This window comes from Dermacentor andersoni, chromosome 2 (genome assembly GCF_023375885.2).
Source record: "Dermacentor andersoni chromosome 2, qqDerAnde1_hic_scaffold, whole genome shotgun sequence".
NCBI lineage: Eukaryota > Metazoa > Arthropoda > Arachnida > Ixodida > Ixodidae > Dermacentor > Dermacentor andersoni.
Window position 1 is genome coordinate 179212231 of NC_092815.1, and position 72089 is coordinate 179284319.

General features: G+C 48.2%; 1 protein-coding gene across 1 annotated transcript; it reads right to left on the reverse strand.

Moving 5' to 3' along the window:
- Positions 1-30873: 30873 nt before the first annotated feature.
- LOC126540860 (uncharacterized) lies at positions 30874-54301 on the reverse strand. The gene is made up of 3 exons (XM_055076331.2): positions 54183-54301; positions 49817-50034; positions 30874-31937 (listed from the first exon to the last, which is right to left on the reverse strand). Exons 1-3 carry the CDS (start codon positions 54295-54297, stop codon positions 31428-31430), a joined length of 843 nt encoding a protein of 280 aa, XP_054932306.2. The 5' UTR covers positions 54298-54301; the 3' UTR covers positions 30874-31427.
- Positions 54302-72089: the final 17788 nt, after the last annotated feature.

Here is a 72089-nt window from a genome sequence, read left to right on the forward strand (position 1 = left end):
TCTGCGCCTACCGAAGTCCGTACTGATGCCCTCGGTCACGGAATTGGCGCAGTCCTGGCACAACGCCAGCGCGGCAACGACCGTGCTATCGCTTACGCCAGCAGGCTCCTGTCACCTTCCGAGCGCAACTATTCCATCACTGAGCGTGAGTGTCTGGCCCTAGTTTGGGCGGTTACGAAGTTCCGCCCATACTTATATGGCCGACCCTTTTCCGTTCTCACAGACCATCACGCGCTTTGCTGGTTATGCTCCCTGAAAGATCCTACAGGAAGACTTGGTCGCTGGGCCTTACGCCTCCAAGAATATTCGTATACTGTCACCTACAAATCTGGCCGACTACACAAAGACGCTGACTGCCTGTCTCGTTACCCGGTAGACGAGCCTGACGACGCCGACAGTAGTACCGCCAACGGAATTTTCTCTGTGTCTGCCTTCGCTAACATCGCCGATGAGCAGAACCGAGACCTATCGCTGCGAGTACTCATCGAGCGTCTGCGCTCTACACCTACCGACGCTTCCGTTCGCCGATATGTCCTCCACGGCGGCATTCTGTACCGAAGGAACTTCCTCCCTGACGGATCTGAACTTCTTCTTGTCGTGCCAAAACATCTACGAGAAGCTGTGCTCTTTGAGATGCATGATGCACCCACTGCAGGACATCTCGGGGTAACCCGCACGTATGACCGCGTCCGCCGCCGCTTCTATTGGCCTGGTCTCGCTCGCTCCGTCCGACGCTATGTTTCTGCCTGTGATACCTGCCAGCGTCGGAAAACACCTCAGGTGCTACCTGCCGGTCATCTCCAGCCGATCACCGTCCCTGTGGAACCGTTCTTTCGTGTTGGATTAGACCTCCTCGGTCCCTTTCCCACGTCACTTTCTGGGAACAAATGGGTAGCCGTCGCAGCTGATTACGCCACCCAATACGCTATCACGCGGGCTCTCCCTACCAGTTGCGCCACTGACGTCGCGGACTTTCTCTTGCGTGACATTATCTTACTTCATGGCGCCCCGCGACAGCTGCTTACTGACCGTGGTCGTAACTTCTTCTCCAAAGTTATCGCCGACATTGTGCGTTCCTGCTCCACTCAACACAAGCTGACTACCTCATACCATCCTCAAACCAATGGCCTGACAGAGCGGTTAAACCGTACTCTTACCGATATGTTGGCAAGTACGTTTCCAAGGACCACCACGACTGGGACATTGCCCTTCCTTACGCCACATTTGCTTATAATTCTTCCCGGCACGACACCGCCGGATTTTCTCCATTTTATCTACTCTACGGTCGCGAACCGACCTTGCCCCTTGACACGGCCCTTCCTCCTCCTTCGATCTCAACAAGCGAGCATGCGCGCGACGCCATCGCCCTCGCCGACCATGCACGCCAGCTTGCCCGTGCTCGACTGACGGACTCGCAAACCACTCAGCAGCGTCAGTACAACGCCCGCCACCGTGACGTACAGTTTTCGCCTGGTGCGCTCGTGCTCCTGTGGTCGCCCTCTCGTCACGTCGGACTTTCAGAAAAGCTCCTTTCGCGATACACAGGGCCCTACCGCGTTCTGCACCAGGTGACGCCTGTGACGTACGAAATTGCTCCTGTGAGCCCAACCTCGTCATCTACTCTGGCATCTAGTGATGTAGTGCACGTCAGTAGGCTCAAACATTACTACACTGCTTCCGAGTCCGGCGTTTAGTCGCTCCGGGACGGCGCTTTTGCCACCGGGGGTACTGCTACGGAATAGTATTTCCAATGACGAAGAAGCGAGCAGTCAGAAGACGACGACGACGATTGGAAGCTAGCGCGGGCTGTTGCCTCTTGGCCAGATAGAATTGAACATGCTCTCAGGAACGGAGGAAGCCTAAAAGCAGTGAAGAAGAAACTAGGAATTGGCAAGAATCAGATGTATGCGCTAAGAGACAAAGCCGGCAATATCATTACTAATATGGATGAGGTAGTTCAAGTGGCTGAGGAGTTCTATAGAGATTTATACAGTACCAGTGGCACCCACGACGATAATGGAAGAGAGAATAGTCTAGAGGAATTCGAAATCCCACAGGTAACACCGGAAGAAGTAAAGGAAGCCTTGGGAGCTATGCAAAGGGGGAAGGCAGCTGGGGAGGATCAGGTAACAGCAGATTTGTTGAAGGATGGTGGGCAGATTGTTCTAGAGAAACTGGCCACCCTGTATACGCAATGCCTCATGACCTCGAGCGTACCGGAATCTTGGAAGAACGCTAACATAATCATAATCCATAAGAAAGGGGACGCCAAAGACTTGAAAAATTATAGACCGACCAGCTTACTGTCAGTTGCCTACAAACTATTTACTAAGGTAATCGCAAATAGAATCAGGAACACCTTAGACATCTGTCAAGCAAAGGACCAGGCAGGATTCCCTAAAGGCTACTCAACAATAGACCATATTTACACTATCAGGTGATAGAGAAATGTTCGGAATATAACCAACCCTCATATATAGCTTTCATTGATTACGAGAAAGCGTTTGATTTGGTCGAAACCTCAGCAGTCATGGAGGCATTGCGGAATCAGGGTGTAGACGAGCCGTATGTAAAAATACTGAAAGATATCTATAGCGGCTCCACAGCCACCTTAGTCCTCCATAAGAAAAGCAACAAAATCCTAATAAAGAAAGGCGTCAGGCAGGGAGATACGATCTCTCCGATGCTATTCACAGCGTGTTTACAGGAGGTATTCAGAGACCTGGATTGGGAAGAATTGGGGATAAGAGTTAATGGAGAATACCTTAGTAACTTGCGATTCACTGATGATATTGCCTTGCTTAGTAACTCAGGGCACCAACTGCAATGCATGCTCACTGACCTGGAGAGGCAAAGCCGAAGGGTGGGTCTAAAAATTAATCTGTAGAAAACTAAAGTAATGTTTAACAGTCTCGGAAGGGAACAGCAGTTTACAATAGGTAGTGAGGCACTGGAAGTGGTAAGGGAATACATCTATTTAGGACAGGTAGTGACTGCGGATCCGGATCATGAGACTGAAATAATCAGAAGAATAAGAATGGGCTGGGGTGCGTTTGGCAGGCATTCTCAGATCATGAACAGCAGGTTGCCATTATTCCTCAAGAGAAATGTTTATAACAGCTGTGTCTTAACAGTACTCACGTACGCGGCAGAAACCTGGAGGCTTACGAAAAGGGTTCTACTTAAATTGAGGACGACGCAACGAGCTATAGAAAGAAGAATGATAGGTGTAACGTTAAGGGATCAGAAAAGAGCAGATTGGGTGAGGGAACAAACGCGAGTTAATATCTTACTTGAAATCAAGAAAAAGAAATGGGCATGGGCAGGACCCGTAATGAGGAGGGAAGATAATCGCTGGTCATTAAGAGTTACGGAATGGATTTCAAGGGAAGGAAAGCGTAGCAGAGGGCGGCAGAAAGTTAGGTGGGCGGATGAGATTAAGAAGTTTGCAGGGACAACATGGCCACAATTAGTACATGACCGGGGTAGTTGGAGAAGTATGGGAGAGGCCTTTGCCCTGCAGTGGGCATAATCAGGCTGACGTGATGAATTACCGATATACACCGCAGTATAACTTTCTACGGCACGTTTCTAAGGCAACACCGCATTCACTAGAGGAGCTTTTGTCCCGCTTTCAATAATCGAACTCGTGGCTGAATGGTAGCGCTTCCGTCTTACACTCCGGAGACCCTGGTTCAATTCCCACCCAGCTTGTTTTTATTTATGAATTGCCTTCCGTTATTTTCCACTCACGGCCAACGCCGCCAACACTGACACCGACGACACCGGCTTTTCTGCGACACGAGTTCCTTAACACTATCGCGTTAAAAGAGCACTTGAGAGAAAGGTGATTTCGCGTTTCGCTTGCGATATCCACGCACCGCCCATGGCTGCAAAATGTGGCTGAGATGTTCACAGCGGCATATGCTTTCTTCAAATTGTTGTTCAGGAGCGCGCTCGACACACTTGCTGCCTCCTGCAGGAGCGAGATGCAGTTGTCGGTTGCCCGGAGCAAACCAGCGCCAGTTGCAACATACATACAGACATGCATACACGTTTTTCGAAGCTCTCCCATCCCCTCTCTACCACCTGACCAGTTTCCTACACTTCACACGCATACACTTTATCACTTCTAATGCTAATGCATTAAATAAAGACGATATACACCCCATAATTTGATTTGATATACCATTAGATGCGCCATCCTGAGTCAAACATAAATTAACTAACGTGAAGTACAGCACCAAACAGGCCTTCGGAAACAGAACATTTTGTGCGTGAAGTTTCTAAGCATGTAGTCAATGGGCACAACGAAACCACGTCTGAAAGGCACGCAATATGCTTTACACGTCAATAAGGCTATGAACTAGCACGAAAACACCATTTAACGGGAATGCTGATCACATTACCTGCTCTTTAGCTATCGGGTGTGGTCCCGTCCGCCCCATCCGTCAGTTGTTGCTGTTCAAGGACCACAGAGGCCGCAGAGGTCGAAGCGTCGGTCGAGAGGGTGACGCCGTCGCTAGACGCCTCGGAGGAAGACTTCTTGTCCTCAGACTTGTCCTCTTCCGATGGCGGGTGCGCCTCGCTAGACGCCTCGGAGGAAGACTTCTTGTCCTCAGACTTGTCCTCTTCCGATGGCGGGTGCGTCTCGCTAGACGCCTCTGAGGAAGACTTCTTGTCCTCAGACTTGTCCTCTTCCCATGGCGGGTGCGTCTCCGGGAAGGGCGGCCAAGTAAGCGGCCACTCAGTTGAAGTCGTCGTAGTCCGCGGCCTAAGCGTCACCTTCAAGAGCGTGCAGACGCGGAAATCTCGTCATAACTGTTTCAATCTGCCTATGGACTACGTACACAAGCAATCGTGGTATATCATCATTTGCTCGAATTATGGGCTCCATCAAACTGGCATTAGGTAGGGAGTTGTGTAACGTGTGGCGTAATGGTAATGGAAACACTTACGAATTGCATAGAAAATGCAAAGCGATGCATTTTCCTATACTAAAGCTATACAACAACAACCGTCAGGAGTGTTCATGAGAGCAGTGCACGCAGTCGATATGTAGCAGTGGGGAAAAAATATGTAGCAATGAGAGCCTGACAGTAGGATAAATTAATAAAAGTCGCAGTATCGGTCGAGCAGTGGCACACTTTGCTGCTCAGCTTGGACCCAAAAGAGCAGCTCTGGGCCGTCCGGTTGGCCGAAGACGCCGCCAGAAAGCAAGCACTGGCCGCCGTCTGAGGAAAGGGGGGGGGGGGGTTACTAGGGGTTAGTCTCACAACTACCGCCAACCCCGGACCCCATCAAGGGCACAATAAAGTTTTATCTCTCTCGCCCGAAAAACGAGGCTTCGATTGCGATAGCAAGTTAGTAGACAGCTATACGAAGTAATCATAGTTTTATCGGCCGTATAAACTTCTAACCATTCGCTTACTAACTGATTAACAAGCATGGTGTCTTGCGCGCACAAGCAAAGATGAACACAACTCACTTTATGACCGCGGAAATTCGCTGTCAAAACGCTGGAGTGAGGAAGCACGGCAGCAGCAGCGAGTGAATTGACCTTTGTGCTGGCTCCCGCTTCAACACGAACTAAGCGGCAAAAACACAACACACACGAAGCTATCGGCACTCGGCCCACTGTGTCCCTGTCGCAGATCGCTTTCAAGGCCCGCGTGGCCGCGCCCGACCGCGACATACGCAGCAGGAGCCGGAGTAGAACGCCCCCCTCCCTCCCCTCTCCCCGGTGCCTTGCGCGCAACGGAACACGAAGCACTTCCTGCCCCTTTTCCTGCCTTGCGCACGCAAGATTGAGCCGCCATGGTCGGCTCACCCGTGCATTCCTTCACTCCCACATACAGCATGCGGCATGGTGATGATGTTATTGCCCTTGGACTTTATTCGCAACATCACAGCGACACCGACGCCGACGGTGACGCCGAAATGCGCCTGCAAAAACTTCAAAAAGTGACGGTTGTCTTAATTTTTAATGACAGAGCGGACTTACGAGCCAGCTACCACACGCAGTGTGCCAGGAGATATGCACGCGGTGGAATTCGAAGCTCGCCGTGATCAAGTCCGTGCAAACGCAGTACGATGCGATAGAGAACCTCCTGGATTCAAGGCTGCAATCTACTTTTGGAAGACGTCAATAAGGCCTTGTTGACGGAGGTCGTCGAATTATTGGAGCCCTTCGAGGAGGCCAGCGAAAATATTGAGCAGGGCAAAATAGTAACTCTGTCCCTTGTATTGATGTGATGAGCAAAACTGAAAAAGTGCACCTTACTGCTGCTTCCACAGACTACTCAGAAGTGTGGAAGCTCAAGTCGAGGACGCTACAGTTTCTTGAAATTAAGTTGCCCGTAGGAGAGCTTCACAAAATTCTAACGCTCTTGTGGCCGCTTCTGCGCAATCTCCACGTGCTTGATGAGCAGGAGAGGAAAGCTGTTTACGACAGGGTACGCGAATTGTTGAATGATGTACATCTGAGTTTGCCTAAAGGAGAAACATGCATGGAACACCCGAATAACGGACCCTCAGCGAAGTGTATGTTCCTTGAAGAATTTGGGGAGCGGCACGATACTGCGGAAATTCAGCCAGCGGACAGCGAGCTTGGCAGTTTGACATCGACTTATGTGAGGGCATTGAGGAACTGCTTGAATGGTGGGAAGCCCAGCGTAGGAAATGACCAGTTGACGAAATGTGATCATAGTTCGGGTCAGGCATACATCGTTCACTTGCACCTGTTCGCCCTGGCAAACTCGACCTCAGCTTTGATAAGCGCGATGGACGGAGTGCTTACGCACATTTCTTTTTCTTTAGCTATCGCAAGCGCCTCCCATGTATGCCTGACCCGAACTATGATCACATTTAGTCAATTTGTCATATCTTTTATACCCCCCCCCCCCCCGCGCCATATCTCCTTGTATATAAGCGCGTTCTTTAACAGTATTAAAGTTGGTAGTTTGCGCTACGTCCGTCCACGTCCTGCCCTTACTTAATATCGCCTGTGTAAAACTGAGCGCGATATAACCATGAAGTTGCAAACGGTAAGGCCTTTCTGCTCACATGAAGCAATTGTTTATTCTTCGATGTCATTCAGTTTCGAGGTGTTAACCGGCACGCAATGCGCAATCGCGGAGGCCAGAAGTTACTTCTTACAAATATGCACAGAAAAAGCAGAAACGGGTACTTTCCAGATATGAGAGTGGTTGGTAGTGTGCGTTCAGACGGCATTGTTAATTGCGACGGCGTGAACAGTGCCGATTTATAAAAACAAAATCACATCTTGAGGGCTACAAAAAGTTAAGGCTAAATCACTAGAAGATAAAACAAACAAGCACTGATATTTGACGACGAAGTAGAAAAAAAAGAAAACATGGGAAACGAAATATATCGAGGTACAATTAAGAAGGGCGGCTGCTTGGGAGTCGACATCGTTGCGGCCATGGTTTTCCGGCGGTGCCCGAAGTGTATCTCGAAGCCAGCGCGCTCTGCCGCCAGTTGCGAGCCCGTCTGGAGCCGTAGCGGCGGGTCCGAGCCGGTGCCCTCGTGACCCTCATCTCCGGCCCTCCTGCGCGCCAGGGTTTCTTGCACGAGCAGCGTGATGGCGATGGCGCTGGCGGACACTAGGCAGAAAATGCACAGAGCGATCATAGTGCGCGGGACAGGCAGCGGCTGTCCATCCGCGCCGGATGTCGCGGCCGCAGCCAGAGCACCAGAGGAACCCGACCCGCCGGACACCAGGGTCCTCCTGCGGCAAACGTCGCGACGCGCGGCGTTCTTTAACTATTTGCCGGCGATCGCTGCCATCAAACTGCCATTGCACGAAAGAGTGTGATAGTGGTACCAGTGCAAGAACGAGGTAAGCATTGAAGAGGCGACACCGGTGCTTGTGTGTGGGTCGCATCTTCTGTCCTGGCCTCGTTCTTGCACTGTTTCGTGGCGTACCAGCGATCCCAAACTGCTTGCTTATAGTAGAGCGCTCGCGTGCCACACTGCAAAGAAAAATAAAGAGGAAAGCAAATACGTAAACTAAGCTTCTGATGCTGCGCAGTGTAAGCTGCTGCGGCAGCGGTGGCGGCGGCGGCGGCGGCGGCGGTGGCGGCGGCGGCGGCGTTTGTGTCTATTATGTGGCCAAGGTGAGCCATTGCCTCACAAACAATCTCTTTCAGGCCAAACAACAAAAAATATAAACAAATGTATCGCTGCTTCGCCGGTTAGGAGCACCTCTCAAGCGCGCGATACAAGCTTGTGGCACACGGTGCGCATGCAACCAACGCGGTAGACACATTCTCAATACAACACGAGCACCATGCGGGCAGATTGATCTGTAACGTACGGCGATGCGTGCATAAATAGTACGGCGGAATAATTACGTGCTGGACCTCTACAACGATCCTGTCGCGCTGCGAGCACGAAGCACGCAGCAACACTCATTTACAAGCCAACTTCCCTTATTCGGCTGAACGCGGTCCTTTCATACAGACCCCCCCTCCCCCCCCCCAACAAGCATGACGTCATCGTGCTGCTGGTGGAGATGCTGATGGCGCATTGGTTGACTCTGCAAGTTCTATTCTTCTGATTCGTGCACTCGGCTAGTTTTTCCACCAGATCACTGACGTCACTGTATACTCCCTTGCAAAGTGCTGCACTGCACATCCGGGAGGGGGATGGGAGAGCAGTGAATACTTTGCAAACAAAACACGCATGGAATACTCATGTTCCAGTTCATTGCCGTTTAAAGTAGGCGTGGCAGAAATGTGCCTCTTAAGTCGATCTCTCTAAGTTCGCTCATTGCTTAACGTTGGGTACTTGCGAGAAGCTGAAATGTTTAACCCGTATCTCGTACGTATATGATAATGAGCCGCTTGCCTTCAATATATCTTGCAGAAACTGGTGCTTTGGTAATTTACAAAAGTTCCAGCTGTACTACATCGCTGCCAGGAGCGGGAGTCAGAAAGTCGACTACTCCCATGCTATAGGTGTGGGTAATGTAGAGCGTGATCTTCTGAGTCATTCAAAATACGCTTGGGGTGGCGACCTATATATTTCAGTGGATTAATCCAGTTTATACTGCACCGTGAAGCTAAATGCAGTTGAGGATGCCGATGGCGACTAGGAATTGATGTGCATTTACAGGCAACGCGATTTAAAACAAAATGCTATGAAATAAAGAATGTATTAACAGCACCTACAGTTCATATTCTTGTGGATGAAATACAAGCTGAGAGTTCTCATACATCGCACGCCTCGCAGCGTCACTTTGCTTGCCTAGCAGTCGTTATACGGAAAACGCGGTAATGATGCGCTATCCAAAACAATTGCTCATCCCCCTTTACATGCGAATGATATGAAATTGCATGAAAATAAGAAGAAATATATGCGCATCCCACGCACTGTGGAAATCGGTTTAATCAATGCTGAAACTAGTGTATGCGGATAACGCTGTTGTTTCTGAGTGACCATTTGAAAGTATAGAGCAAACAACACAGTTGAATAATTTTTCACCGGAACACGTCTCGCTGATGTGTTGTGGGCATACCACGCATGACAAGAAAGGACTACACTGGAATGACAACTAATTAAAAAATTAAATTATGGGTTTTAACGTGCCAAAACCACTTTCGGATTATGAGGCACGCCGTAGTGGAGGACTCGGGAAATTTCGACTACCTGGGGTTCTTTAGCGTGCGCCTAAATCTAAGCACACTGTTGTTTCTGCATTTCGCGGAATGACAACTATAAAACAGCCTCGACGGCATGGCAACAACGGCTTGCTGCCTGTGGAATTACTACGACAGAATGACTACAATAGAACGACAACGACGGCATCACGGCGGCGCAATGGCGAAGGTGGCACGACGACGATAGAATTACGACAATGACGTGAGGACAGTTGGATTACGATGCTGGAGTGACGACAACATGACGACGACGGGATGACTGTTGGAATGACGACGACGGTATGACAGCGACGGCGTGACGGTGATGACACAACGACAATGGTATGACCACGGTGTAAAGACGGTGGTTGTATGACGACGATGGGATGACATAGCTGGAATGGCGACTACGTAATGACTGCGATGGAATGGCGACGATGACGTGAAGAAGACGGCACGACGACCATGGCATTGCACTGGCGACACGCTTACATCACTACAACAATATGGCGACAGTGGAAGGACCACGATGTCATGACGACGACTGTATCACGATAACGCTCTGACTATAGAAAGACGACGGCAAAATGAGGACAACGGTTTGACGATGGCGGCCTCGTGACGACGATACGACAATGCAGAGACGACAATGGATGGCTGAAAGAGAAAAATGACATAACGAAGGAATGATCACAATGGCTTGAAGGCAATGAATTGAAGACGACGACATGACGACAACGGCATGTTGATGTTTGAGCTCGCGTCCGCGCTTACGTTCATCCCCTACCACCCGGAGCCGACTCGATTTACACTACACTCAGTGTTTTTGTAGCGATAGCTACATTACGCCAGGTTTTCGCCTCTTCGCCGTCGCCGCACTTTGAACCGTGGCCGCACAGTGACGTCACACCACGTGCCTTGATTCTCCAGCAACTCGGCTCGTCGCGGTCGCCGCGCGGCCACCGCTTCTGCCGTTGGGGGAAACCACTAAGTGGGAAACCACTAAGTTTAATAACAACATGTCTAACTACAAGCGAAGCCTAAGCGCAGCCGGGGGTCTGTAGCTATCGCTACTCGACTAGGTTTAACCACAGGCAATTTCTTTTGTTTGCGCTTGGTCCGGTAGGTACTACTAACTTCTGACCCTGAGCTTACCACTATCCTTGAAGAGAAAAGTGTACCATCACTGCTTTCTACCGGTGCTGACGTATTGGGGAGAAAACTGGAGGTTGACAAAGAAGCTCAAGAACAAGTTAAGGACTGCGCAAGGAGCGACGGAACGAAAAATGCTAAGCGAGTCCTTAAGAGACAGGAAGAGAGCGGTTTGGATCAGAGAGCAAACGTGATTAGCCGATACACGTGGCAGAAAACTAGCCAGAAAATTAGGTGGGGTAATGAAATAAGGAAATTTGCAGCTGCAAATTTGCAAAGTTGTAATTAGCTAGCGCAGGACAGGGATAATTGGAGCTCGGTGGGAGAGGCCTTCGTCCCGTAGTGGACATTACGCTGGTTCTGCTATTGCAGGTGGTGATGATAATAAAGACACGCTCTCGTGTCTGCAACGCGATTCCCTTGCAATTTAACGTGACATACCCACGAAGGTTATACATGAAGCTAGGTATGTTATTGCTGCACACAGGATTCAATTTGGCTTTGCTTTTAGCCGGTGCTATGCTCCTTTGATCGGTTGCGAGAACAGTCCCGACTGCAAACACTTCCAAGTGCTGAAACCAGAGCGGAAATGCTGGAGTACATCCGCCATTGTCCAACCTCTGTGCCGGAGCGATGGAGACCGGACGGTTTCCATTATTCAGCATCGACAGACTACCAATTTAGACGGGCGCTGTTCTCGACGTATGGCGTTGATGCTATAGAATTGAGAGGCTGACAACACGAGCTTCATTAAAGATCCTGTGTGCCAAGGGACTGGCATCTATAGACTTCAGTGGGGCCGCTGTGTAATGCGCTATCAGCACAAGTTTAATGGCGAACGAGTCGAAAGCTACTGGTATGCGTAAATGAGTTTTCATGCTCGAGCTGTTTGCAACGGTGCAGTTGAGCGAAGGTAGGCTTGGGAGGACATTAAGTTTGAAAACGGGCCAGGACGCGACAGCCCAATGCGCTCCTATGGAATTATGCGTAACAGGTGTCATCACTTACTTCCCACTCGTGTTTGGATTGATGCTGATGGCGCACGCGCCATGCATTCTCTCCCCTCTCCTCATCGTCATTACTCACTGCTGTTACTCCCCTTCCCTTCCGAGCCTCCAGCGCAAAGGAAAAGGCTAGAGTGCACCTTCTCAGATGTACCTTTCCGTCTTTAATACAAAGCGATATAGCTCCCTCTCTCATCCAACAATTTTCTTTAGAGAATGTATATGAAGTCAATTATAACGCACACGCTTTTCCGCTGAGATAATTCAATATATACCTATTTCAGTATAGCGTAACTCGACTCTAAAAAAGTTAAACTTTGTTCTGCGTCAGTTATCACGGATCTGCAGTGTCCATTGCAGAAAAGAAGCGATGGAGGAATCCATTTATGAATAGAAAACTACGCGTAGTAGGCAGCAACTTTTTGCTTGTTCCTGATCAAATTAAGTTACCTGTTGAGGGCTTTCTGGCACTTGCGGTAGACGCCCAGAGTTCATTATTCGCAATGACCAGTTCGCTAGGAGTGAGTTCAGTAAGTTTCGCGTGTTCTATATAAAAAATAATTCGCTTTATCGGGGCTCGTTATGTTCGTGTTAAACTGTATTCCGAAGAGCTCCTACGTGACGACGGTGGGGTAAATTTGGGGGGGGGGGTAAATAAATCCAAGGCGTACTCAGCAGACTGCGAAGTCTCCGGGGGCGAACCCGTAGACGACGGCTTGTGCGAGGATTCGAAGGAGACCACGGTAAACTGCGGTTCCGACTTTGAAGCCGCCACGAAAGTGTACGATGGTCCTGGAGAGGGCTCTCGGCCGGAGGACGGTGATCGCGGCGGGTAGACCCCAGCTCGACCGAATTGCACGGGACCTCCCAGGTCGATAAGCGGCACATGACCGAGGGGCTGCTGAAGCGCCGAACGCGCTGATGTCGAGGACCTTGGATAACGGATGGCGGCACCTCTCGAATACCGCATTGTGGCACCGCCTAGAAAAATGGCTGCGCAACCGTGGCTTTGCTTGTTAGCTTGTTCTTTAAGTTGTGGCGCTTACCCACTGCGGGGGATTGGGCGAGAAGCCGGCGGTTAAAGCTTAAAGGGAAGAGGAAGAGATAAAATTGAAAAAAAGCAAGTCTGGGTGAGGTAGAAATATTTGATGATTAGGAAATGGACTTGCGTGTCATAGACTGAATTAAGATTGACTATAATTTTATATAAACAGCAAATTTTGTGGCATTGATTGTTGTGCGGTTCCTTGCTTTCTGAAACGTGACGCTTACCCGCTAAGAGGGATATCGGCCTGAAAAGCCGGTGGTTGGGTGATGCTGACCTCATGAAACTGTGGCCCGTACGAAATAGGGGATGTCGAAATAACTATGGGGGCACCTAAGCAATTCTTATGAGTTGCAAGTGCGGATTCCGTAAAGGCTACTCAACAATAGACCATATTCACACTATCAATCAGGTGATAGAAAAATGTGCGGAATATAACCAACCTTTATATATAGCTTTCATTGATTAAGAGAAAGCGTTTGATTCAGTCGAAACCTCAGCAGTCATGGATGCATTGCGGAATCAGGGTGTAGACGAGCCGTATGTAAAAATACTGAAAGATATCTATAGCGGCTCCACAGCCACCGTAGTACTTCATAAAGAAAGCAACAAAATCCCAATAAAGAAAGGCGTCAGGCAGGGAGATACGATCTCTCCGATGCTATGCACAGCGTGTTTACAGGAGGTATTCAGAGACCTGGATTGGGAAGAATTGGGGATAAGAGTAAATGGAGAATACCTTAGTAACTTGCGCTTCGCTGATGATATTGCCTTGCTTAGTAACTCAGGGGACCAACTGCAATGCATGCTCACGGACCTGGAGAGGCAGAGCAGAAGGGTGGGACTAAAAATTAATCTCCAAAAAACTAAAGTAACGTTTAACAGTCTCGGAAGGGAACAGCAGTTTACGATAGGTAACGAGGCGCTGGAAGTGGTAAGGGAATACATCTACTTAGGACAGGTAGTGACTGCTGCTCCGGGTCATGAGAGTGAAATAATCAGAAGAATAAGAATGGGCTGGGGTGCGTTTGGCAGGCATTCTGAGATCATGAACAGCAGGTTGCCATTATCCCTCAAGAGAAAAGTTTATAACAGCTGTGTCTTACCAGTACTCACGTACGGGGCAGAAACCTGGAGGCTTACGAAAAGGGTTCTCTTAAATCGAGGACGACGCAACGAGCTAGGGAAAGAAGAATGATAGGTGTAACATTAAGGGATAAGAAAAGAGCAGATTGGGTGAGGGAACAAACGCGCGTTAATGACATCTTAGTTGAAATCAAGAAAAAGAAATGGGCATGGACAGGACATGTAATGAGGAGGGAAGACAACCGATGGTCATTAAGGGTTACGGACTGGATTCCGAGGGAAGGGAAGCGTAGCAGGGGGCGACAGAAAGTTAGGTGGGCGGATGAGATTAAGAAGTTTGCAGGGACAACATGGCCACAATTTGTACATGACCGGGGTGGTTGGAGAAGTATGGGAGAGGCCTTTGCCCTGCAGTGGGCATAACCAGGCTGATGATGATGATCATAATAATGATGATGATGATGATGATGATGATTGTGTCGCAGAGTTTATTGTTGCGGCGATATGTTGCTGAGTTTAGTGCTGCTGCGTTATGTTTCCGAGTGTAATGTTGGTGCTTATGAAGTCGCAACAACGCAAGATGACAAACCGGCCATCATGCGATCGCTCAGACGAGTTTTACTTGCGGAGTACTCATGAAAGTAGTATTTCACGCTACTTCTTTCTCAAATGCACCACTTTTCAATACGATGACACCACTTTGCCGAGTGATGACAATACTTTCCCGAGCGGCAGCATGATCTTGACACTATATTTCTTCTTCGGGTTCGTAGGGGAAGTCTACCTTACGCTCGGGGGGGATATTGTTGCCGTCGTCCGACGGGTACGTGACGCGCATTGTATAATATTCGTCGTCGTACCATAGGCTCCGGCGACGGCATCTGCGGGTCAAGCTGATGACAATAGCATGGCCATCGGAGTAGCATGTCGAAACTTCCTTCGTGCACTGCACGTGGCATGTTCTCGAACGCGAGGTACAGCGCAGCCTGAGTGGGTTCTGCTTCTGGACGCTTGTATATGTTTGCCCCATTTTTTTGCTACCCATTTTTTTACTACCGTCCGAGTCCAACGGACGGTAGCACACATGCTACCGTCCGTTGGACTCGGTAGCATCTGTGCATCTGTTTTACAGCGGAGCTGCATATCTCTACCGTCCCACAGATTTTTCAGTGTCCGTGCCTCAAAACTCCCGCACTCTCTATGAGGAGGCAAAGCAAACCAGTAAGGCATGTGCTGACACCTGAAGTAGCAAAGGACAGCTAAGAAACCGCACAACGCTAAAGTCCTTGAAGATTTGAAAGTACCGCCCCTCTTTGAACTCTGCCGCCACCGCGTGACCCCCTCGGCTCCGCCTCGCCCCTTGCGCCCCCCCCCCCCCCCCCCCCGCGGGAAACAGTTTTGCCCCCGTTTTTCTGCACGACGATTGGTCTCCGTGCAGTCGCCCTTGGAAACGCACGGATCCTGCATTTTTCTTGTGTCTTTCTTTTTGTTGCCGCCATTTTTCTCCTTAGCTCGTGGCTGGCTCGGCGCAGCGAACGTTGCCCGCTGCGTTTCCTGCGGTGTTGTGCTAGCGCAATGCCGTGCTGTAGCGCATATAACTACAGCAAGATTCCTGAAGATGGCTTTGTAGTTTTTATGATACCACAAGGAAAGCGTGACAGCTTGCGCAAGAAGCAGCGGCTGCACAACATTGGCTGAAAGAACTTTGTTCCGACAAAGAACAGTGTTGTTTGCGAGGTAATGCGCCTTTCTAACTGCTCGTATAAAATCATCCCCTAATGCTCCACTTATTTCATTCTTCCGGCCTGGTCATCAGCATTTTTGCTGTGAGAATTTGTGCATTGCATAAAAATGTGGTTGTCCTCAGTATGCTGAATATTCTGCTGGGTCTCAACTTGTCGCACATCGTCAACTTTTATTCAGTCGGAAATGCAATAGTATAGGTTCTGCCTTTCGCGGTGAACAATTATGTGCCAAGATACAGCCTCTCGATCGCACTTTTCGTGATTGTTATGATCCGTTGCCTGTTTTCCTGAAAATCGATATAGTGGCTTGTACAGAAGCTTTCTTTCCAGCTTACTTCGATGTGTGCGTCAGTCACTTAAATACAACGAATGCAGGCCCTGAAAAATAATGGTAAGTATGCTGGTGGATTGCGGGTGATAAACGCTAGCTAGTCTACATTGCGTTTTCAACTCGCCGTGGTTGCTTAGCGGATATGGTGTTGGGCTGCGAAGCACGAGGTCGCGGGATCAAATGCCGGCCACGGCAGCTGCATTTCGGAGAAATGCGAAAACACCCGTGTACTTACATTTTAATGCACGTTAAAGAACCCCAGCTGGACAAAATTTCCGGAGTCTCCCCTTACGGCGTGCTTCATAATTAGATGGTGGTGTTGGTACGTGAACCCCCATATTTTAATAATTAATTGAGTTTCTAATGCGCAATAATTCTTTGGCGAGTACCCTAGCCTTGTCACGCGAAAAGTGCAACGCCTTTTACCTGCATAAGAATGCGTAATTTGCAAAGACATTTAATCATTATAATAGTGTAAATGTAGATGAATGGTAGCCTTAAAGCAATCAGGAGCAATTTTAGCTCCCCAGAACTAAATGAATAGAGGATACCCATAAAAGTACATAGGGCTCCTTAGAAAATGCATGAGGGAGCTTATAGTAGGGGTGTGCCAACTTGAAATATGGTGGTGGGGAACCTATATTTGTGGGTTGGCCAACTTAAACTTGGAGATAAGCCAACTTGAAATCTGGAGGCAGGCCAATTTGAAATTTTGGGGCGAGCCAAATTGAAATATGGGGGTGGGCCAGCTTAACTTTCGGGGTGGGCCAACTTAAATTTGGGGTTCAAGAGGGGGGGACTTTGAACTAGTTGGTCCGACGTGTTTAAAGAGTAAAAGAACCGCGACTTTGGACGTGATGTGACGAGTTTCTGGAGTTGTTTAGGATCTTGTTCGCTCACTGTGCGACCCCGCCATCATCGCAAAACCGGGAGACCCTGCTGGCCAGCTCTGCTCCGGAAGTACAAATCCGGGTCACAGCACAAGCCCAAGAGGTCGCCTTCAGCACCGACTGAGGGCCATCTGGTGGGGTCACAGAACCCAGCACTCCCAGTACCGATAATAGAGATTTATGACTGACAGTGAGCCAAATAATGCTCTCGCATCAAAGAAAGAATGTCCGATGACTACGATACTCCCTAATGCGAAATTTGAGTGCAGCTGTATACGTGTTTTCATTTGGCGATATGTCGAAGCAAGTAATTTGAGACCGAAATCACCCCATGACTGGCGGTGGGCCAGTGCCGTCCGCGCTTTCGAAGAGGAAGGGGCAGGATGAGAACGCTGGCTTGATGAGCGGCATCGGAGCCAGCTGTGGAAGAAGACGACGATGAACGCACTAACAGTGGCACGAGCACGTTCGCGCGGTTACGCTGAGGGACGACGACGCTCAACCCAGGAACGGGCGCCTACACCTGGCGGCAACTTCCTGGGGCAGCACGGCCAAGGTTATGGAGCCGAAGCACGTTTGTTTTACTGCGCCCCGACATGTTGTCGCCTAATGAAAACATGTGTAGAATATTCAGGGTAAATGAAAATTTAGCAGTGAGTAAGTTTTCTTATGCACTTTATTTATTAATTAATATATAAAAATGTTGCGGAGCACAAGAAATTTAGTTGCACGCTCTTCAGGTTTTGTGGTTTTCCTACTTCCATAGGTCTTTTCCATCACTTTCAAACAAAGCAGTCGTCCCCTGGCTCTGGTTGCAGCTCGTCGACGTCACCTACGGAGGAAAGTCCGCCGCGTCTCGTGAGTCCACCAGCGTTGCAGTACCAAGAGTTCTCAAACCAAAAGCTGTCCATACAGGCCAGAAAACTGGTGCACAACGTTCACGCGCAAGTAAGGAAAAGCGACCCGCAGCTGTTTCTGAGAACGCAGTCTTCCGGATTAAGCTCGACGTAAACAGTGGCACCATGAAGTCACCGAAGCGTACGCGTCTGCGTCTCCCAGCTGTAAGTGCCCATGCGAAAACGAGGAGGACAAGACTGCAACTTCGTGACAGCTTCTCCCTCGCAGCTTTATCAAGTGCATCAGTACTTTTTGCGGAATGAAATTCCGACAGCTGCTAAGGTCGCTCAACACGTGGCCAGTGAAAGTGCCACGAACATGCCTAGAATGAGCGGGCGAGTGATGCAAAGGCTGCTTAACGATATCGGCTTTTCCTTTCGCAGACGAAAGAGAATTGTGCGCTCTTCGAGAGAAATGACGTCATCATGTGGCGACGGCAGTACCTGCGTACCACCCGAGAACTAAGCACTGAAAAAAGTTACGTACGAGAGCCGGTCCATTTTATAAGTTTCGTAGCGTGTAGATGGATGATTTTTTTTTATTCACCCAACAACCTACACCATGAAAACATTGCTCTCGAGACTCAACAGACTCGACGCGCTTTCGGCTCCAATCGCGCGGAATCGTAGAGGACGCGCCGTCACGTCCGGCCCAATACTCTTCAGCGAAGACACGGCAGCGTCCAACTTTTCGGTGCTCGCGATCGAAACAAACACAAGCGTTCTTGCTTGCCAGTTCTGTGAGTGCACTATTTCAGCGGAACACACACTAAAGTGGAAGTTACAAAGTCCGCTGTTTCTTGCAGCCTCACGCCATGCATCATCGTATTTCGACGGTAGCAAAGCCGCTCACTGCGCTCAACTGGACAGCGTTTTTACGATGCATTAAAGGATTTGCTTTGCTTGTTGGGTAGCACGAACAAGCGGCCTCTGCACATTGTTTGATCATAATAGCTGAACAGTGCCGATTGTCTCATTGCTTCTCCGATCATGTGAATATGCGCTGTTTGTAGCTGATGACACGCTTCAATTAATTTTTATCGTTTGTTTGTTCTTGCAGACCGATATACTGCCTCGGCGAAACTTCGGTCAATGCTGGCCACACAAAGGAGAGAGTATGGGAGGACGCGAACGTCACCACACTGGAAGATGATTTTCGGCGAGGGCTTCGCGTACCAAGAGGCAAAGGTGACAAGATTATCCTGCTGCACGCCGGTAACGAGGAACGCTTTTTAAATTCTGCGTGCCTCGTTTTCCGTGCCGCGAAAAGGAAGCGCTGGCGATCACAAGGAAATGGATGAGCCGCGCTTCCAGAAGTGGTCCACTGAACAGCTTTTGCTTAACATCAAACTGCGCAGTGTCATGCCAATGGACACTGCCTCGAGAAAGTTCCAGCGTCGTCAACACGTAAGAGTGGCATTCAGTCTTGACGAACGGAGAAGGTATACATCGTATTTTCCCAAGATAAATTGAAGGCAGAGTTATTGGAGCTAGTGAATCGACACAAAAAGATGTTTTCCGCCTACCGCGTGGATGTTGTCGCTATGCCGGTCCCGACGTCGTGAGGCTTCCTCTATATCATTTCGAGGTCAATCCTATCGAACTGATGTGGAGCCAGGTGAAAGGTTACGCCGCTGCTAACAATACCACATTCACCCTTGAGAGCGTCTAAAAATTGCTGCTTGAAAGCATCAATCTCGCGACTGCAGGCAAGTGACTTCGGACGTGTGCTCACGTTCAGAATATCAAAGAGGAGTTTTGGCAACATCACGGTCTCATTGACGCAAGCCCCGACGAGACTCTAATTTCACTCGGATTGGATTCGAACAGCGAGAATGGTGCGAGTGAGGGTTACATGAGCGGAGTGGAATACCTCACGTGAATTTGAACAGAGTGGCAGAACCCACCGCATCGCAGCATTGTGTTGCGTACTTGCGCATATGTCACGCGCTTTTACTTATCCTGCGGCATTATAATCGTTCTGAAATATAACGTGTTAGAGACACAATGTGATGAGGCAGGGTGTAGGTTAGAATTAATCATTTTACATCGATGTGTGTTATTTAACGTGAGCCTAAATATGAATGTATTGGCGCTTTTGTATGTTGTCCACAGCGAAATGTGCCGAAATCCTTTGGAAATAAAGTCTGTTTTCGTTGAGGGGTTTGCTATAGTACTTTGCAGTGAAATATCGCATGGGGTTGCGCTGCATTGCAACACAGTCTATATATATTATTATCGGGAGATACTCAGAGACGAGCCGCCACGACAACGACGATGAAGTTGGTCTGTGCCTTGGCGCGGACGAGTGTCGGCCTGGCTGTCTGGCTCCAGTGTAAATAGCCTGGAAATAGCCTGTAAATAGCCTCTTTCATCCGTGTCTTTCTACACGTAACATTCTGGTGGAGGTCAGCGATCCCCGTCATCACCACGGAACTCCGAAGTGGTCGGTACATCTAGCTTGTCAACATGCCTCCCGGTGACGAGACCGCCTCTGCAACGGCTTCGGCTTGTCCGCCCGCTCCAATCGTTACGGTTGCCCAACATCGCGACCCTGGTGTGTTCTGTGCCCTGGAGGACCAGGACGTTGACGAATGGATCAAGCTATATGAACATGCCAGCGCTAATAACAGGTGGGACCCAACGATTATGCTCGCCAATGTCATCTTTTATCTAGGCGGCACCCCACGCGTGTGGCACCAAACGCATGACGACGAGATAACCAGTTGGGACAGTTTCAAAGAAAAGCTACGGGAACTGTTCGGCGACCCCATTGGCCGCAAGGTTGCCGCGAGAAAGGCTCTTGCGTCTCGTGTTCAGACATCTACAGAGCCGTACGTTTCATACATCCTCGACGTCTTGGCTCTATGCCGCAAAGCTCACGATGCTATGTCTGAAGCAGATAAAGTGTCACATGTTCTAAAACATCGGCCACGACGCTTTGAATTTGCTTGTTTTCGGCAAAGTCTCGACTATCGACGCCATCATAAAAGAATGCCGTCGCCTTGAACAAGCTAAGAGCCGTCGTATCACACACCACATCACGCGGCTACCCAACACTGCTGCTATGTCGACATGTGAGGGTCGACCGCGTCAGACCACCACCTGTGACGACGTCACCCGTATAGTTCGCCGCGAGCTCGAGGCCGCTTGTTCGCCAGCTTTCTCCGCGACGCCTCCCGATCCGCCAGCAACCACGATTGCGATGATTCAGGCAGTAGTCAGACAAGAATTTCAGAACATGAATCTGAACTACGTGGGTTCAACATCTCAACCCAGGTTCCCCAGTTTTCTACCGGCCCTCCTCGTCCCCGGCAGTCCTTTTCTGCCACATCTTGCCGCAACCCATCCGAATGACGTACCCCTGATGACCGGCAGATCTGCTACCACTGCTTTCGCAGTAGCCACGTGGCTCGCCACTGCTGCAACCGATGGTCACCACCTCCTAGAACATACGCCGCCACTTATTCCCGCACCTTTGGACCTTCTGTTCCCTACGCCACCCCCCATGAACCCGATGCCGCTGATGCCCCTGCTCCGAACCTTCGCTACAGCCGCTCGCCCTCACCTCGACGCCATCAGTCTCGTTCGCCCCAACCCCGCTGCTTCGCTTCGCCGCCTATCGCCTCCCGGACCCAGCCGGAAAACTAAACACTGCAGCTTCTGGAGGTGAAGCCGCGTTGTCGACCCTGCCCTCAAATCCTCTGCTCACGTTACCTACGAACCAAAACCTTCTTGACGTTGACGGCTATCCTGTCACTGCACTCATCAATACAGGCGCACATCTTTCTATTATGAGTGCTGCCTTCCGACGACGACTCAAAAAGCTCCTCACCTCAGCGTCGGCACGCCTCGTGCGCGTTGCGGATGGCGGTATTGTGCTTATCGTCGTCATGCGTATATATATATATATATATATATATATATATATATATATATATATATATATATATATATATATATATATATATATATATATGTATGTATTTATATATATATATATATATATATATATATATATATATATATATATATATATATAAATACATACATATATATATATATATATATATATATATATATATATATATACATATATATATATATATGTATATATATACCGTAGGAAACCAACAAACACTGACACTGACAGTAAGGACAGCGCAGGGGAAAATACTTGTGCTTAATATTCGCGTGCGATGCTCTACCAATTGAGCTTCTGCCGGCGCCGTTTCCCCGTCCACTTTCTTGAGTATTTATGTTTCCAAGTAGAACCCTGGGAGTGTTAGCCAGCGCCACCACTGGAGGACCCGCTAGTGTTTGAGTGCGAAAAACAAACGGAGGGGACTTCCAGAGCTCTTTTTTACGAGGCAGTTCTTTCAACTCGGTGTTAACTTATAGGTCATCTGCATAGTAAGAAATAACAGCAGATGTTATTGGTGTGCTAAAATGTTATTCAAAATGAGACTGAAGTGGCACAAGCTTTTTTTTAGCTATAGGCCCTGCAGCGTACAGCGCTCGGAGCACTATTCTCTCCGCTGCAGCATTTGCCGAGATAAAACCTTCGACTGCCACTATACAGGGCTCGAATTTGAACCCACCCTGGGTACTGTGCATCGTTTCATATAATTGCAAAAGATTTTTGGATTTCTACGGCGGACGCAGGTGGGCACCAGCATACTCTAAATAACCAGCGCCACCTCTATTTTTTTTCACTGCCATTCAGATGCGGCCGATCCGACCACTCACCACCCTCGCCTATATTCATTTCCTTCACTCCCCAGTCGGCTAGCGTTCGCGCCTGCTTTACGGTCGTGGGGGAGAGTACCATCTGGGTGGCGCCTCATGACGAAAGGCGGAGGAAGACTGAAAGACTCGCGATAAACTGACCGACGCAGGGACGGAGCGTCTACCACTTCTCCACCGGAACGTCATCGGCGCGCGCTCGGACGCACGCCTGACTCCAGCAGTCGCACCATCTGGGTAGCGTCGCATTGCGGTAACTCACCGAACTAAAAGAGAGAGAGAGAGAGAGAAGGGAAGACAGAAAGGCAGGGAGGTTAACTAGACTGAGTCCAGTTTGCTACCCTACACGTGGGGATGGGGAATGGGGAGTGAAAGAGGGAGAGAGAGAACTTAGGTGTAGGATGTCTACAGTCTGGCACTCAAGTCTGTTGCCCTCAGGTAGCGAAAAAGCGCTCGAACTGCTTTCTGGGCCAATGAACTATGAGGCCAGGCCCCCAAGATCTTCGCTTCCGTAAATGGCCTGTCATCCAGTCTATTTAAGGCACACTGGAGAGTCTCGCGTTGATTATCGAAGCGAGAACAGTGGCACAGAAGGTGACTGATGGTCTCTTCACACTTGCACTTAGCGCACATTGGTGAATCCGCCATTCCAATACGATAGCTGTAGGAGTTGGTGAATGCTACTCCTACCCACAGCCGACACAGCAGTGTTGCGTCACGTCGTGGAAGGTTCGTTGGTAATGTAAGTTTCAGTGATGGGTCGAGGCTGTGTAAACGACACTTAGAGTTCTGAGGTGTATGCCAGCAACCTAACGTGATTGTACGAGCGAGACTGCGAAGCTCTCTTGCAGCGTCGACTCTGGATAAAGGTATAAGGAGTGTCGGTGAGCCAGCCTGGGCACGTCGGGCAGCGTCATCGGCGAGGTGATTACCAACGATGCCACAATGTCCCGGCAGCCACTGAAATATGATATTATGTCCTCTTTCAGAAGCGCAATGGCAGGTTTCGTGGATTTGTGACACCAGCTGTTCATAATAGCCACGTCGTAAACTTCTCAAGCTCTGGAGGGCTGCTTTCGAGTCACAAAATATTGCCCATTTGTTGGGCGGTTCTTTTTCAATGTATTCGACAGCAGCGCGAAGAGCGGCCAGTTCAGAGCCTGTAGAGGTCGTTAGGTGTGATGTCTTAAACTTGATGACGACCGATTGAGATGGTAGAACAACGGCGCCCGTAGAATTTTCCGAGACGGAACCATCCGTGTAAACATGAATTCGGTTAGAGTATGAACAATGCAGAAGTTCCAATGTGGTCTGCTTGAGAGCCGCGGTGGTGAGGCTAGCTTTCTTCACTATTCCTGGAACAGCAAGGTACACAGGAGTCTTCTTCAAGCACCACATAGGGGACGGCGTTCTTGTTGCGGGTGAGTGCCTCAAAGACAGAGTGCCGGTTAGCCGCAATTGATCTGGAGAACGCTGCCCTGGGTCTTTTCTCAGGCAATCGAGCGAGATGGTGTTCAGGGACTCTGGATATATGGCGAACATGCACGCGGAGCGCGTCGATATCTATATAGGTCCTTATTGGGTGGTCTCTCGCGGTGGCAATTGTTGCCACGGTTGAAGCATTTCGAGGTAGCCCCAGACATGTTCGAAGGGCTTGGCCTTGAATGCTCTGTAGGACATGGATGTTAGTTTTGTTAGCATTGGACAGCACTGGTGTGCTGTATCGCAAGTATCCTAGGAAGAGCGTCCTGTATAGTTGAAGCATAGATGCCACGGATGTGCTTCACGTTTTACCGGCGAGAAACCTTAGTATATGGGAGATAGAAGTAAGCCTCTTCTTCAAATATGTGATGTGGGGGCTCCATGAAAGGTCTCTGTCTATAATAACGCCTAGGAATTGGTGAGTTTTTGCGTAGGAAATTGGTTGGTGGTCAATAGAAATGGGGTACCAGGTCATGGGCTTGTGGGTAAAGGCGACTAAGGCGCACTTCTCGGTCGAAATGCTGAGGCCTTGCGCACGCAGGTACGATGATGTTAGGGTCACTGCTTTTTGGAGCCGTGCACGCACCTGGAGACGTGTAACTGCCGAGGCCCATATGCATATGTCGTCAGCATATATGGAAAGGTTTACTGTATGTGGTAGAACGTCGGCAAGGCCAAGGATTGCAAAGTTGAACAAAGTGGGGCTAAGAACCCCACCCTGAGGGACGCCACGGTAAGTGTAATGGTCAGCAGTTCGGCCATCTGCACTGTGCACAAAGAAGGATCTTTTGAATAGATAGCTCCGAATCCACCGAAACATGCGTCCACCTATTCCATTATTTTCCAGGGCATCAAGGATGGCTTCATGCGTTACATTATCATAGGCGCTTTTCACGTCGAGGAATAGTGCAACCGATATACGCTTGTGGTGTTTTTCCTGTTGTACAGACGAGACTAGGTGGATGACGTTGTCAATAGAGGAACGGCCTCTTCTAAAACCAGCCATGGCATCGGGGTATACGTTGTGGCGCTCAAGATACCATTCTAGGCGGGTGAGAATCATTCTTTCCATGACCTTCCCAACACAGCTGGACAGCGCAATGGGTCGGTAGGACGCTAGGTCAAGTGGAGACTTTCCAGGCTTCAGGAGTGGTATCAAGCGGCTGGACTTCCACCGCTCAGGAACGACGCCATCATTCCATGACTGGTTATAACATTCCAGCAGTCTGCTTCGGCCATCTTCACCTAGGTGGCATAAAGCAGCGTAGGTGATGCCATCTGGTCCTGGCGACGATGAGCGCCTGCATGAGGCCAGAGCAGCGTCCAATTCCTCAAGTGAGAAGGACACATTCAATTCTGGGAAGCGTGTCACAGGAACTTCACCCAGAATTTCACTATTGATGGTGACCACACTGCCCGCAATCTTCACACAGAAATCTTCGGCTATATCGACCTGTGAGCGGCCTTGATGGAGGGCTAGGGCTGAGAATGGGTGTCGTTGCTGTGGAGACGAGCCAAGGCCGCGCACCGTCCTCCATATGATAGACAGAGGCTTGCGGGGGTCAAGTGATTCGCAGAACGTCTTCCACCGTTGTTCCTCCAACCTGTCCATACGACGTTGGATTTTCTTCTGTATACGTCGAGCGACTCTAAGGTCATGAATTGACTTCGTGCGCCTGTATCGCCTCTCGGCTCTTCTGCGAATCGTTCGAAGTCGCTCAAGTTCCATGTCAAAATCCGTACGTTTTTTCGCAGATGTAAATGTGTACTTAGACGATTCCAGTACACTTGTAATAAGGTTTTCAATGGTGCCGGTAAATCCTTCTTTGCATGCCTCTTCCACCTTTGTCTTATACGTTGACCACCTTATATATGCTTGTCGGGAAGTACAAGAGGAGAAGCTTCCAAATCTAGTGATAATTAAGTAGGTGGGAATATGGTCACTACCATGAGTCTCGATGTCAGAGAACCATCGAACATTCTGACCAAGTTGCCGTGACACCAAGGTCAAGTCTAAGCAACTGCTATAGTTCGCACCACGCAAGTACGTCGGACTGCCATCGTTCATAATGCTAAGTTCATGGTCGGAAGCAAATTCCACAAGTTTCCGGTCCCTAGAATCTATTCTGGAGCTTCCCCAAGCCAAGTGATGCGCATTAAAATCTCCTGTGATAATCCAGGGTCCAGTAGTCGCCGTCAGGATGTCTCGCAATCGGTCGCCGTCGAACCGACTATATGGGGATATGTAGGCGCCGATAAGGGTGAAGGCCACTTTATTCTTTGTAATGCGGAGAGACACGTATTGGTTTCCATCATGAGGCTGCACTGAGTGGGGGATGTAAGTCAGTTCTGTACGGATGTAAACAATTACTTTGCTGGATTGCCCGCACGTTGACGCCATAAAGGCTTCGTATCCAGAGAGTCTTAGCGCTTTCGACACGTTCGGTTCACATATTACCACTACAGGAAATCGGTTCGTGAAAACGTATTGGCGGAAACATGAAATCCGTGATTTAAGTCCTCTGGCATTCCACTGGAAAATTGTCGCGCTACGCACTTCATCACGGAGTGAAGGCAGTGGAAGAGCCATTGTGCTTATGCAAGATTTGCAAGCACCGGGCCCAGGGCATCCAACACTTAAACTGCGCTTCGAGCTGTTGGCGTATTCGAGTTGCCCACAAGCGTGCGAATCGCATTTATCAAAGACTTGAGCATTGTTACAATTCGGCGGTCATGCTCTGTCAGCTCATCTCGGTGAGGGGTGGAGCATTGTGGTGCCTTTCCTTGTTGGGGTTTTTCCACAGGGCTTATCCTTGGCAGTGGTGGCCATTCCTCATTCACGGCAGTCTTTTCAGATGCTCCGTTATCTATACATGGTTTGGAAACATTCTGCACTGAGGTTGGAGCAGATTCAACAGCAAGAGGCTGTGCGGCACGCGTATTCTTTGTGCGGAGAGCAGAATTCCTTGATGAGCGTCTGCGACGAGAACGACGTCGCCTGACGTCAGCAGCTGCTTCACGATGGGTCGACCGGTCCCTCACCATTTTCTTCAAGATGGAGAGTTCTCGCCTAACTCTAGGACAATCCTTTGATGAGGCATCGTGGGGCCCTTGACAGTTCGGACATAAGTTTTTGCCTGGCAGTTGCCTGCAGAGTGTTGTGCTGCACAGCGGGAACATATAGCAGACTTTCCACAGACGGCGCTCACGAGGCCGAATTTCTGACAGTTTCTGCACTGAAGCGGCTTGGGAACAAAGGGCCGGACAGCATGTCGAAAATGACCTACCTTCACATGCGATGGAAAGCAGTCACCTTTAAAGACAATTTTCACGTATCTGGAAGTTCCGAGACGGGCCACCTGTAGTATGTGGGTCGCATGATTGGCAGGCTTTATCAAAAGTGGTAAATCCTCGCCTGAAATGGCCGCATCAACGTCATATATGACGCCTGTAGTAGTCTCTTTTCCCATCGGGATGATGGTACGGACGTTCATGCCACCGAGAACAGTGACAGCTCGCAGAGAATCTAACGCCGACGCTTGGGCGACGTCTACCGCGACAATATTCTTCCGAGGGTTGACTCGTACGTCCTCAATGCCATTTGGCAACAGTCTCTCGAGTTCAACCGATGCAACTTGCCTGTTGAGGAACCTCACAGAACTAAGGCGACCAACGGCTCCCATTGGGGAGCGAGCGATTGCACTGGCACTGAACAAAAAAAATAAAAAATAAAGGAGGTGATGAAATAACTATACTCCATCTCACAACTAACTTGCAGCACTTCTATGCACTGGCGGAGGCACGAGGTGTTCACAGGCAATATGCTTGCGCAGCCGAACGTAGTTCTGGGCGCAACTGTCTGATTATTAACGAGATAAGAGGGTTTTAGCTTTACTCCTTTCATGATGCCTTGGAGCGATACTTGATACGTTAGACCCTCCGCGCATGCAGGTCGCGTACTCGGACCTATTGTGCCGGTTACCGGCTGGTCACCGTAATAGCCACCCTAATAGCCGCGATGGCGTACAGCGGCACGGTAGCCGGCACACAGGCGAGACGGTCCGTTTCGATCCGAATACGTGCTTGTTACTGACTCTCCATCGGGACCGCAAGAAACAAGTGCCAAAATCCGTCATCGCGTAGTCTCATCTCACGCTGAGGGCAAATAATTAGGCATCATTTGTCGTTATTATTAAGATAAGTTGTTTGTTTTGGTGCTGCTCGGACTACCAAGGCGATACCGAGGCGGTACCGAGCCGTGAAAGTGGTTTCGTGTCTACTTAGCTAGCAGTTGGCGCCAAAACTTTAGCGCCGGTGACACATTGACGATGCGGAACGCTCTGAAAGCCTCATTGTTCACTGCGCCAATAATTTGGTGCTTCGCTCCAGCACGGTTTGTGATGGCCGCTGAAATGGCTTCCGATGAATCTCCAGAACGCTACTGGACGAAGATAAAATATTTTCCTAAGGAATCAAGGTTACTAGCGCTAAATGTGTTTGCTGCGGTCAAAAAAGAACTAGGCAAGAGTGCCAGCATGGACGCTGCCATAAAGAGAACCGCGTTCCTCACAAACGCCAGAGAACGCTTCCTGTACAAGTGGGTTTCTGAACAAAAAAAAAAAAAGAAAAAGAAACCGGCAAGGTGGTGTCGCCGAAGAGGTTTTCTCGTGGCGGTAGAGGTTGCAAACGAAAAAAAAAAACGATGATTTCGACTTGAGTGTGCTGCGACAAGACTGTCAAGAGGAACGACATCTCCATGGTGCCAAAGCTTGCGTCTCATTTCAAGGAGGATGAAACGCTGCCCTCTCTTTCACACGTAACAATGCATCGCATGCTTACGAAAATAAGTTTTCGCTTTAAGAGATGGTCCCACAGCACCCTCCTTGTTGAGCCTACTCACCTAGTTTAGTGCCACCACAAGTACTTGCATCAAGTTACAGAACTGCAGCAGCAAGGTAGGCCCACTTTCTACGCTGACGAAACATGGGTTCACGTAGGGCACACGACAGATAGGGTGTGGGTCTACGAGAGTGTTAAAACTACCACATAAATAGCAAAAGAAGACACTAACTCGTTTGCAGCTGTCCCTGCCATAGATTTAAAGCTTTTCTTACGAAATAAGCCTAGAAGCTATTGGCACCAATCATGGGACTCTGAAACCTCTAATACGCTTCATGTTATTAGGCCACTGTTGGGGAATTGGCCACCCATAACAACACGACGAACCGACATCATCAAGTGTCGACTGAGAATCAGGCATACATGTCGCACACACTCTTACCTCTTGACCGGCGATGAGCTACATATCTGTGATAAATGTGGTGACACATTGACTGTCCTGCACGTCTTACTTGAATGTCATGAAATAAGAAAATTTCGTTTACCATACCATCAGCCAATACCACTCCATCCAGCAATGTTCTTTGGCAGTGAGTCATTTTTTGATAGCAAGTCAGTTTTAGCCTTTTTAAGTGCATGTTGTACATTTACTGCATGTTATACACAAGTTATACGTAGCACAACCTCTTATCGGAGGCTGCTGGTGCGATTATAGTGTTTAGAGCACGTGCTTCTCTACCCTTGCGTACAAGAGCCCGCGTGAGGCATTAGTGCTACCCAGATATTCTTACATGTTAATCTCACAACCACTTCGCAGCATATATAATCTGTACATAGCTCACCTCACACGACATCGTTTTCGTACATATACACCATCTTTTACGTATTTCACAGCCAATGTTTTAGCTCACTATACAGCTAACTTACACCTCTATCGTTTGCCATTGAACGTATGATCGAATACTTCATACGTATTTCCTGCCGCTTTCAGGCCATCTTTGGCCCTTACACCATTAAACCCCGTACATCATTAAGAATGGTAAAACTGCTGAACAATCAATCAGGGCAGGACTCTCAGTTGGCCTGCAGAACCCAAGTGGTAAAGGGGCCCAATTGATTGGGATCTATTGCGGAAACGAGAATGGCTCTAGCGAAGGTGCCGGAGAAATATTTCAAGCGAATAAAGGCACAGGTGACTACCATGAAGAGATAGACGGGCCCCTCTATGAAAAGTGGTTCCAGGAAACGCTGCTACCACTCCTTCTTCTGGACAGTGTGATAGTCCTGGACAACGCGCCGTACCCCTCGGTGAGGCAATAAAAATTTCCCCACAAGAGTACTCTTAAAAGGAAATGCAGACGTGACTTTCACAAAAGGGAGTTCCCTTGAATGACGATATGGTAAAGGCAGAGTTGGTGAAACTTGTTGAGACTGAAAGTTGATGGCAACACATACCGTGCTGTTGCTGCTGGACACCTCGCTTTAAGGCTACCACTATATCACTGCCAGCTCAATACCACAGAGCTAGTGTGGAGCGACATGAAGCGTTTTGTGGCTTCTTCGAACCGGGGATACAAAGTGAAAGAGCTGAAAGAACGTGCTGCAGATGTCATTGCACAAGTCCACAGAGGTGGAAGAACTGTGTTAAACATGTCATTGAGGAAGAAGAAAAAATGAGACATGGACCACATCAAACCCACTACGGGAGATTCGTGGCCCCATATTCGCGATTCGTATACCCCATAGTGGGTTTGTGCCATTGAGGCTTCATTATCATCATTATCGTTGACGACATTGCCGACAACCAGTCGTTGTCAATTAAGGGGAGGACACAACAATCTCTGACGAGGAGGCCAGTAGGGAGGATGAGAACTTTGGGTGCTAGTGACTACTCAAACTTTAGGCACCTCCCCCAGAACATTTGTTGTTTGACAGTCACACATTGGACTTATGAACATGATTCTAAAACATATTTGAAAAACCTATTTTGTTTATTCATTGATTGTTCTTAAACTCAGTAGACACACAGTACGTCATACATTGTGGCACCCACGAACTATAACGGGCAAGCGAAAATTGAACTGTGGGCTTCAGTATCAAGCGAGTTTCGGCAGCACAATAATTCATGTTCAGTGACTTTAGTTGAAAGATATAACGGTGCATGTTTGGCGACTGCTGTAGTCCTTCGGGACTATTCAACATCAGTCCACATTTAGCCAGCGATAGATATGATTTCTAAGGGTGCTTACATATCAAATATATTGGAGACTATGGCACTTAAGCGCCGTAAACTTAGAAAGCGAAATTTACAACCTAGTGTGTCAATTTCGGGCTGTCTTATGGCGTTTTACGTTAAAGAAACAGATGCACTCGTGAGAAAAATACATATGCCGCAGTGCTGGAGGACACTATGCAAAACAATATAAGGCAGGATAAGAAAGCACAGTTTACAACGCAGACTATGTACAAATCACACACACGCACACGGTGGCCCTTCAAGAAACGTCTTGTCCACCGTGGCCTATTTTTTGGACTTTGGAGGTCCACCATCACGCCTTTTGCTTCTGTCTTTTGGACTTGGACGAGGTCGACGACGTGGACCTACTGGAACGGCGTCGCATCCGTGTGCCCTTCTTAAGCGAACCGGCCGAACGGCTTCTGTCGGCTTTGGGCTGCTTCGGCGCAAACGAAAAGGTTTTGCTCAGTTCGGGATTCACCTCCGGATTAGCTGTTACGTTGGTCAATTTGCTGGCATCGCGGCTCGTTTCTGCGGCGCTCTCCAATTCTTGGTGCGCATCATTGACGCCGACCATCGCCGCCGCGGTCGCAGCGATGCTCGAGGTCTGCTGCTTGGCGGCCTCCGCCAGCTCGGTGAGGAAGGCGTACGGATCCGCTGTCACCCGGCTCAACACAACCGCGGAGTCTCGGGGGGTGACGCTCGTCGAGTTTCGTGACGTTTGCGACAACGCGGCCTCGGCTGCCACGGCTTGCGCCGCGTAGTCCGCGCGTGGTCCGGAGCCGGGGCGCCCGGCTGGTGTCCCGACTGGTGTCCCGGCGTCCTAATGAAAGCGTAAAACGAGATCGTGATACTTCACTGAAGCTCTTAATATACCAGAGAGCTAGAAGCAAGGCTTGTCTGCACTGCATCGTTTCCTACAGCGCTCGCATCCACGACGAACATTCGTGTCGAGACGAGTCGAGACATGACGGCTGCTGCAGGTTGCGCCCCGATCTGCGGTCAACAATTTCCTTTCTATACAGTGCGAGAGGCTTCCTGGAAGGCTATAGAAAATCAGCCTCCGTTTCACCCTGCGAAAGTGGATGTACAGCGAAGCTGTCGCCGACATTAGACAAGCACCACCACCCCAAGTGACCCACGTGACACGCGCGCGCACGTGTGCGCCGGAAGTGCAGCATACATCCTGATTCGTCTAGGCCCTCCCGGCAAGCGCAAGTGACTTATTAAAATAATTGAATTTTTCAAAGCAAACTGCGTCAACCAATTTGTAAAGTATGGCTTACGCGCAAGCTGCAGACGGGATAGTTTCGGATTGTAATTCGAATATATGAGAAAAGACACTTCTGTTACGCGGGAACTGAAAGACAAAGCCCTTTTCCTGCTGCCGTTCGAGGTCTGCGAGTGCCCGCAGCCACTAGGTGGCGGTACTGTTTTTGGATGGTGTTTGCCATATTGTCGATTACGGCCGCAGCACACGCGGAGTGCCAAGGCATCAAGGACAGATACATCATGTACACACATACGTCCCGCGCACACGCACGCGTGCGGAAGTGCAGCATACATTCTGATTCTTCTAGGCCCTCCACCAAGCAAAAGTGCGTTGTTGAACTACTGAAATTTCTCACAGTAAACTGTGTCAGAAAACTCTTAAAATGCGACTTACACACAAGCTGCAGACATGATTGCATTGGATTGTAACTCGAATATAGAGAAAACATAATTATGTTAAGCGGTAACTCAGAGACAAAGCCCTTTTCCAGCCGCTGTTTGAGGTTTGCCTGAGTGACCATGGCCGCTAGGCGGCGGTACTGTTTTTGGGTGAGCGCAGAACAAGCCCAAGAAAAAATCCTGACCAACTAGAGGTTAACAGCTTCACTGTAAAGAAAAGCAGCGCCCCACGTAGGCGAAATAGCCTTCGCCTTCCACTTTCGTCCAGGAGCAGCTTGTTTTGTCCCTAGGGGTAGGCAGCGCAACCCGTACGAAACAGAAAAAGGAAGTATACGACACGAGCGCAGACTAACAACATCCTTAGTCTGCGCTCGTATCGTGTACATCCTTTTGTGTTTCGTCCGGGTTTCGCTGCTCACCCGTAGGAAAATGTTCAGTCACTAACTCGCCCAGCATGCTGTGGTAATTGTGTAGCACGGAAGACCTTTTCCAATAAGAGGGATAATATGGGCGCTATAGCGAAAACTGGGCCCTGAGCGCTATAACGTAAAGCTATTCCAAACTTTTCTATTCCAATTCTGCAATCAGCCCTCCGCGATTGGTGAAAAACGTTTTTAAACCACCCCCACTTCACCTGCCTGTCACACGACGTCACGAAAACCGTGATAGCTCTCCATCTGATATGACGTGTACACACTGATTATGCATGATTTGACCGAACAAAAGCAAAATAGTAGTTTCTGATTCGACGCCTTTTCGCCATTAGCCCTCGGATATTGGTCCAATGTTTTCGGGCTGCACCCGCTTCACCTGCCTGTCATGCGACGTCACAAAACCACAAAACCTCACCGCGTCAAAGTGACGTGTACGCGTTAAAGAGGCATTAATATGCCGAACAAAACTCAATTTTCTTCTGAATAGCCGCAGGCTGTCCCGTTCCGTAAGGAATAAAAATGGCTGCCGCCGATCGCTCAGGCTATGGCGACTTGCACCTGCCGGAGAGCATGGGTTTATTTGCGCATAATAAAACTTTTTTGCGTGGGCGTGTAACGTTTTCGAGCACTTTCGGCACGTTTACGACCTCATTCTGCCAACTCTTAATTGCTGAGGGTCAGCTTTAGCGTCATTATTAGGCTTCTGTTGCATGCCGCCGCGATCGTCGACGAGCCACCGTAAGCAAAGTAAGGGAAAACGGGCCAATCACAGACGCTGGCCCCACCTTCTTCATCCGGTTACCGGTTTTCAGTGCAGTGGCTCGGCCCCATCGACTCCCTCTCCTCTTGATCGTGCTCCACGCTTCTTGTGAGCCAATTAGATAAGACAAGCCGCTCAGTGTAGGCAATGTTATTCATTTTTCAAGCAAACAAAAGTGACCTCCTAGGAACGAAAAGAGCGTTTGATTGGTCTGTTAAAACAACCCTGCAGGTGACCGCCCGATGCTTGCGTCGGCCGTTACGCAAATTTGATGTTAGGAAATTGGAACAAAAACATATTGGAATAGTTTGACGTTATAGGGTCCCTATAAAATTATATAGTTTTACGTTACCTATATAGTTTTGCGTTATAGCGCCCATGGTTTCTTTTAAATATTAATGGGCTTTGGCTGTCACGACTAACAGGTAAACTGTTTCTGCACGAGCCGCTCTACCAGTGTCTTTATAGGGTCTGTCTTGAGGCAGGTGTTTATGGCTGCGGGAAGCACAGAGTTTCCAAGCAAAATCCCTAGAGGGAACTCTGGCGCTGCGATCGTTCAGCCACCATAGGAAATCTGGTTATTACATGGATTTGTCGGACCTTCGTGCTTGTTGTTGCAGGCGTTCTTGTAGCTTTTCGTACTAGGCTTTATCGGCCTTTATTGGTCAGAAGTTTCGTAATAGTTCACAAAAACCTAAGCTTGGCGATACGGTTTGTCTAATGGTCTACGTACTTGTCCAATAAAGCTTTTTGTACAGCGAGCGGGTTCGTTTTAGCCGAAGTGAAGATTCCCGTCACAGGTAACTTCGTGAAACGAGTGCGGGGACACGTACGGTGCGGCCACAGAAAGCGTTTACATATAAGAACAATCGACAGACCAAAAAGAGCGCTCTCAAGCGAAAAGTGCCAGAATCGGCACCTGCGCCGGAAATGGCTCTACGAGGCTGAATAAATATTACCTCATGGCGAGGAAGATAGGCACATAAAGGTTAGAAAGGTTTGCTTTAACATAAGAAACAGGAAGTGCTTTCTTATGACGTTTGCTGTAATGTGTGTATTTATGTATAATTTGTGTTATCAAGGAGTAATTCCGCAGAGAACGTGGCCGGGAACAGAGCTGCGTTCTTCACCCGAAGCCACTGCCAGCACCAGCGAAACGCGCCGTCGCGTTAGGTAACGAGTGGCGTGAAGCGCAGCAACTTTGTTTGTCTTAAAGGCACGTTGGTCTGGACGCAGGGGAACGAGCAAAGGCTCGGGGATACGGTGGCGCATCATGTTGCGGCACCGACTCGCGTGAATACTTTCGCCAACGTGTGCCGCACGTGCATGCCGATAGTGGTGGGCGTATGTACAACCGCGTGAAGCCGACAGACAACGAAGGGAAGGCAGGGCAACATTAGCCGTTATTTTTAATATAAGTCAATAGAAACAACGAGTAAAAGGGAAATGTGATTGAACAAAAAGACGACCCACTGCAAGTGAGGGCCGTACCTAACGATGCCAGAACGAAATCCACGAAAGGGTGCTCCACGTACGCCACCCTAGCCGTGAGTGGTGCAGGCTAACACTGCTGTGGGTAATCGTGTCACACACACATGAACGGCCAAGAAAATGGACTCCAGGACATGGCCGCTGCTTTAGCATAAAGCTCAATATCTGGGTTCGGCTTCCAGCTGCAACAACTTGTGTGTTTCAACCACTTTCACTTTCTTTTCAATATTTCAAATAACTATAACAGTTATCTTCCCCCATGCTTCCTCTGGTTTCATTGCCAATTTGCTTCGCATGTTTGCTGCAAGAAATCGAGTCCTATTGGTTCCCGATAATATTGAAGTAACACGACAAACAATAGTTGCTTTTTCATCTTTTTAGAAGCCGTTCGCGCTAACACCACTACCGTCAGATGTAAGAAACATTTTAAATTTCCCGGTAACCCTTGGGTGACGGGAGGTTTACTGACTAGTGTGAGAAAAAAAAGAAAACCTATACAAAAAGATTAAAAAGAAACCATTTAATGTACGCTTAGCGGCTCGCTATAAAAATTATTGTAACATTCTGAACAATTAGCTAAAGAAGTCTAAACGACAGTATTACGAAAATGAATTTACAAAACACAAGAACAATCCCCAAAAGAACAATGGCTACTTCTTAATGCATTCATGAACTTACCTAAGTCCGGTAATACTACTGATAAAATAAACTACAACAATAAAGCCCATACTCATTCTTCCAGCATAGCAAATAGTTTCAGTGACTACTTCTATAATAGATACAGCAGCCATATGACTACTACTTATCCCATTTATCGCTGCAATCATTCTTTTTTTTCTCTTTCCCGTAACTGCAGATGAGGTATGTTCCATGATATTAGCTCTAAAGAATACAAGCCCTGGCTTAGATAACATTGCTGTATTTCATCTAAAACTTGTTGCACCGCTTACTTCTGATACACTTTGTATTATAATTAATAATATTTTTAAATGTGGCATTTTTCCCACTTCGCTTAAGAGGGCTAAGATTATTCCTGTACATAAGAAAGGTGATAAAACAGAGGTGTTTAACTATTGACCTATTTCTATTCTATCATCGATTAGTAAAGTTGTTGAGAAGTTATTTTGTAAGCGCCTAAATAATTACTTAAACAAATTTAATTTGTTGCAATCTTCTCAATTTGGTCTTCGCGCTAGCAGTTCGACTAACTTGGCTTTAATATCCCTAACCGACTACGTTCGTCACTCGATTGATACGGGCAACTTCGTTGGTTCAGTATTCTTGGACTTCAGTAAAGCTTTTGATGCAATTAATCATAACATTCATTTTACTAAGCTAGAAGCCCTGGCAATTACCGGTGCAGTACTAAACCTCCTAAAAAGCTACCTACATGATAGAGAACAGTTTTTTTGGAGGTGCTTATTCTGATACTAAAGTTATTAACCAAGGTGTACCACAAGGCTCCCATATTAGGTCCCTTACTATTCTCTATTTATATTAATGATTTACCTACGTGTCTTAAGTCGGCACATTGTGTACTATACGCAGACGATACTACTATATCGACGCGTGACAATTCTTGAACTACCTTCATTCTTAAACTAAACAATGAGCATGACCATATTGTTGCTTGGTGTTGGTCCAATCATTTAATTATCAATCCTTCGAAAAAATCAATTTATGATTTTCCGTTCTTGCCAAACAATACTACCTGGCTTGCCTGAGATAACTCTAGATGGTCATCAGATTCCCGTCTCTGACTGTGTATCATTTTTGGGCGTCAAATTAGATTCTAACCTTAAGTTTTCTCAACACATTTCCTTCATTAAGCAAAAGTTTGCCTTCGGTATTAGAGCATTAATCAAGTCAACAACATATTTCTCTAAAGACGCATTATTAGCATTATACTTTGCCTTCATTCACAGTCATAATTATGGTATGGTTTCCTGGGGAAACACACATAACTGTCATATCTCGTCTGTTCAGCACTTGCAAAACCAAGCAATACGCATTATCACTAACAATAGGTTTTTCACGAGTGCTACTCTACTACTTTGTGAAAATAACATCCTTGTAGTTACGAACTTGTTCAACTGTCATCCAATAATTATGTTTTATAAATTGCTTGCTAAACAGCTCTCATACCAATTCATTGATTCCAGACACCTCATCAATAATACCTGGTTTGCGCGTAACTCCAATTTTCTACAACCTATGGTTCATTCTAACTATGCGAAAATGACATCATCATTCTCTGCTATAAAACTGTGGAACGGTTTACCCGTCAGCATTAAATCTTCATCCTTTCATACACTTAGTCATGTCATTAAGCTGTTTTATATGTGTAACTAAGTTTACGTCATTCATTACACTACATTTGTCAATGTGTGTATTGACAGTCTTTTGTTTTGCACTTTAGGCTTGTATACATTCAATTTGTTTTCCTTTATCTTTTTTTCTATGTTGTATTTTCGCGATTGTGTGTGTTTCTTTTAGTTAGCTTGCTGTTCTTTAATACATCTCTACATTGTTATTATTAACCGAGGGTCCCGTTGCAGTCTTTGACTTTGGGACCCTCGTCTGTATATTGTCTCTTACCAATTCATTGTATTTAAATAATAAACTTAACTGAAATGAACTGAATATTGCCGAAACATTGCCCGTGTTTACAAGGCACTTCAAGCGCTGTATAGGAGTACGGTTTATGTATAAGACTAGGTGAACCGCCAGCCGTGCCATCAAACGTAACATTAGTAAAGGACATTAGGCTGATCAGTGTGAATTCAGCCACATGCATTTGTGCTTATTAAGCAATAAGCATGAAAGAGAGGATCCTACAATCGTCTCTGACGACAGCAGAACGCTAATATGCAATAGCGAAAGCGAATCTAGTTGTTCTTTTAGGACCGGAGTGGTGTATCCAAAATTTTGTCCATTACATTAAATAGTGCACCCACGGCCCTTCTAGATATTAGGCCTTGGACTTGGAAAGCAACTGCAAGTTATATTTGCCGTTCAGATGAGTGTGAAAACACTCGTATAGAGTGTTCGATTGGCGGGATATATAGCTGTAAACCGAACCACAATCGTCCACAGAAGCTACATAGCGGTACCGGTATATTCTGGGTTTCAGTGCCTCGCATTCCCAAAAACATTTGCGCTATAATTCTTCGCAAAATAATGTGCCAGCCCATTGTGAGCTACTCATATCATGAGCGAAGGCCACCGGCCTATGGCAATGAACACTTACGAATAAAAGCGTTGTGATTACGGCCCCAGAGTCTATTTTCAGAAACAATTACTTATGATAGAACAATTCGTAAGATCATATGTCACCCAATCATGACGACGCACATAGTTACGAAGCCGATCAGCCAGTGGCAGATGGCACTTACGAACAAAAAGCTCTGTGAATCTGGCTCCAGATCTGAGGCCCAATTCACAAAGGTTTTCGTTGGCAACTGCTCGATGCCATTGGTCGGTCACTTTCGCTAATAATATGTCTAGCATCAAGTTGGATGAAATGTGCTCTTACGAATGATTCTAGCCTAAGAACGTTTTGTGAATTCTAGCCCTGCTTAGTCTATAGCGCACGGACCGAGCATACGGTTCGTGCGCTATATGGTCCGAGCATATGGTGCGGTCCGAGCATATGGTGCTGTGGCCTTTACTTTATTCGCGAAGGTTGGCGACCAAATCGGCTGCTTGATTACTCTGGACAAGTGTGACTCCCAATGTATACGCACACTGTGCTATACTGTTGCTGAACAGGTAGTAGCGGCATATTTCCGTGAAGCAAAATTTTGCATAATATTTTGTCTGTTTCCTTTTCGTTATTGTGCTATCACGCTATTTTGTTATTTTGTCATTGCGCGCAATCCCGTATACGTTCAGCGTAGCCAAGTAAATTGCCCCACGCGTCAAACGCATCTTTCCTCCGAGAATTAGTTATGTCTCACGGGTCTGAGCTCCTTGCTGTTGGAGTCGGGGGCAACTGTCCGTGCCGGCGAATCGGCTTTGGTGGCGACGGCTGCACCTCCCGACGGCAGAGGCTCCGAGACGGAGCCCAGGCCGCTGCGCACCAGGTACCGGCCGCGATCGTCCAGGCCGACCACCACGAAGCAGCCTAAGAAATCCGCCAGCAGGCGATGCGCGAACAACGTCTGGTAGGCGTACGAGACGCCCACGGTGCAGCTCAAACTAGCGATCATACAGAACGTGCGATACAGCGGCAGCCTGATTATCACCGGCACGTTGATGAGCGGCTCGCCGCACAACGTACGCATCAGGAGTCCGACCAGGAAGCCTGCGGGGTCCAAAAAAGGGGTGCAGTGGAGTGTTTGCGGTGATCTGTGACAGCTTTTAATTGAATGCCCGGGTCACACTACGCGTAATACGCTTTTACGTCGTGCGATCGACAGAGTTTACAGTTGCTTGCAGCGAGCGCGCCATGGCGGAGCGCGCGAAGAACTCCGTGGCAAATGTGCCAATATTCTCCTCTTCCACCTGTATTGTGGTGTCCATATCAGTTTATGTATATTTCGACCGGTCCGATGTTGGACCAGCCAATGGCAATGCATACTTGCGAACGAAATGATTTTGGAAGTGTGGGAAGGAACTCCGGGTAAGCATACATTTTTTGAACGTCCATGAAAGGAACGGGCTAAAAACGCAAAGTTCTTGCGATTCACTATACTGCCTCGGACTTCATGCAGGGTCGTGGGCATTGTTGTATGGCAAATAAAGCCAATTCTTGGGCCAAATAATTCTGTTCCGACTTTGTGACATGTCGCTAACGTATACGGAGCTACGAGTGCGACGAAGTTGAAAAGCGCTGTTTCAATTCTATTCCAGAGGCGCGTTTGTTGCTATGCTGCACCAATTGCCTCAAGGTGCTCGTCCCCTGCGTCAGACAGCGTGACCATTCTATATGCGCTGTTGTGGAAATACGATAATAGCGCACACTATTTGGATAAGAAGCATAGATATACAAAGGACATGACTCTCAGACTCGGCGCTTTCTTGAGCGAGAAGGACAAGGGAGGGTGTAAAGGGGTGCCACATATTTAGTCAGAGTTCTATGAAAATTATGTTTGTCGGCATAAGGAAGGCAGCCCTCATGTCGGTGAAGTCTAACTTGCCAAGATCATATTGAGCGAATCAGATGCGTCGTAAAACAGGCGGAGACTTGAATGGCCTGACCGCTTGAGTGGTCCCCTCACACATCCTGAGGTGTTGAAGACTTGTGTTTGGAACCACGTGTTGCTTCATGAAATTTGTTTATTTGTTCACAATAACCACTCCTACCTATAATTCCTCTACGAGATTGAAAGATATCATTAAAGGCGGCACTGAGAGCAAATAACTGAAATGAGACAACAAGAGCTTACTTCGCAACACAGACTGGGTTACATTTAGTCGATTACGACTAACCCGCCAGGCTTCGATCTAGAGGTTATGAAAAGACACTGTGTTGTTGTGGAGAGCTCCAAATGCACAGATCAACGTGATCATGTCCTTCTCGTCCTTGTCTGGTTTTCGCGCTGTCATCATGGATCACACACCTAACACGATCACGTACTTTCCTACGGGCCAGGAAAACGGGCATACCGGCAAGTACACCGTAGGTGTTGGTCAGCTCTGCCAGGTAGAAGAGACAGAGGAGCTGCGGGAAGAGCAGCACGTAGATGATGTCGGCGCAGAGTTTCCACATTATGTAGACGGATTGCGCGTCTAGCGCCATGGCCGTGGACACCGCACCCAAAAGGCACACGCTCATGCGAGCAGCCGCCGCCATCTCATCCGAGCTCGCCTGCGTGCAAGTGGCAGCGAAGCCTCAGGGATAACGTGTCTTCGATTTGTCGTCGTATATAGATTGTCCACGAGCGGTATTTCCAGGCAATCAATTTCGGGAAGACATTCACGTTCGGGAGATTTCGCATGACTATAGCGCCAGACGCATCGATATGTTTACGAGCGGCAGCAATTTTTTGGCGCAGGGCCAAGCACGGCGACTTTCGAATAGTGCCAGGAACTGGCTAGGAACGCTGCCGCTGAGGCGTCGTGCCAGTCATGCGATATCTCGCGACAGTTTGTGCCTCCGTGAAGGTGATTGTTTGAGAATGTTGGCCCAGGAGTGGCCCAAGCGCAGTTTTCAGGAAATGAACGTTGGCAGTCTCGTTGTTTACCGTATAGAGATGGACATTCTGGGAGGACAATTTGAGAATACTCACAATAAATGCCCTCTAGAATCACATCATGCCCTCCGAGATCAGGTGGTGCACGCGGTGCTTTAAAGCCCGTGCACACTGTCCGATCTCAGACGCCGCTTTCATATAAATGATGTCACAGAGGCGGAAACTTTGTACTGCGCAACACAGCACAGGACTCGCCGAATCTTGTTTTCTTCAGTGGGCCTTTTCGATTATCCGTCGCTGACAAGCTCCGCATGGCCGAGGTGGTGTGCTCCTCCAATGAGCGTTGCGTAAGCCGCCCCGCAGACAATTCCGGACAGTCCCGGACGACAAATCAAAGAGGCCCACCGTTGACACCGATTTTGTGACATCAGGGGCCGAGAAAAAGACTTGCGAATTATCTGTAGCACATGTAAGGTTTCCTGGTCTTGGGCAGACTATACCTCCGCGGTAAACTACGACTACGGAGGTTCGACTCATGGTTGGTGGTGCTCGGATGATCCATGCGTTTCTCGAGCTATGAGAAATTGAGTTTAAACCATGATCGAGAATGCGGGAACACGTTTCTGCGCACGTTTCCGCAAACGGCCGAACATGCCCGAGAGACGCGTTCATTGCTGATGCGTGAGATGCGACGAAATATAGCGAAAGGCCTCGCGCTATGAGCGTCTTAACAAACGTTCTGAACAGTGTCAATTTTAAGTGCACTAAGTATGTTTTAAGTAGGAGCCACGTTACTGCCGCTTACAGTAGTCTCCTCCCGAGCTAATGACATACCGCAAGCAGTTGGGGAGGTCTCGGAAGCCACTCAAGACTCCATCCTTGTTGGGCTGTCGGATGACTCGGGTGATGTCCATTGACGAATGGACCAGGCGTTCGTTACGGACGCCTCTAAAGCAATTGTTTTTCGGAGCGCAGCTCTTAAGCCTCGTACGCCACACGTACGCTTGCGGACGCGCGCAAGCTCGCGTCCGCGCGCCTGGGGCTTGCTGCGCCTCGCGAGCAATGGCGGTTTGCATCCACAATGACGCGCGACAGTGCGCGCACACTGGGCTGACTCACAGACGCCTTGGCAGGCACCGCTTCGTACTTTGTTATCGACAGTGTTTCAAAATGCTTCAATATCTATAAACGTAATTGCTATGTTATTGTAGTTGTTAGATCAACGCAAAAAGGAAAGAAGAAGCACTTTCTTGCATGATATAAATCTACCCGCCGTGGTTGCTCAGTGGCTATGGTGTTGGGCTGCAGAGCACGAGGTCGCGGGATCGAATCCCGGCCACGGCGGCCGCATTTCGATGGGGGCGAAATGCGAAAACACCCGTGTACTTAGATTTAAGTGCACGTTAAAAAACCCCAGGTGGTCGAAATTTCCGGAGTCCTCCACTACGGCGTGCCTCATAATGAGGAAGTGGCACGTTAAACCCCATAATTTAATTTTTACCGCTTTGCGGCTACGATGGCTACGAGACGGCGCTACAGTAGGGCTCTTCATCGATGAAGCCACCGATACCATATATGCAAACAAAGCACTGCATGAGCGCAGGTCTGTCTGCGGCGGCTGCGGTGAATCGCGCCCACGCATCACTCACGCGCTGCCTCTCGCGATTTCCCGATCAGCGAGGCACTCGCCCCACACTGCGCTGCGTTTGCAGCGTGCCGTACTAGAAAGATTGGCCGCGCCAGCGGAAAGATTCGCTGGCGCGGACAATCTTTCATTCGCGGCGCGCCAGCGAATGCTGGCGCCTCGCGAAAGACAGCATTATGCAGCATTATACAGCAGATAGCATCAGACAGCAGACAGCAGAGAGCATATATACAGCATTCGCGGCGCGCCAGCGAATGAAAACACATACACTCTTAAACAAATGTACACCCTTTGAGGTGTATATATGCCACACAACAATAATCGTCATCTGTCTTGCTTGTGTTTCTTCTCTTGAAAACTCGGCGCTCGTTACTTTCCTGCGGAGAATGCTCTGTCATGCTGACAGCGCGCATGCCGTTCGCGACTTGAAAGTAACAGGCTCGCAGCGTTAAAGAAAGGAAATGCGGTCAAGACAGATGGCGATTATTGTTGTGCGGCAAGCTACGACCCAAAGGGTGTAATTTTGCTTAAGAGTGTATACACAGCCGCGCTCAAATTTCACAGTAGGCAGTATCGCAATCGTCGATGGAATATTTAACTTCGGGAACAGGCGAGACTCCGGTAGACTCAGATCTGGGCTGTTCGGTGGGTAGGACAAATATCCCGGCCATATTTAGTCAAACGATCTCGGGCCGACGCCGCACCACGTGATGCCGACTCGCTACGCCTTCTGGTAGGGGAAGAGCATGGGGCTACAACCTTGCGGCAATTCTCCTTTTCTGCAGAGAGGTGGTCAAAATCCGGTGAACCTACATAGTGGTCAAGCTTGCTTCGTGAACTGTCCATTCTACTGACATCCGACGATGTTCTTCGATCAACGTCGCGACAATGCATATTGATAGAAAAGAATGTCACAGAAAGGAATATTGCGACATGTTTTCGGTGTTTCTCGAGATTACCCATCTCTGCTTTTGTTTGAAAAGATGAACATTATGACAATTACTCAGATTTGTTCATACCGTCTGTGTTTAACCTCTAAAAACACTATACAAGAAAACAAACTTTCGCTCAGCTTTAGCTTCTTTTTCCAAGAAAACTCCTTCATATGTTACGGCATAGGAGCCGCGATGTAGTGACCGTCGGGTACTGGTGGGGATGACACTAAGTCAACGTAAGTCAGTGCCGAAGGTGGCAAGCGAACGAAATCGACGGAACTGAGGCGACTGGGGTGTGCTTCAGCTTGATGCAGAACAGGCAGGTCAAGGCGGAGAGTACTGGCGGAACAATCGATGAGAGCAGAATGTGCGCAGAGGGAGTCTAAGCCGAGGATGATGTGCGGACATTGGGCGATGACTGTTAATAATACGATAGTGGAGCGATCGGCGAAGGAGACGCGGGCGGTACACATACCAATTACGGGGGCTGTTACGTCATCGGCGACACGGAAAACAGACCGTCGTGGCGGGCGTGATTATCTTCTTCAGCCGGTTACTAAGGTCAGCGCTCATTACCGACAAATGCGCCCCAATGTCTATAAGAGCAGATACAGAAATACCGTCGACTTGCACGTCAAGAAGGTTCAGATGAGTGGGCAACGTCAGTAGAGGATTTGGCGGCGTAGGGAGCAATGCAGCGTCACCTCGAGGCGCTGCATCGTCTAGTTTTCCGTCTGGGAGCGGCGTCCGAAGGGAGTCGGCGAATAGGAGCGACGGGGCTGGGGAGAGCGAGATTGTCATCGTTGGCGCGAAGGTGAACAAGAATAGGGGCGGTTCGGCGCAGGAGAATCAGTGGCGGCATTATCGGAGCGTGCGGCATAGGGACGAGAAGGGCCACCTGGGGGTCGAGAGTAGGCAGTATAAGTAGACCGGGTCGGGGAACTCCAGCGACTGCGGCAGTGCCGAGAAATGTGCCCGATTCGACGTCAGTGAAAACAAATGGGCGTGTCGTCAGCAGTGCGCCATTCAGATGGGTTGCGGAAACGTGGTGGGTAAGAAGATGCAGGACGGGGCGGCATCGAGGAAGCCGGGTGGGTATTAGGGCGATGGGCCGAGCAGATGGTGTGAAGACCCATGTTTGCGAACTCCTGACGGACAACTGCCTGTGTCAGGGAAACCATGACAGCAGGTGCGCTGGAGGGGCTCGAGTCGAAGGCAGCCGGATAGGCGGCCTTGATTTCACGCCGGACGATCCTGGTAACATCGCCAGTGTTGTTGGGACGAGGAGCGTCGGCACAGGAAGATGTCGCTGGGGTGTTGGGCAGACGAGCAAACTGCTGGTCGATACGTCGGCTTTTAGCGAGTTCCAAGCGGCGTCACTATTTTATAACTGCATCTACCGTCGCCACGTTGTTGCAAACGAGCAAGTTGAAGGCATCATCGGCAATGCCTTTGAGGATGTGGGAAAGCTTATCTGACTCAGTCATGTGTGTGTCAACTTTGCGGCACCGAGCCAAGACGTCCTGAATGTACGTGACGTGGGGCTCTGTTGACGTCTGCACACGGCCGGAAAGCCGTGTGCAAAGATGAGGAAGTCTTCGACGTCTTCCCCATCTTTGCCCGAGAATACGCCAGGGTCAGGGGGAGAGCGATGTAGGTAGTCGAAGTGGCAGCAGGTGTCGGAGCCGGCGGAGCCGTGTTGTCGTCGCCGGGAGCCATGAAGGAAGGCTCGACGTACCATCCACTGCGAAGCTCCATGACGAGGTACAGAGGACGTCCACCTCCACCAGATATGTTACATAGGAAGACGCAGACGAAAAGCTATATACAAGTATATTTATAAGGAAATACGCCGCACTTGGCCAAGAGGCAACAGCCCGCGCTAGCCTCTAATTGTCGTCGTCGTCTTCACACTGCTTGGCTCTTCGTCATCGCAAATACAGTTCCGTAGCAATATGATACACGTAGTAGGACAATTTGGAATATAGAGACGTGTAGAACATCTGTAGACAGTACATGATGAAAACTGCCATAATTATTGAATATTTGTCACGGACACGCTATACAGCTGGAGAATACATCAAAATAGCCGTTAAAATTGTTTTATTTTGTACCTTAGGCGCATTTCCCTCCACATTGTTTTCGTTTGTGCAAATTGGGATGCATATCATATGTTTCTGTCTTTCAGGTGTTTCCTGAGCTTTTTCTTGTGAAACTTAGAGATGATGGTCCGAGATATACTCTTTTGCATATTTAAAAGTGAGCCTCTGTGTGTGTGTGTTTGCATATGTCTTTCAGCAGAGACATGTAATATAAAGCAATTAGTACAGTTGCATGCTCACTCGTTTAAGAATATGTATATTTATATGCCACAAACATGCTTGCAGTGATAGGTGTTATTATTATACAATTAAAAACGTGTTTTCACGTCTTGTCGCAAGCTGCACTGTCTGCATTTATGAAATGTATATGTGTTTCTTTTTTTTGGGTGGGGGGAGAGGAGGGGCACCGGGAAGCGTGTTTCTATTTACGCCCAAGCCCAGCGCTCGATGCTGCGCCGCCATGCGCCGCTCGCGTGTACCACGTTTCTAGGTACTTTTCCCCAAAGCTCCACGGCGAGCGCCCTAGATTCTTGTAGGTACTTGGTGGGACTAGGGAGATGTTATGCTTGGGCGCACAATCTGCTCACCCAGCTGTCGCTAAGAGAAAATAGGCTTTTCAAAACAAGACGCCTAGGCTGCTTCGAAATAAGAGTTGCGTGCGGAAGCTGACGCAACACTGGACGAAATTGTTCAGTTTGGATAAGGGGATAAAGGGATGTGATAAGAAGTTTGTTGTGGTGTGCGAGGCGCTTCGATCTACAAAAGCTGGGATAACCGTGGGGCATGGAGGGTTTCTCGCACCACGAGCCACATCATCGCTGCGCTCAAGCTTCCTTTCCTTATTGACATCACTATCTCTCTTCCAGCAGAAACAATAGCAATGCACTGGCGCCATACACGACGCATATCAAACGTCCGGGAACAAAAAAAAATCTCGCAGAAACTCCTCTGGGAGTTAGACTATGCGTAAGCAGCGTAAGCATTGTGCCACTAGCTCATCTCCGCGCAGCCCGGTGTCAATGTTATGTAACTTGATTAGGCCATTACTAACGACAGCTCAGTGGCGACACGAACTGGTGCCGACGGCGGCGCAAGGAGCATTGATGACGCAAGCAAAGTACTGCAGGTGGAGGTCCGAGATCCGCTGATGACCATTCCGATCATTTTATAAGACGTTATAGCTCTTCAGCGCCTTATTCATCCGCGTAAAACCATTGGAGACTTTTAATGTGTCCGGTATTCCGGCAAACGGGGGTGGTTTGGGCGGATTGCCAGATGGGCGGGAGCAACGTGAGCGGTCGGCGCGATGCAGCCGCCTTGGCGGCGTAGAGCTCAACCAGACAAACACAGAGCTAAAATTGCAGTAAGCTACTATATTCTGCTTCGCTGCCGGTGCAAATTTTTGGCAGTGGCATAATTGTCCAGACGATTACGCCGCTGTCCAAAATTTACACCAGCAGCCAAGCAGAATATAGCAATTGGCTCCGTGTTTGTGTGGTTGAGCTTTGCGCCAACAGCTGGCGCTACCAATCTGGCCGTTGAAGTTTACGCCCCCGTTCCCCTGGCAAACCGCCCGCGCTTGCCGGAATACTGGACGCCCTAACATTCTCTATTATTGAGCCATAAACGTACTCAGGTGGCGGCTTATGTCAATGCCGCATGGGACGCAGCTTGAAAGCGATCTGCGATGCCCACAAAACAGTGCCAACAGCTCATAGCTTCGCGCGCTGTGTTCTTGCCGCTTACATAGTCTTGAAGAGACGCGGGTCCGCTTAACTTCAAAGCGATCTGCGAAAGTTGCAGAATGAGGCGTTAACTGAAAGCAACGCCAGCCCTGTGTTTTCGCCGCTTCGTTGCCGTTGAAGCGGAAGGCAGCGCAAAGGCAAATTCGTTCGCTACTGCGGGCGCTATATCGAAAGCCGTCGTCTTATTACGGTACGGACGAAGGGACGGTTTTCTCTTTGGGTAAGCATACAATTGCTTAAGCATACAGAATTAAAATTTACCTACACCGCCTAAACTCTGCAAATGCGGGCTGGCCCGATCACACCGCGCGCCCTGGCACAGCCAGGAACGCAAAACCAGATACATCTAGGGCGCGTGCCATGGCGCTTCGGCAAAAAAGTACCTAGAAATGTAGTACGTGCGGGCGGCGCATGGCGGCGCAGCGATCGAGCGCTGGGCTTGGGAGGAAATAGAAACACGTCACCGGGAATTAGTCGACCTGACTGTTCGGCCTTTTTTCCCCTACGCCCCCCATCAAGTTGATGGAAAATAGAGGCTGTTGTTTGTTTGATGCGTCATCTGTCCTTGTTAGAGGACGGCCTGACGGGGACTCAATTTCGATGCTGCTGCGGCCGTTTAGAAAGTGCGCTGATCCGCGGGAAATCGTGCTACGATCAAGATTCTCTTTCTAACACGAAAGTGTTTTGTGCCGAGGTCAACCATCAACTTCCTGTAATGAATGTAACGTAGGCATGAACGCGTAAAATCATGGTTTCCCTTGACAGGGATGGCACCGCCATCTAGGAGTGGTAAATCGAAGTACTGCATCATGACACGAACGAGCGCCTTCAGTGAGCTCTTCATTACTTAGAGCACAGCGGAGACTCCAACGCGGTGTAGCCACAGAACACCTATGGTGTAGCCTGGCGTAGGCGGTGTAGGCTTTCTGCACAGGTGACCACGCTGTTTCCGCACATGGTTTGTCTTTCGCGTCCGGCTTGCCTGTGGCGCCTCGTCGCCTAGGGAGTGCAGCTTCAACATGCATCATCACTGCTTACACGCCGCCTACTGCTTCGCTTGCGATGGCACCAACTAAGGAAACCGCTGCGCTAAGCGGTGCAGAAAACCAACGATGTCGACGGGCGAATCTCACCTTGGTCCGGTGAGAGAGACGCCAGCGTGAAGCATAACGCATTCGCGACGCACGCTGCTAACTCTGCCACTCGCATTTCTGAAGCTGAGCGCGTCGCAACTCAAATGGCTGCACAAGACACGACGGACCAAAATGCTGTTACCTTCGCCGAAGCGACTCGGAAGCAGGACGCCGCTCGCCAAACAAACCTGCAACACGGTCGCCGACCCGCAAATCACGCGACTTCCGCTGCAGCGGACCATGAACTCGCGAAGGAAACATGCAACAGCTTCCGTGAAGACACGTTTAACTGTCGTGTTCTGCCGATTCGTATGAAAGAGGGATAAACATATCTTTTTCCCATATTTCCTGCAAGGCAGCGTAAATCTGTGTCTGCGTTTGCTCGCGCAAAAGCTTGATCTTCGCATATGCAGGCTGCTTCAAATTTGTAACGTGACCTGAAGATTCTGGCCATTCTCGCGCGCCACTGTGCTATCCCGCCAGCTATTGAATGCCAGCGCAGCAGAGTGATGGCTGTTGTGCTATGCAATCGCCTGGACAGAATGCAGCAGCCAAAAAACACCGAGAATCCTAGTGCCCCTTTGCCGTCCACTGTTCAGGACGAGAGGGCCGGGACTTGAAGAGAGCCGGCTTGCAGAAATTTACTCACGTTAGGCCTCAGGACGTTAAAGTAGATGTTCCTGGCGAAGACCGAGGCTGCGCTGAGCGCCGCCGCATCGACCGACGAAAAGACGGAGGACGCGATCGCTCCGAGGCCCATGACCGACGCGTAGACAGGCACCAGGTAGTGTAAGCTGTACGGCAAGACGTCGGCCTGCTCGGATTCCCGAAGCACGTGACCCCCAGTGTAGCCGGCGGCCGTGAAGTCTGCGCAAGTGAGACTGTAGTTGGCAAACGGAGGCCCCGTCTAGGACGGACAGGCGCACGCACACACACACACACACACACACACACACACACACACACACACACACACACACACACACACACACACACACACACACACACACACACACACACACACACACACACACACACACACACACACACACACACACACACACACACACACACACACGCACACACACACACACACACATGCACACACACACACACACACACACACACACACACACACACACACACACACACACACACACACACACACACACACACACACACACACACACTCTCTCTCTCTCTCTCTTTCTTGCGCGCGCACATATATATCAAGCTTGGTCGTTAGAAACGTTCCGTCTGTAATCACGGTTGTGTATTTCCTGAAAGTGCGCAAAAGTACAACAACGACAACAACAACAACAACAACAACAACAATAATAATAATAATAATAATAATAATAATAACAATAATAATAATAATAATAATAATAATAATAATAATAATAATAACTTTTAATTGCCTTCTCGGCCAAAGCCACAGAGAGGCTTGCGCGACAGGACCCCAAAACATCGCCAACAGAAAACTTGTTAAGGACATCGAACAGGATTGAAATCAGTCGTCGCTACCTAGGCAATGAGACAGAAACAGAAAGCTACGTGATACTATAACAGGAAAACGAGGTAACAGTCGAAAATAAAAAGACAGCGTTAGACGAGCCAAAGATATAATTTAACATATTCCGTAGGGTGCGCTTCGAGGTCGCAGTGAGTGTATCGTCCGGGAATTCATTGAAAATTTGGGGAACATAAGCACACCTTCTAGCTTAGCCATCTCTTGTAGCGCAACGGGGCACACTAAAACGAGGACCATTTCATAGCGATCGAGATGCAGTGTAGGCATGTCTGAAATCGGAGTTACAAAAGTGGCGCGAGTCAACAGTTTGCACCAACAGTGAATTAAAGGAAGGCAAGCAAAGAGACAAAGACAGATCAGCACTGTTCGCCACAGGAGAAATGTAAGTGGTGTCTTTCAGAATCCTCCTTAATATGGCATCGATTCTGCACTGCCAACGAACAGAAAAAAGATTCAAAGACGCTTATACCGTACCTCAAAACACTGTATATGAACGTGTGCATGACTGTTCTTTTAACCGACAACGCAAGAAAATATTTTTTATTAAATAATAAACGCGCAACACTCCTGAGTCTAGTATTGATGCATGGTAAATGGCGGTGCTAGGATAGGTCATTATGAATAAATAATCCGAGGTATCTTATCTAATCCACACCCGCTATGGGAAAGCAATTACCAAGATATTTGTTGCGGGAGTGCAAAAATGGCTGTGGCTTAGCTAAGGTTAAGCCCAGGATGCGAAGCATACTAGCCTTTATTTTAGTTGTTGAACCACTGTTTAGCCTGGTGAACTGCTGTTGCTTGGCTATATTTGGTTCGGCTAGTAGAAGAAACAACTCATGCGTTACTCTGCTTCGCCTTCAAGAGTGGAACGCGACAGCGTTCCCGTCCACCCGCCAAGGGGTGTAAGACAATGGGCTACGGCGCAGCGACTACGCGCCCCGCATTGGACGCGGTGAGCGTCGAGCAACGCAGCGTTCGGCGCGGCAACGAAATGTGCGCCTGAGCAAGCGACTCACGTCTGAGCCTTAGAAACAGCTCGTATCTAAGGCAACACCGCATTCACTAGAGGCGCTTTTGTACCGCTTCGAAGCATCGTACTTTTGTACCGCTTCGAAGCATCGTACTCGTGGCTCAGTAGACAAGATGTCCTAAAGAGAGTGAAAAAAATGCCAATACCGCCGTCAGCTAAAACTTTCTTCTTCAACTTACACACAAACACACTTCCCGTTAAGACCTGGCTTCATGAAAAGGGTATATTCATCCCCTGGACAACTGACTGCTTATTATGCAAAAAACCGGAAACAATAGAACATGCATTCCTAGACTGCTGGGACGCCATCTTTCACTGGGATGTTCTGCAGAGAACATTGAAAAAACACTTACCCCTAGACCCATATGGAATACGCTTCTTACCGTTTGATAACACCGAGGATGTCCCGTATGACCTTATTATGGTCCTGAGCCTCCACGCAATGTGGAAAACTAGACTGCAATTCCAAAACGGAGACATTGCTGCTCGACCGACTCGGGAAAATTTCATTGAGAGTGTCGTGTGTGTGAGAGATGGTTTCAAAACGCAGCCTGATCCACCGCAATGGATCTCTGTATTTGATGAATTAGCGATGTTGAAAAGATTTTAGCACCATGTTGACCAAAGTGTGGCTCACACGTTTTATTCTTTGTAAACCATGATTTAGAACGTCGAAGTCGGCAATAAAGAAAAAAAAAAAATACTCGTGGCTCAGTGGTAGCGTCTCCGTCTCACACTCCGGAGACCCTGGTTCGATTCCCACCCAGCCCATCTTACAAGAGTTGAGCCAAAGCCACCTAGAAAAAGCGCAGCTGCTTATATACCGCCGCGACGCCGCGAGCGACGGCGCGAGTTGGAGCCCCGTTTCTCCTCTGTCGTGACGTCACGGTGTCACGTGGTATTGAAGGCGACACCGCCGCGCCTGAGGAGCTGGGTTGAGCTCTAGTAATGTGCTTCGCATAAAAACGTCGCAGTTTCGCCAGAAAGGCGAAGCATCGATTGCGATAGCAAATTATCAGGCAGCCATATGAACTAAAGATAGCACTTTTATCGGCCGTATCAACTTGTGAACATTCGCTTGCTAACTAAAATAACAAGCATGGTGTCAGCGCGCCCAGCTAAAATGAACACATCACACTCGATGACCGCGGACATTCGCTGTCGAAACGCTGGCGTAAGGAAGCACGGCAGCAGCAGCGAACGAAGTGACCATCGTGTTGTCTATTGCTTCAACACAAACTGAACACCGAGAACATACAGCACGCACAAAGCTACGAGCCATCGATGCACCTAGACTGCCCCCAACGCAGATCGCCTTCAAGACACAGCCGCGCGACCACGCACAGCCACAGTAGAGCGCTGCCTCCCCGTACTCCCCCCGTCCCTGCCCTCCCTCCAGCGTCTCACAACGTTGGGTGCCTCGCGCGCGGCGGAAGACGGCGCGCTTCCTCCGCGCTCTCCCCGTTTCGTCCCTGTCGTGGTTGCTTAGTGGCTTTGGTGTTGCGTTGCTAGCACGAGGTCGCGGGATCAAATTCCGCCGGCGGCCACTGCATTTCGATGGGGGCGAAATGCAAAAAATCAGAAAACAGAACAAAAACACTCGTGTGCTTAGATTTAGGCGCACGTTAAGGAACCACAGGTGGTCGAAATTAATCCGGAGTCCCCCGCTACGGCGTGCCTCATAATCAGATCGTTGTTTTGGGCAAGTAAAACCACATAATTTCAATTTTTCATTTGTTTCCCTCCGTTTCGCGCAGGTGAGGTTGAGCAATCGTCAGCTGCCCCCGCAAGATTTTACTCGCGCATACAGCGTAGGGCGCGCGGCGACGGTGTTCTCGCCGTTGGACTTTATGCGGAACGTTATGGCGACGCCAACGGTGACAGTAGAAATGCGCTTAAAGTGTCCATGTAATTGCTATCGCAATAAAAAGCGGTAGCGTATTAACTGCTGCCTACCAGCGCATTTCTGAAACAACTTTCTCTTTTCTTGAATTCACTGTAAGACCGTTATTTTCGAACCGTGTCTCTGCATAGCACACATTCTCCTACAGCAAACTAATCGCCTTCGCGTGAGTTGTATGTTTATTTAGTAGCACTGTGTCATCTACGTGCAACAACAACAACAACAACAACAACAACAACAACAACAACAACAACAACAACAACAACAACAACAACAACAACAACAACAACAACAACAACAACAACAACAACAACAAATAATAATAATAATAATAATAATATTAATAACAATAATAATAATAATAATAATAATAATAATAATAATAATAATAATAATAATAAAGATTTCACGGTATGAGTCACACGTCCTTCTTTTGCGCTGTTGCTCGGCGTGGCGTTTTTGGTTAATTTGGTTAATTTATATTGATTGATTTGGCCGCTTCATAATTTTTATACTACACCAATAATGGCTGTATGCGTGCGTACTTGTAGTCTTGGCCACGGCGCCGATGATCATGGACGGACAGACCAATAAGAGGCAGCCGAGCGCGGACAAGAAGGAAACCAGTTGCGCCTCGAAATCGCTCCTGCAGGCCAGCATGAATTTGAAGAACACCTGCAATTATCGCGAAGGGAAGCGTGCGCTCAGGCTTCGCACTGCGAGATGGCTGCAAGGTACAAGAGGAGCGTGACGACAACTGGTGGCAGACAGCCTTAGCCACAGGTCGACCAGCGCCCGCAGTGGGTTATAAATGGCCCGATGGGATAAGCGTTCACCGCCGTCAAATTCGAAAAAAAATTATCGTTGTGCAGCAGAGCGTGAATGCGTGCCTGGCCGTGGTGCGTATCAAGTGGTCTCTTGCGTCCAGGTTACTGGCAACTGGCACAGCTTCTCTTGCTTTATATACTTTGTGGGTATGAAAGGGGAGTGGGGGAAGGAGGGGAGAGAGACACGACCTTGAAGTTAGTTACTACCGGCACAACCTTGCCACGGCTGTATCTTTCCGCGTCTTCTTAACTCTTCCGTGCTTCAACGTTGACGCAAGAGGCACCAACGCTGGGCGCATTGACCCTGGCGAATGGCATTGCGCTTCCGCGGTTTGCGCACTGGACGGCGACCTTTGTTCATTATTTCTTTTTCAATCCAAGTGGGGCACCACCTTGAGTTTCCCTTCAACAATTTCCAGAGGAAAACATAGCGCTGGTATCTACGGGAGCTGGAAGCATGGCACTGCAGCGAGCGTGCAGTTTTGCACTCCCGTAAGGATGCTGTCTTGTACCATGGGTAACACCCCAACCGTTAAAGCTTTAAAGATTTTCTATAGCGCACGAGAGCGAGCTGTAAGCAGAAGTGCGATACGAAAAGGCATGGTTGAAAGCAGTGCAATATTATAGCCTTGAAGGCACAGAAATGTCTGATGAGAGGATTTGACAGTGATAGCATTGAACGTTTATTTCATGCACGTTTCGTATCGTCTGTCGCAGGTACAATCCCCATTACTCTCAAGAAAAAGTCCGCAAACCAAATATCTTCATTGGTGCCCACCAACGATTTGATCTTATCCTTTAAGGATGAAGGTGTTAGCGATGGGAACGACGCGTTGTATACAGGAATATGCGTAAGCTTTGTCCTTCTGACTTCGAACTACTTTGGGGAAACTGACCACATTCAATGAAACGTTGCGTTATAAATGCAAGAATGAGCAATAATTCAACATGTGCGCAGAGACCTAGGTATTGCCTTCACACGTTTAGAAAAAAAAGAATAATGTTTATTAATGAAGAAAAACACAGAGTAATAAATAAAGCCACAAGACTCTGAAGCCACGAGCACGAAGATGAAACGAACGCGTGTACTACAAACTGTTCACGTGGCGCAGCTGAGTGATTACAGCACCAGTGGTCACTGTTGTTACTTTAGTAGGAAACTGTTATGCACAGTACGCTTGATCCAATAATTTCTCAATGCCGTAATCAGGGCCGAGACAGTCCAGAGACTTTCGTTGCTCGATTCCATTCCTTTCTGACCATCTACCGCTCTCGACCAGCCGATCGTGGCGATAGCATAAAGGTGGAGTGCCGATTTGACTGCTGACGCAGGTGCGAAAGAAAAAAAGAAACGAAAAAAAAATAATACAAAAGTTAGAATATAATTGTTACATTCGTTCAGCGCAGTTATATTCATGTTGAGAACATCGCTATTATTAGAATTGAGCGTTACGGTTCGTTCATTACGCACATCCAGCACTTCGCATTAGTGTCGGCTTTTTCGCAGTCATGAGCGCCACAAATGTACGGTTAGTAATACAAGCCGTTTCAATTATACCTATGAGAACGTAATAGAGGAAGGCACTGATAAGTCGGAACAGAGTGTGCTGCTGCCCTTTTGCATGCTAGCCCGCACACCTTTGCATTGTTGCTGACATGAAATCTATTGCCACATTACTGCCTATAGAACAGCCGGTTAAAGGCGTTGACCTGAGTGCTGTAGATACGGCTGGATTCTAGAAAAATGGGTTTCTAAGCGTATATCAATACGCTGCACTGCTCAGCGTTCAGTCATTAATGCCAGTTAACCATTGAGCTGTTACTCGCTGTGACTCGTCACATCATGGACCAGAGTTCGCCCCCACACCACATTACCGCATCACTGCATCACACCAGCCTATGTATAACGTTTATCAGTTGGATTATACTGCCGCATTCACCTTGAAATTTGTGAATCTGTGTTGCTTGCTTGATGTTTTTTGCCTCCGGAAGTTACTGCTTTTAGGAGGGGACACTGAAACCAGCCCCGGGCCCGAAGTTTCTCAAATCTTGAAACAACTTAAGGAAATCGCAGCTGATATTAAGGATATTAAAGAAAACTGCCTGGTAGAAATTGAAAAAAGAGCTAGACGCTTTATCGAAACTTGAAGACAAAGTCACTTTATGCCAAAATCGGCTTTCACAGATTGACGAAGTTGTTCTGAGCCTTGAAAAGAAAACAGAATTAGAGAACCACAGTAGAAGACCTAATTTGATTATTTTTGGCCTAACAGAACCAGTGAGTGAAAACGGCGAATCATTGGAAACAGTCGTAAACAAAGGTATCTTCCAAGAACTTTTCAAACTGAACCCGATAGCTATTGAACGAATACATAGATTAGGTCGTCCGTCCACAAAAAAGAAACGACCTGTCATCCTGAGATTGCTCGATACAAGAGACAAATCGTTAATTTTTAAACAATGCCACAAGCTGAAGAACACTACTATATCAATAAGTGAAGACTATTCGTGAAAAGTTGGAGAAGTTAGAAGGAAGCTGTGGGCAAGTGCGAAAGGAAACCGCAAGAAGGGTGTTAAAGTTTCCTTAGCTTTTGACAAATTATACATCAATAGGACAGCTTATATTTGAAGCGAGGAAACAAACGAAAGAATTCCTGTTGTAAAAAACGACGCAGAAAAACCATACCGCCCCACGACCCGTCGTCACGCCCAAGCGCAGAAATAGGCACGAGAGTCGCCGATGATCCAGACAATGTATCAGAACTTTCGTGTTTAGAAATCTTCGAGCCTGCCATCCACAGAAACTCAGTTTCAGCCAAAGATAAACGTCTGCGTATCGTGAATTTTAATGCTCGTAACGTGGTGAACAAGACAGATAACCTAGAAATTCACTTGCTAAAACACGATCCGCGTATCGCGGTCATAACGGAAACTTGGTTGCGCAGCGATATAACAAATGAACTCGTTTTTGCACTCCATTACAAAGTATTTCGTAAGGATAGACTGCGCAGAGGCGGAGGTATAGCGGTTCTAGATAAAGATCAAATCGGAGCCACGCTTATCGGTGATACTCCCGAACTAGAATACCTATGCGTCAGGTTATCGTGCTGGGGTCGATGCTTTGTGCTGTTCGCATTTTATAGACCACCTGGTGCTACACCAGATTACTTGAATGAACTTAAAGAGCACATGTATCTCTACCAACATAAGAAAATTTTTCTGATCGGCGATCTTAACTTGCCTGGTATCAATTGGGAGCTCCTCCAAGCAAACAATAAGGCCGATGCAAATGCTAACATTATTTTTGACATTATGCTAACACATGATCTTATTCAAGTGATTAATGAACCCACGCGTGTGCAAGGGTCATCATGTTCTATATTAGATGTTATTTTTTTAAACCGAACCTTTTCCGAGCATACCGTGTCAATCGAAGATGGCTTATCTGACCATTACCTCATTGCACTTTCCTTGCCCATTATCAAAACTACTGTTGTTTACAACAGAGCGGATGACGCCAGCATAGTCGACTACATGGAAACTTGTCTTGCGCGCTTTGCAGATAGTGGTAGTGATGTGTCTGCACTTTGGACCGCGTTTACTAGAATGTGCAGGCATTGCACAGATACATTCACACCCACTAAAACTAAGAAAGTCAATAAAAGTACGCCTTGGATGACGCGTGGAATAATACAACTAAAGCGCAAAATCAAACGAATAAAAAAGAAGCATCCACGCACAGTCGTTATCACGGAACTCCAAAAACAGCTGTCATGCGCGGTGCGCGATTCAAAGAATTTTTATTTTTCCACAACATTGCCCAACTTTATAAAAAACGCACGGGATAAGTTTTGGGGATACCTTGGCAATAGCAAGAAGACTATTACGGCAATTGCAGTTAATGGAACCATTCTTAACGACTTGAATGCCGTCGTACAACATTTTAACACTTATTTTCATAGCGTATTCTCCCGTGCACGACCAGGCCCACCTTTGAGTTCTGCAGTGTTTGAAGAGCATGAGGCGAACTTTATACCTTACCATGACATTGTGTCTGTGTTACTCAATTTAAAAACTAAAACAACCCCTGGCCATGACAACCTCCCGAATGTGTTTCTTAGGCGATACGCCGGAACTGTTGCCAAATTCTTAGTCGTATTATTCAGAGCATCTTTGTTAAGCGCGAAAGTGCCTGAAGATTGGAAGGTGGCTCGAGTTGTTCCGGTCTTTAAGAAAGGCGATCGATTATTGCTTGAGAATTACCGCCCCATATCATTAATGTCATCTTGCTGCAAACGTTTCGAGCGCATAATATCAACTCGCATTATTGAATTTTAGATCAACACTCCATACTAACAAGTGCTCAACATGGCTTCAGAAAAGGTTGTTCCACTACCACACAATTAGTAACAATAATTGATTCAATTGCCAAAGCTTTGGATGCCAACGGTCAAATTGATGCAGTGTTTTTGGACTTCAGTAAAGCATTCAATAGGGTAATTCACAGAAAGCTAATTTTAAAATTAAGGAAAATTAATCTTCCGGACATCATAATTACCTTGATTACAGACTATCTGGATAATCGCAAACAGTATGTTTCAGTTGACGATCACAACTCGGGATATCTACCAGTCACTTCAGGTGTTCCCCAGGGCAGTGTCCTGGGTCCATTGCTCTTTCTTTTATATATTAATGACATTGTTACCGTCGTCCCACCGGGAACACAAATAAGGCTGTTTGCAGATGACTGCGTTGTATTCCGTACTATGAAGTCCGTGGATGATCAGAAGGAACTTAACTCTAGCTTGAATAATATATTTTTGTGGTGCGAAAAATGGGGCATGGCTGCAAACATAGATAAATCTGTCTCTCTTCGCATAACGCATAAAAAGAATCCCCTGGAATACACGTTTCAAATGGGATCTGTTTCATTAAAGCAAGTTGAGAGTTACAAGTACCTTGGCGTAACGTTCACTAATAAATTTTCTTGGAACCTTCACATTGACAACACATGTTCTTCCGCCTTTCGGAAGCTAACCTATCTGCGACACAAAGTAAGAAATGCCCCTTCAAACGTTAAGCTACTCACTTACCTAATCTATATCCGGCAAAAACTTGAATATGCTTGCGTCGCATGGGATCCCTATACTAAAGTCAATGTTAACAAATTTGAGAGAATAGAATAAATAAAACGAACAGATTTTCTGTGTATTCTCTCAAATTTGTTAACATTGACTTTAGTATAGGGATCCCATGCAACGCAAGCATATTCAAGTTTTTGCCGGATATAGATTAGGTAAGTGAGTAGCTAAGTTCAAAAGTTCGGATTACCCGTCAGAGTTGATGTTGGCTAATGATATTCCTTCGCTTGAACAAAGAAGACAGAAACACAGGCTAGACTTTTTACATAATCTAAGTAATCACAAATTGGCTCTGGACCCTTCACTATATGTAAGTCATCTCTCCACTAGGTATACACGACACCATCATCCAGATACACTGACACCTATCTATGCTAGGACAGACAGCTATAACTTTTCCTTCTTTCCCCGAACTATTTCTGAATGGAATTCGCTGCCCGCCCCTTACAACATGTGACTGTGTTTTATGTAAGTTTTTATTGTCTTTTTTTTCTGTATAGAATGTGTTCTTCCTGTTGAATGAGCGGGGCAGGTCCTCGGCTCTCAAACTCCCTTGCCTTTGATGTGCAGTTCCCTTGCCTTTGAAGTGCAATTCCCTTGCCTTTCTTTTTACATCGTTCTGTTTGCACCATTAATTGATTTAGGTATTGTGTTTTGATCTTTGTCACTAAATGTTTCTGTGAGCAATATATCATTGCAAAGTCTATGTATTTTATGAATGTATACGAACGTATCTTGTATATGTCTTGTACTCATTTTCTGCCCGTCCTGCAAGGACCACAATGTGGTATGCAGTATGTACTAAATAAATAAATAAAATAAATAGATATATCACGAAGTAAATTGTGCGCGTTCGGTCCCGTAAAGAAAGCCGCAGAACCACACACATTCTACTGCGGCGCAGGCATCATGTATGAGTGACCTAGAGTACCAAAAGTAGCCACAATATTAAGGTATGGTAGTTGTTTTTCAACCATCATGAATGAAATTCTCAAACACTCGGAACACTGCCTGAACGCGCCAAAGGACTTCTCTTCGTTTATCTCTTCGCGTGTTGATGCCGTGCCGTGAAGAAAGGCTCAGCCTGTGATGGCTGAATGCCACCCTCTCCTGTGATGGCTGAATGCCACCCTCTCCCCCCCCCTCCCCCCATGAAAAAAATGATATGGGGACAAATAAACCGACTAAATGAGTGCAAGGTTCCCAAGTGTAGCGACCACCCACCTGCCAAGGGATGCCCCCTAGAGCAGTGGTGGCAAATTCGTCGATGATGGAGTTTGCATGGTCCACGCTGATTGAGCCTAACCAGTTGCCCTCAGGCCACGGAACTGTACCGGCGGCCTTGTTGGTCATGCAGTAAGGCACGCACAGCGCCTGCGGAGAGTTCGTGCAGACTTTTTCATTGCGCGGAGCTCGGTATATCGATCACCATTTTCGAGAAACAACGCGCTTTTGATCACGACGCTTTAGCGGATAGTTGGTGCTATATTACACGTGTCTATGAGGTGCTAGCATAAGCGAAGCTACTAGTATGACACGAAGCGCTGAAGAAAACGTAATTTGCTCGTTTTTCACAGTTCTCTAAAAAAGAAAGAGACCACTCGCGAAGTCGTGGCAAATGTTAGAGGCGATAGGCAGGCAGGCTCTGACGTCCTTGGGTTAATTAGAGGTAAAATGAAAATTGTTACACCCTCATTTTCGGGTCATTCAGAAACGTTTTACAAGACGCCTATAAAGGTTCTACGCTTCCCTGAAAGACCAAAATTTCATACTTAGATGAAACGAGGGCCATCTTTTTTAGTGAAGCGTACAAAAAGTTTTAAGTATGTGGGTTAATTATGCGTATGTAAAATATTTAGCAAATACCCGTTTTCTGCTCACTTTTATGCGTTACACAAGGCGTGTAGTTAATTTTCTCGGTTTCCTCAGATAACAATGCAAGACGCGTTCTTTATATTTTATTGAAAAATGGCGCATGCTGTGAGTGACGAATTATCCGTGTTTCATCGGAGTAGGCTTTGTAGAAATTTACTTAAGAAAGCGTCCAAGAGTGCAAGCTGCCGTTACACGTACAAAATGTTTCCTGGAGTCCTAAAACATTGTACTGGACAACAAATTCATATTCACTTAAGATAGGTTGCATGCATGTTCAGTGCAATGTGCGAGGTTGCATGCATGTTCAGTGCAATGTGCGACATAACTTTCACGTTCGTTGCCTGAATAGAAGCGTTGAAAATAATTAATAGACCCTCGTGTTTTTCCTACTTTATTGCGTGTGTTTTACGAGGCTTGTAGCTATGTTTTCTAATGTCCATAGACACATCTACGGTACGCCAAGCTTATATCTGGTGGCAATGGAGTCATGTTCAATGTGTAGTGTGGTGAAACAATATTGCTCCTGGCTTATAGTTACAAACATGGCAAATAATTACTCAACCCTTACAGTTCTTCCGCTCTAACATTATACGTATTATGCCCTTCGCAGTAGGCTTCCCCGGCGGGCTCTGTGAATTAAAGAAGGCACATTATTTAGGTTTGTTTAAAAATATCGACAAGTTATGGGTAATCTGTAAGTGAAGTTCAAAGTGTGTGGACTAATCACGGGCTTCGCAGTGAATTACGTGTGAATGCAATCTGGAGTGCTATAGCTGTATTTTACGAGCAACATAAGATTTATCCCGCTGCAATTGGAGAATACGAACAGCATAACGTTTAGCTAAAATTTGGAGAACATTTTAGCCAACGTCATCGCGAAGTAAGATTCTTGCTGATGAATTACGGCCTTCGTAAAAAAAATTCCTGACCAAGTGTTCGAAAGTGTTATACGCGGACAAGGATTCAAAGGCGCTAAGTGCATGGGAAGATTGTTTTAAGGTATGTGGTCTTATTACAGGCGACTGAAATTTTTTATTTAGCTGTTCGTAAGAAACAGCTTCGCTGGAAGCTGGCTTGTGATTTCGTAAAGTAGCACGAAACAGCCGTCTTCTTTTTCTTTGCCTTCGATCTGCGTGCGTAGACGAGGTACGAGCAATGCACACATGTGACATAAATGAACGATTCAGGTATAAGTGGTTCCCCTGACTTAAAGGGACACTAAATACAAATCTAAACGAAGTAGTCGAGTAGGGCTCGAGAAATTCTAAGGCGTCAATACTATTGCGACCAGAGGTTTAGTAATCGAGAAATTGAAGTAAATGCAGGGCACGACTATGAGACTCCTCCTGGACATTCAAGTACTTGCCCGATGACGAAGGCGCTCCTTATTTAAGTTCTTTCACTAGTACTCCCCACCACTCGTTATAAAAACATCATTGTATTGCATTATAAGACGAAGAAAATGTCCAGTGCTATTTCAATTTCAGAAAAAAAGAACTCATCGGCATCACTCTTGACAACGACGCGGGCGACCGAAAGGTTTCGTTTTCGCTCGACTCTGCGGCGCCCGTGCTTTCGCGTTTCAGTAGTTTCGTTATCGCGTAGTGCATGCGCTGGTTTTGCTCGCTCGCGAAAATCGCACAAGTTGCAAGCAGCAGAGAATTCCACTTCCATGTGGTGTCGCGGGATGCCCAAACGGTCTACGCCACTTGTCCAAAAGCAGCTGTAGCAGCGAATCCACCCCTCTGTGTTGCCTCGGTTTCTCCGTGGCCGCACGTTCGCGTTTTGTGCAAAAAGCCGTACCGCCATCTCTCGGTCGCCATTTCACTCACCGACGGCAGCAAATGGCAGTTATGGCGTATGCAACGTCACCATTCCTCGGCTGGGTGGCGGAAGACTTGAATTGCGATAAAGGTATACGGACCCTTCAGATGCAGTTTTCTCGTAAACTAAGTCTCTTCTTGGCACGAAACGAGCGTTGCAAGGTTTCTGGAATGGAATTTCAGTCGTCCATGTCGACTTAGCTTTTGTCTTTAGTATCCCTATAATCTATGTGAAATAGGTGTTTACATTCACACAGAGAATAGATTTCGTATTCTGGGGCGTTATAACGTAAAAGTATTCCAAACTTTTCTATTCCAATTCTGCTATCAGCCCTCCATGATTGGTCAAGACCTTTTTCGACCACCCCCACTTCATCTGTCTGTCACGCGACGTCACGCAAACCGCGATAGCTCCCCATCTGATATGATGTGTACACACTGATTATGCATGATTTGACAGAAAAAAGAAAAACAGTTATTTCTGATTCGACCCCTTTTCGCCATTAGCCCTCGGCTATTGGTAAAAAGTTTTCGGGCTGCACCCACATCACCTGCCTGTCACGCGACGTCACAAAACCGCACAAACTCACCGCGTCAAAGTGATGCGTACGCGATAAAGATGCATGAATATGCCGAACAAAACTGACTTTTCTTCGGAATAGCCGCAGGCTGCCCCGTTCCGAAAGGAATAAAAGATGGCTGCCGCCGATCGCTGAGACGCTGGCTACTCGCACCTGCCGGAGGGCATGGGTGTATTTGCGTATAATAAAACTTCGTAATAAAATAATAAAACACACACACACACACACACACACACACACACACACACACACACACACACACACACACACACACACACACACACACACACACACACACACACACACACACACACACACACACACACACACACACGCACGCACGCACACAAACGCGCACACACGCACACACGCACGCACACGCACACACACAAAAGCGGCCTGGAAACACTGCGGGGCTTCCGCCAGACCGGCAGACACTCGAGATGACCATGGCGAATTAGGAAGTCACGCTTCATTTCGACGAGGCATGGTGGGTGAAAGCCCTTTCTGCACGAGGTGCCAACAGTAACAGGAGAAGTCACGCTTCATTTTGACGAAGCATTGTGGGAGCAAGTCCTTCCTGCACGAGGTGCTAGAGGCCAGCCGTAGCAGGGGTCAGATTCTAGGTGGGTCGACGGCTCGTGGTTTTCTGCGTGCTGCGTGTTCTCGTTGCTCAGTTTGCGTTGAAGTGATAGGCAGCAGGAAGTTCACTTCGCTCGCTGCTGTTGCGACGCTTTCTCACGCCAGCGTTTCGACAGCGAGTGTGCGTGGTCATCGAGTGTGATGTGTTCATGTTTGCTGTGCGTGCTGACACCATACTTGTTAATTTAGTTAGCAAGCGAATGTTTAGATACGGCCGGTAAAAATGCTATCCTTACTTCGTATGGCTGTCTACTAATTTCCTAGTGCAATCGATGCTCTGACTTCCTGGCGAAACTGCAGCTTTCTTTCTATTCTGTCTTTCTTCCCTCTAGTGGTGAGAGACAAGGAATTGTATTTCTTTTAGGCACAATCGCCATATATATACGTCGTAAATAAACTTAAACATAATATCTTATAAGAGGTTGTGCAAAGCGGATACATTAGGCAAGATACATGCACTATGATAGTTAAACTGAACATGCCCTTCTGTGTATCCTAAGTACGGCTCTCGAGATTTCTGTTTGGAGTGCTTTGAATGTATCTTTGTTCCATAACATTCCACTTGCTCCGCACAGAGCATGTTTTCTTGCTTCATCATTCGTTTATAGTCGGACGCCAGATGCAGAAACCGAAAGCGTGGCATGTTATGTCGTATTCCGCACATGCAAGATACATATCTCGTATAGAGTATCAACAGAATGCAGAAGCAAATTTGCAGGGGTCATACTGTCCTCGTACATGGAGTTCCTTATGAAGAGAAATAGTATTTTTTTTATTTCAAAAAGCCAGTTACGCAAAACACTCGCGCCTGTACGAGCTACACCAGCAGCTCGCGTCACTTAGTTGCTTCTCATATCCGACCTCACGTCGACATCAAGCAGAAACAGACCCACCAGTGCGATAATGTGGTTATTGAGCACCGATAGGCGACAAGTTGCGTTTTTAATTTATTGTTATGGCTGCCTTGCGCGGTATTTTTGTGTTGTTAACTTCATATGCATAGATACTTTTGTTTTACGCTTTCTTTAATGTAGTGCTGATGTAGAACTTGACAGCATGGAAAGAAAGAAGCACTTTCTCATACCAGTCCGAGCCCCATGACTCCGACGTGCACGACGTCCGTAGAGGCCACTGAGTAAAGTCCGCCCAGTGCAGTGTATAAGAAGGTGAACATCGCGGAGATGACGATCGCCAGGTACATGTTCACCTCCACGATCACACGCATCGACGAGCCTGCATCCATGTGCGCGCATCAAGACTGGCCAAAAAAAGGAAATAAAAAGGAAAAAAAATATTACTGTGACGTTTCATTCCACGAATGAGGGTGACGCGCAAGCGCACGGGTGCTATAGACGCTCGTTGGCTGTCCAGTCCCCAAGTTTACGGCAGGCGTAAGAAGTGATGTGGATTTATCACGTTCTACGATCAGAAATTGGACTTTTATCCAGAATAACTGGGTACATAAAGGCGCTTTCTTTTTGGCACGCTGTTCAGCCGCCCATCTTTCAGGGCAGCAATGAGCGTCGCAACAACAGGATCGCGGCGGGAAGTTGCTGGCCGCTGAACAGGCAGTCGGCCACACAATTTTACGGGACACGAAATCTGCGCAAACAAAAAGCTGAATTCCATCGACGATTGGTTACTTAACCTCGAATTCAAAGTTCCAGACTGTAGTAGTTCTTGCAGGCTGCCCAGTGATCGATTGAACTATAAGTGCCATGCCTTATAACATCGGCGAACTTCACATTTGCCGTGGAACCCATGTCCCATAAACTTTTGTAGCAGAATGTACTCACCTAGCGCTAGCTTTCTGGTCGAGGGCATAGAGTAGCAATGATGCGCTGCTATAAGAGGGCTCAAGTCAGCTTGCGTTATGCTCGCGTTCCAACGAACGGGACCGAATGCCAAGCTGATCGTTGAACAACGATAGTCACCGGGATACGGACTCTTTCCCTTCGGACTCCCGTTCCCTTTCTATGACGACTCACCAAAGGACGCACGCACTTGTTCGTGCAACTGAGTGGGTCGATCAAGCTACCGACTGTTTGCAACAAGAGGGGTCTAGCGCTACCACGGGAAATGACGAGGCATCACTACATGGAATGCGATCGCGCGAGAAAAGGCTATGCTGATTCATTGATCTACTTGCAAATAAATGCACTGGCGAAAGCTGGGCGGACATGTAAAAGCCCCGGTCATGTTTTGTCTAAACTACACACAACTACAGACTCTCCTCGGGGATACGAAGCCGCTTTGCCGGAACCAACGGTCAAATTCGGCACACGACGCATTCAACGAAGACTTTTTACGACTGGCACAAGAGTACTGCCTCCGTTTGGCAGATTGTGCGGCTTGTAGAGCACGACGTTATGCTTGATCCGCTTGTTGTAGTGGCTTCACATGGCGGCGACCTCGGTAGGACAGGGGCCTTAGGTCCTGATTTGGATTTTATTGACCAGTCATCTTCTCGTAAAAATTTTCCACGGGGCGTTTGTGGCACAACATACGACAAAGGGGGGTGCTACACAGCGCAATTTGAAAGCTAAGTAACAGATAAAATTAGACAACCACGAAATTAGAACAGTGCAACACATTTAGCTGAAAAGTGGAACCCCATGCAGACGTCACGAGGGTTGCTTCCACAGTCAGCTTCTTTGGCCCTTTGCGCTTCGGTTCCTTACCACTGATGCTAACACAATTACCAAACATTTGAACAAAACAAAAGATGACAATATCGCTGACGTTTTCTTAGCTCTCGGTATGTTTTGACTTTTTGTGGCAACTATTGATAAAGTGCCTAACTTCTCAATTTACGTGGCATCAGTCGTTCAAACCATGTTTTATTCATGCTCTGTGTAGTAACTGTGATTAAGACTACACTATAGCCCCATTAAGGCTCACTACCGAGCCCGCGGTGAACCCATAATATTTTCTTTTTTGTAATTTCGCATGCTATCCTGCCCTGCAAACTTTATTTTTATCCTTTTCTCAGCGTTACCTCTACATGGTAAAAGGTTCTAGCTTAGTCTGTGCTTCACTTCTAGCATTATGGGTCAACGTCTGTCCAAGCGTGACCCTATAGAAAGGGTTCGGTGTTTGAACCCTTTCTCTTCGTACGGGGATGACAATATTTTTGTCCTTCTGCACATTATCATCCTCAAGACTGGAACGACAACAATGGCTTACGAGTTTGCATTCATATTGTACCAACTCGCCGTACCAACTCGCCCAACTTTCTATCCTTTGGCATTCTTATGGGCCGCGCAAAATTGAAGACGACGCGCACACAAAGAAATCAAATAGCTGGGACGAACGCTTGTACGAGCAGTTTTGTTTCGGTATTTGTGTACGTCCGTTCTACAATTTTGTACCGTCAATAGGAATACGAGCTTTAGCAACCAACTAGCCTGCTTTAACTCCTTCACAGTTCACGAGGTAGCTGTCGCAGTGTATGGCGCGCTACACGAAGAAGTCAAAAAACAGTATCTGGCTGAAACGAGTCAAGCGTAACCGGTGATACGAAGTAAATAAAGGATGCAAAGTGTGATAGAATAAATGCCAAGAGCGTTTCCCAGGGGGCCAGGAAACGCATGTGGGTAAGCTGGAAAATAAGACGTGGTATGTGCAATAAAGCGACGCCTTTTCTGAGAAGTAGGACGGGTTTCGATACTAGGACGAGTTTCGAAAGTAGTTGGAGTAGAACCCTAGGTGTGGATATAACATTTAAGGCGGAGATATATTGTGGCCTTTAGACGGGGTCAAACACTGTTCTGAATACCGGTAGTTGGACTGTGAAGAGGAGCGTAGAGGGTGGTGGAGAGCGGGCGAATTCTGTCCAAAGAAAGTCCAGCTTGCCAGGCTTGTCGCGGTGGTTACGGTAATAAAAAAAAAATGGCAAATTCAATGAATTATTTTTTCTGCGGAATTCCTCTCTCCCTAGATTTTGGGTTAACATTACGTGAAAGTATTGCAGAAAATTTTAGACGTAACGCTCGAGAGCGCATCCTACTTCTAATCGATCAGTTTTGCAGAAACGTGAGTTTTCGCCGAATGATGGAAATATATTGGAAGTGCAACAACCTCGGGCAATCACTTTTGAGGCCCTTCATGTTCATCGTTTCCCCCGCATCGGCTAACAAGTGTTAGAAGCTATCGTCCGGCGGAAGGAACGCGTGCATGTTTCAGAGCATTCTCGATTGTTGTAGCCGATTCTCTGAGCTGTATATGTTGTTGGACCAAATCGTGTTGATTGAGATGGCGGTCGTAGCTGAGGCAGCGCATGGATTCCCGCGAAGGGGAAACTACTACTGCAAGTTAAGCCATACTAATGCGCAATAAAGACGTTTTCTGTCTTTCTCCCACGCGGACCTTATGGAATCAGAATGCATGCGCGACACGAATAGTGTTGTGCTAGTAGGTACACGAACACGAGCGAGTGCGCTGGAACCATCGAAGAATCACGTATAAATAGCCGACCCGTCACATCCGTAGGTCAGGGGCCCTATAACGTAAAACTATTCGAATATGTTTTATTCCAATCTCCTGACGTCAAATTTGCGTAATCGCCGACGCAAGCATCGGGCGGTGACCCGCAGGGTTTTCTGAACAGACCAATGAAACGCTCTCCTCGTTTATAGGAGGTCACTTTTGTTTGCTTTAAAAACGAATAACATTGCCTACGCTGAGCGGCTTGTCTAATCTAATTGGCTGACAAGAGGCGAGGAGCCCCCTCAAGTTGTGAGGGATTCGATGGGGCCGAGCTAGTGCACTGAAAATCGATGACCGCATGAGAGCGTGGTGCCGGCGTCTGTGATTGGTCCACTTTACCTTACTTGGCTTGATATAGCTGGTCGAAAATCGCGGCGGCATGCAACAGAAGGTTAAGAATACCGCTAAAACACATCCTCAGCAAAGAAGAGTTGGCAGGGTGAGGTCATAAACATGCCGAAAGTGCTCGATAACGTTACACGGCCACGCAAATGTTGTGCGAAAACAACCCCATGCCCTCCGGCAGGTGCGAGTAGCCAGTGCACAAGCGATCGGCGGCAGCCATCTTTTATACCTTTTGGAACGGGGCAGCCTGCGGCTATTCAGAAAAAAAAAATCGTTTTGTTCGGCTTAATAATGCATCTTTAACGCGTACACGTCACTGACGCGGTGAGTATTCGCGGTTTTGTGACGCCGCGTGACAGGCAGGTGGAGTGGGTGTAGCCCGAAAACTGTTGACCAATAGCCGAGGGCTAATGGCGAAAAGGCGTCCAATCAGAAATAACTATTTTTCTTTTGTTCGATCCAGTCATGCATAATCAGTGTGTACGCGTCATATCAGATGGGGAGCTATCGTGGTTTTCGTGACGTCGCTTGACAGACAGGCGAAGTGGGGGTGGTTCAAAAAAGTTTTTGACCAATAGCGGAAGGCTGATTGCAGAATTGGAATAGAAAAGTTTGGAATAGCTTTACGTTATAGCGCCCCTGGCAGATTTCGACGATCGCCGACTGTGCTCGCCGCTACCGTTGGGCAAGGAGTGCAACTTGTTTTTCTGACCCTATGAAGAGCTAACGTTTTCAAGTCGTGCTTTGACAGCGTCTTGTTCTCCGCCGTCACCTCCAACCCTCCCCCCCCCCCCCTCCCCCGGCAACTCGACACTATTCTCGCCAACTTTGTTTTGATATCACGTGGTTGCCGTATGCGCTGGCGGAGTGGTGAGCACTTGCGTTTAATGAGCGCTCGTGTGTCCGTACCTACACGTCGTGGCCCGTTTGCTTTCCGCTGTTTAATTATGACGACAGTACCCGTCACTCTGATGAAGAAACGCGGTAAGCCGGACTCCGTACGCGGAGGTACAGGCATCTGGCGCGTAGCACCTGGCGTTGAGCGATCGGCCGAGAATACGTCACCGACGTCGTGACGCCACTCTCACCGAGTGAGGCCAGGAGGGCTGCCGACCAGGTGACCTCGCCGAAGATGGCCGGCAGCGTGAGCATGAAGCACACGGCGTGGCCGTATCTACGCTGGAAGGGGTCCATCATGGTCAGCGCGTTCGTCGAGCGAATCTTGGATGCGAACAGGCTGCCACCTGGGAAAACGCACGGGCATGCAGACCAAGAAATGAGAGCAAAAACTGATACATATCGGTATACGTATACGCAATTAAAGGAAGTCCACAGATGGAAAAGAACCTAATCACCCCATTGTGCGAATAACGTCGTTAAACTGTCCAAAAAGACTGATTGCCCGGCACGCTCCTGCTCGTCGCACGGGAGTCGTGCCCTCGGTCTGCAGAAGCGGCTTATACATATTACCCCAAAGCTTGGAGTCGCTGCTCCCTAGCCGATGCGCGCCGTCGCGCGCATTCTGCAGTCTGCAGACGATGTTGCACGGTGCCTATCGCCAAACACCACGTTTTGTAGAGCACGTAAATAAACAGACGGTTCATAAGGATATGTCTTCAACCTGCAATGAGTATGTATTGCAGCGAAGCTGTATATAGCTAGCCGATTCGTCCGTCGGTCCGCCTGTACGCCGAAAACTCCTCCGGCGCAACCCCATGCGCATGTGCGAAAAAAGAAAGAGAGATAGAAATTCTTGGTTTGGGAAGGAAAAACATGGGGTAAAGTGCAGCGCAGTAACTGTCTCTCAGATGAGGGCACCTCAACCGCGCTGCACAAAAGGGAGAGGGAATTGAAAGAGGGGTGAAAAAGACGCGGCGGCGGCGGCCAGGACGGCGTGCGCGGGCAAGTTGGTGACCTTCGCTTATGTGGCGCGGTGAAGCGCCTAGTCATGATGAAGCAGTGCTTCCTGCGCGGCGAAAGCCGCGTCACAAATTTGACGTACGTTGCCGTCGATAGCTGGGCGCTGGACAAGGAGGGCACGGAGTGCAGCCGCGAGAGCGGCTATCAAAGCGTCCCTGAGGTCGCTGCTCGGAGCGGTTAAAGGGCCGAGTGATGGCTCAGCCGCGGCTGTCTGGACGTTGCGGCCGCTCAGGGCGTCACTGTAAGATCGGCCCTGCGGGTTGCGAGGTGTGGACGGAGCGGCTGTATGCGGCTCGGTCGATGAGGCGCCGGCCAGCTCTAACGCTTTCTTGCGCGAAAGGGGCCGCTCGGACGATGACAGCAACACGGCCGCCTTTCTCTCGCACTGCCACGCAGGGCAGCTCGGCTCAGTCGTCGAGTGACGGCCGCTGCAATTAATGCACCGTGGCTTCGCTGCGGGGCAGTCTCCAGTGGCATGCGACTCACCGCAGCGGAGGCAGCGGGCGTCGCGGAAACAGGTGGCGCCGACATGGCCGAAAACGCCGCAGCGGTCGCATTGGAGTGGTCGGGGCAGACGAGCACGAACGGCGCGCAGCTGTTTGAATAGCCGCACGTTTGTGGGTACGACGCTCCCGACGAAGGTAACGGTGACGCTCGCGCCACTCCGTGAACATGACAGCACCGCGACGGGGGCCTAAAGGTTTTCGCGAACCGTGCGGGCTTCGAAAGAAGTGTCGACCCCATAGATGACACCCACACAGGAGTTGCTGTGTAGCGCCTTGGGGCGCACCGCCACGCCGCCGATGTCGC

Coding starts and splice junctions, on each gene's coding strand:
- LOC126540860 (XM_055076331.2), bottom strand. CDS start 54,297: ATGCTGGCCTGCAGGAGCGATTTCGAGGCGCAACTGGTTTCCTTCTTG. Junction 50,035..54,182: donor CGCCGTGGCCAAGACTACAA/GTACGCACGCAT, acceptor TCACTTGCGCAG/ACTTCACGGCCGCCGGCTAC. Junction 31,938..49,816: donor TTAACGTCCTGAGGCCTAAC/GTGAGTAAATTT, acceptor CGCTTTCATTAG/GACGCCGGGACACCAGTCGG.